This window comes from Vigna umbellata, chromosome 1 (assembly GCF_029865625.1).
Source record: "Vigna umbellata cultivar VRB3 chromosome 1, Vumbellata_1.0, whole genome shotgun sequence".
Lineage (NCBI taxonomy): Eukaryota > Viridiplantae > Streptophyta > Magnoliopsida > Fabales > Fabaceae > Vigna > Vigna umbellata.
The window spans coordinates 53698199-53752001 of NC_142165.1; the positions used below are offsets into that span (position 1 = coordinate 53698199).

Sequence of the window (53803 nt, forward strand, 5' to 3'; positions counted from 1 at the left end):
GAGTCTGCATAATCTGTAGAACGTAATTTTGCAGATTTATGCAACTCAAACACCAAATACCTATTCTAACTATTTTCCTCAACTTATAACACTCTTAGGTTGTATTATACACCTAATTAGACTTGTCTAAGTGATTCTAAACACGCCTACCATAAATCAAAAGAGATTATGAACCAATTCCCACTCTAAAACATTCTATTTCACAACTTAGAGAGCCAAAATCAATTCTACCACTTTGCATAGGTTTTTGACCATTTGAAAGACTCATACAAGTCACAAATGACCTACCCAAAATGCCTAAACAGACTAAATGAACTCCTAACCTCTAAGTCTCAAATTCACTACCTCATTTCCTCTAAAATTGACCTAAAACACTACAAATTCACTTAACATTCCATATAATAGCTAATATAACAGAATATCATCACCTAACATATCCAATTACACTTGCACCATCAAAATCAGCTCACAAACAACATTCCCCAGATTCAACATTTTTCATTCAAAGCATACATGATTTAAATTACACAAGTACTACATTTAAGCTCAAACAGCAACAACATGCAGAATTCAATACACACACCTATCAAACTACAAATTTAAATAGAAATCTAGCTTCCCTACCTCAGAGATTCACAGTCCAGTTCACTGGATCACCTCTACAGTACCTTGTACCGCAAGGAAACTCAACAAGACCCTACAAATCACCAACTGATGATCAAGAACAACTCTTAGAGCTAGAATTGGACAAAGAATGAACAAGAGAACACACAAAACACATGCAACCAGTAGAGATTGCATGGTCTAGGTTCAAGACAGCGGAGGAAAAGAGAAGAACAGCTTACCCACTGGAATCGAGAAATTGATCAGTCAGTTATGAAGCCCGCTACGCCGTGGATGTCTGGGCACCTCCTAATCGTCAATCCAACAACTCAGTGAAGAGAAAAGCTAGAGAGAAGGCAGAGAACGAGTAGAGAACGGAGGTTTTAGAGAGATGAAGTGATTTAGATAATGAACTGAGCTTTAGTAAGTTATATCTATATTATACAATTATTTTAAAATTAAGAAGCTCGTCTCATTATTTCAATCCACTTATCTATTCTATTACTCTATTTTCCAGGTTCTTACGAACACCACTAGTATATTTTTATAAATATATATATATATATATATATATATATATATATATATATAATAAATTTATTTTATAATCGATTAATATAAAATTTTGTTTGATAGTTGATGTTATTTTTAATACTCTACGTGATTTGTAGTCTATTAAAATTTTAAACCAATGGTTTTGAGTTAGTCTATACTAATTAACATGTAGACATTTTTTCTTTAAATTAAAAAAAAACATAAACAAAAAAGAACAGTAATATGCGACTTATATTTTAATTATTTGAATGGTGCTAAAATATGTTAAATTAAATAAAAATTAATGAAAATAAAAACTAAATTAAACAAAAGAATAATATTATTACTAAATTGAAAAAACAAAAATAAAGATTAAATTAAAATTTAAGTATAAAAAAAAGTGAATACACATGTGTTTTCACTAACTTTTTATCAGTGTTCACTTAATGAGAATAAAAGTAATTAAAAATATTCTATTAAAAATAAATTTTATGAATATTGTTATTTTTATTTAATAATAGTGATATATGTTTAACATGCAGTAAGTTATACCGGAGTATGATTCTCAGAAGTTTTACAAACTTTGTTTGAAAATGAACCGATCGAATCACACAAAAAGAGAATATGAAGTTTCAAATTAGTCCATATACATAAACATTGTTAAAAGTCAAGCTTCATTTGGTCTGCTAGGGCGCTCAACGATCTCATATTAGGTAGAATAAAGCAACCCATGGAATTAGCAATCAAGAAATTGCTTTCCACATGCATTTCGTACATTTTGGCTCACAAAATGCTAGCATAAATAATACATATGATACTAACATTGAGTCGAAAAATTATATTTCGATTTCATGTCACCTAAAGGGAAAGATAAAAACAATCAGAATTGTTTGAGCCTTTTCAGTTTGCCACTGGCTGCAGACACCTCCTTAACAAGGTCCATCTGACAGGAGACTTTCTCAGGTCCACTCAACCCGAAGCAGGAATCGTTGGCCCCTAAAGTAATCGCAAAATATAGATATATGATACAGAGAACAGTCAGTAGAGCAAGAGCAGATAAGAGGAACAGGTGCCTCTTCACCAATGCTGACCAACTACCCAGCTCATGCCTTGCAAACTGCCTCTTGAAAGATGGTGACCTCAGAACAGGAGTAGACAAAATGGAGTCAAGAACCATGGCTTCTACAATCACTTACACTGCCTGAATGTGTACAATATCTCACAATTAGCAGCACTCAGAGAAAATTCAATCCACAATATGAACAACAATCGTAGTCTTATCCCGTTAGATGCACTTAGTTTAGCTATATGGATTATACAACTTCATTGGATTCAATCAAAAACTGTACAATTTGGAATATTATTAGTCTTTCTTGACATACCTTTTCTCATGAAGTTTAATGGCACACGTGATTCCAATTGGATTATTTTCTTTTTTGTGGAGGATAGCATATACTTGCTAATCAATTTTAAATATATTTTTAGAATAGCTTGTTCACAAAAACATGGACTTTTGGTCCTCCCGAATGCATTAAAATAGGGCTAGTAGAGATGCAATGTAGAAGAGAACAGTATCAGGTTGCCCCCACATTAAACAATCCACAATAAATCCTACCATTATTTTCCTTTTATTTCATCAATTATTTTTAATCCAAGACCTAGTCTAACAGCCACAACTGCAATAACATGTGGGAAAAGAAAATCAACATTCAACAGATAAGAGTAGCACAACACAAGAAAAATAAAAACAACGCCTCAACACGTTTGCATTCCCCATCAATCGGCATAGCAGATTTAACACAAACCTCACCCACCGTCAGAACTAACCTGCTGGCAATTCCTAATTACCTTAACCCCATTGATTCAATCTTCTGCAACCCACATCCCAATCAAAACAAGACAATTACCAATCATGCAAAACGCACACAACTAGCTCAGAAAATGAAGAACGTACTGAAAATTAAACGGACCTTGTACGAAAGAGCACCTGAACCAAAACAGCTGGTTTGGGAAAATTAATTGCTCCAACAGCCGTAGGGGAAAAAAATCCCCCCTTTGTGAATGCCTACGTAACAAGATAGGAAGGTTTAAAAATAAGAGAAGGGATCGGAAAATCCGCGGAAAAAGGCTAAGAATGATGGATGATAAGGTTAGAGGAGTGAATAAGAGAATAAAAAAAGGCGTTACCCTTGATTTCGAAGGTCGGGAAAAAACGCTTCTTTCGTGAAGAGCTTTGAGGTTGTAATGTAACGAATATGTATGGAAAGCTCTTGGTGTTCAGTGTGATGCCATGTGAGAAGAACCATCTTCAACCAATAACATTAAACGGCATTTTACGCTAAGCAAAAATTAAGAGAATTCTAATTTTAAACCAATCCCTTAGCTACCAAAATTTTCTAACTATTTATATATATATATATATTTAAAATTAGTAGCTCTATACTTCCATTACTCATTGTATAGTTTAATTTAAATTGCCTATAAATGCCATTAAATAAATTACGTGGAAGAAATTTTTAGCATAAAGCAAAATTTTAATACAAAAGTTTTGAAAGAATTTTGAGGTCCCTTATCCAACCAAACTAGATCTAGAAAAAAAAGTATAAAAGTAGATAAAATTAATTAATACATGAATAAAAAAAGTAGAAATATTATTAAAAAAATTAATTAATAGATTAGTTTGTAAATAAACTTATTCTATTTTTTTCATTTATAAATAATTTTTTTTAAAGAGTTGTATAGAATAAATAGACGCAAGCTCCCATGTAAACTTGTACTTAATGCATTTGTCAGTCGAGACAATAAATTACAAAATGTTATCAATTAATCATATTTAATTACCGTTATTAATTTTTAACAAATAACATGGTATTTTGATTCTAATATTAATTTACTGAGTTAGTACACTTAGTTAAACGAAAATATCTTATAACTCACAAAATACAGAACGTCCATTTTACTGAAAACTAAAAGCTATCAGCATTACATTCTTCAACACATCTTTTTGCTTATTAATTTTATTACATAAATTACATAAATTTCATTTTATAAATCTACTAAATAAATGATATTGGTGTATATTTGCGTGTTCTGCAAAAAAAAATGGTTAAATATTTTTTAATATTCAAATTTTGACCTTAAAATTAAAATTAATTTATATTCAAATTTTTAATTAATTATATTAATTTTTTATGTGTCAAATATATTTTTTGGTTAACGAAAATATACTAAACAATGTAGGTAATATAAATACTAACTAAAAGACCTTTTAACATATAAAAAGATTAATATAATTAAATTAAGAGAACTATTTTTTTAATTTAAAAATTAAAATATAAAATTTTAGAGATTAAACCTTATTTAAAAAAATTAGAAATAATTTTTGAATTATTTTAAAATAACAAAAAATCAATGGACGAAATCAAAATTTACCCATTATATTTGAAATCTTATTAAATTATTTGTTTGACTTTTGCTCTGAAGTGTCCAACACAAACTAAACTCTTATGCTTAATGATGACATCAATAAATTTTAATAATTGTTTCATTGCCCAACACAAACTAAACTCTTGATTAAGGGTTGACAAAGAAACCTAATAATTGTATCAATCTAGTAGATATAGTAATCATGCTTAACTAATGTGGTTCAGCAAAAAAATCTAAAATCATCTTTGTCATTCTTAAAATTTATTATGCTGAAACACAAATAACACCAAAATCATTTATATGAAATAACACATTAAATTAATTCTCAAAAGCAAGCACAAGTTAACTTGATTTAAAATTTAATATTAAATACCACTTTGAAATGCAAAAGAAGAATAATAAAATAATTAACATTTATTAACTTCAATAATAAAGTAACATTTTTTTATAGTTTTAGGTTAATTTTTATAATTTAGAAACTATTAAACCAATTGGCGAGTGACAGATAAAAATTATCCCCCATGAGCAGAGGAAAAACACTCTGTATTGGCCCAAAAAATGCAGCTAAAGCCTTTAACCGTCCAGATTGACAAGAAATTGAAACTCAAGGTAAATTATTTTTATTAAACATGACATTAATACGGAATTATTTTTATTTGTTCTTTTGTATTCTATCTCCATTGACATTTATTATTTCTTAGGATTAGGTGTTTTTTCAATGAATAATAATCTAAGACAAAGTTAAGGGAAATAAATTTCATGGAAGACAATGTTACATTTACTTCATTCTCCATCATAACTTTCCCAATCTTTCACTCGTTAAAGGAAATATTAACACACCAACTCAAGACTTGTACTGTAATAGTAACACAAACAAATCAATCCCAGCGAATACTATTATGCTATACGAATTCCCCATTCACTTTAGAACAGAAAACGATGAAGGGCCAAAGACAAAAGCATGATTGCTACCCGAGTTGCGTCCTCTGATGCATTCCACGTCCAGCACATGCGAATGATCAATGCAGAGGTTCACCTGAACAAACCGGAAAAATAATGCCAAAATCTGTTAGATAGGTTTTTTATTCTTGTCTAGTAACTGTAACTAAATAAAATTATTTAGTTGAGCATTACCTTTGGACTATATTGTCTGATGAACCACTCAGAGATTCTCTGATTTGATGCTTCAAACATAGTCTTCTCAAGACCAAGGCGCCCTATGATCTTGGCAACAATATCTCCACGCATCTTATCAGCATGTTGGCTAACACCCAAAGCATCAATCATTATCATGTCCGCATCTTCTTTTAGACATCTCTCAGCCTTTCTGATTAAGAGGTCCACATCTTCTACAAATTCTGAGGAAAAAAAATTCAAGCAAGGTTTAACCAATACATTGCGCTGATTCTACATTTTTCATTGCTAATCAACCTTCGGTAGTGACTGAGAATTTCACAAAACACCATTCAAAACAAAAAATAGTAGCACTTAAAACTATTAATATGTCCAGCATCAACGTATTCAAATAAAGATATGCAATACGGTGCTGGACACCCACCTCCCCCTCCCCCCATTTGATGCTATATACATTGACAAAGTGAAGGAATCCGTAATAGGCATACGTTCATCCTTCTGATTAAGAAATTTATCCAAATTGGAACCAAAACCCCTTTCAACTTCTAAATTTAAATTTGATCTTCCGTGTGAACTTTCTTACGACAAAGTTCATAATATATTTGTTAATAAATTGATGGAATTTAGGAACAAATTCACAATATATTTGTATCATAATCTAGATTTTAGTTGACAATGCATGTCATTTGATTGGGAACCAAGCCTCAATTCATCATTCGACACTTGATGCAAGTTATATGCATTGTATTTCCCTTAAAAAAGGAACAGCCAGTCCATGTATGATACATTATTTAACAATAACATATCATATCATCCCTGTCAACATCGAATTAGTGAATCCCCTTGCGGCACTCACGAAAATTATATCAGCAAGCAGTATTACAAATAGGTTTTGCAATAATGATGTAAAACAGTTTAATAATCTCATCCAAGCACTAATCTTTATATGTAGACTTGTTAATTACGCATTAACTATCTTTAAAGTAATACCATTAAACTCCTAATATAATATCACGTCACTTGTTATGTATAGAATTTTAATCTCTTAGTATACCTTATTGGTACAATTCAGATTCCAGAATTCAGTATCCCTAAGAAGGCCTAAATATGTTTAATACCACCTTGAAAGAGAGAGAGACAGGCACGTACACAAAATGCAGAGTTAAATGTCCTTACCAGATGATCTAGGTTCTGGGGGAATATAAGCTCCATAGGCCCTATCACCACCTTTGGGAATATCAGACTCGTTAAACCTCACTTGAAAATGAGGTCTAGCTTTCAGACCAGCACTTTTGACCAAGCGAACAAATCTCAGAAAGGTTTCTTCAGGAATCCCGAGTGAACCAGCATTAAGCTCAATTGTGTCAAACCCCAACTGCTTGCATTCCTATAATAACATAAAAAATTCATGCAACCAAACCACTACTCCAGCAATCACGAAACAAAGCACATCACAAAAAAAACAAAAGCAATAACAAAATTTATTACTGAATAAGCCGGGCAGAGACCTCCACGTATTCTTTGAAATCTGATGGAGTTTTCGGAATCACGTGCTCGTCCCAAACACCAGTACTAACATAAACGCCGTGCTGATGGGCTAGGTCAATCACTTGCTTGATAGTAGCCTTTGGCATCAAGCTGTAAGAATCTCCGGATAACTTCAACCCATCAACATATTCCCCTCTAGATTCAAAAATATCCTGCAATAAACATTCCAAAATAGCACAACTAATTACAGCTAGGTCAATTAATAAAAGAAAATTGTAGCGACATAGGGAACATGGTAATGGATAGTAGTGATCAAAAGACAACCTTGTAAGCGGAATTGGAGAAAAAAGAGTGTGACGAAGTGAAAGGAAAATCGTGTTACCTGAAGAAGGTTGTGGGAGAAAGGACTGAAATTGGGGATTGGAATCTCGGTGACGCCGAAACGACGAGGCTTGTCGAGACGATCCTCGTTAAACGCGTACATCTTCTTCCATAGGGACTCAGCCATTGTTAGGTAGTTACGAGAGAGATTCCAGTTCCGTTGTTTCTTAGCTTTGGATTTTCCCTTCCTTTCTCCCAAACGCGATCTAACTTACCTGAGAAAGAAGATAGGAGTAGTTATCGAGAGAACAGGGGAGAATGATGTAGCTGGTTCTAGAAAACGCTTGAAATATAAAGACTGTAACAGGTATTGCTATTCGTCCAACACAAGAACGACGACGCTGCTACACGTGTTTATAATATAATAATTTAATTAGTTGAAAAAATAAAATTTAATATAATTTAACTTTTTTTAAGTTATGAAATGTTTTTCTTATTCAAATTAGTTTGCAATTCGCCCATATCGATGTATGTTGTTTTGTGTTTTTTTAAGTAATAAATGTATATCATATTATTATAAGAGATTTATAAATTGAGGAAATAGAAATGTTAGATAATGTAGAGAAAATATAAGGAGTAGATGATTAAAAATATAAAAATTAAAATTAGATAATAAAAGAATGTATAAAGTAAAAGTATTAAAAAAGGAAAACAGTATATTTTAGAAAATGAAAAGGTTAGACAATGCAGAACAATATAAGTGTAGGTTATGTAAAATTTCGGGTATGTATGTTATATAAATAAAGTGCATGTTAATGTATAATATGGATATTTTTATATTTCTTATAAGATACAATCTTTGATGATATAAGAATAATTTTAAAAGATTATAGTGCATGAGAATTATATTTAAGGTAATTTTCTTATTATATCTAAGGATATTACAGGATTATTTAAGTTTGAAATTTTAAAAGATTTTTACAAACATAATAAAAAAGTTAAAAAAATATATATTTGTATGTAGATCACCCGGTCAGCCAAAGGACCGGATGGCTGACCATCTCATGAGAAAATAACAGATTCGGTTTGAAAATTAGTTTGAACAATAATAATTATTAATAAGCAGTTAATGAAAATAATAGTCATTGATTGACCATTAATATGAATAATGTCATTTATTAGTGATTATAAATATATGTCTGACAAAAAAGATAGATAATTAACTTTAATTATTAATCTTTATTACAAGATTATTAAGCAAAGTCGCGTGAGAATGTCTTATGCAACATCCTTCTTACGGCTAGGACAAGAAAAAGAGAGAGAATGATGCAACATGGATGATGGAGGAGACAACTTTGAATACTTAAGTTAGAGATCTCAACCATACCAAAACAATATATAATATTTTTAATGAATGATGCTTAGACTAAACTATGCGGAAAAATAGTTGAATAATTGAGTGAGAGATGATAGAAATTTTTTTCTTAAGAATGATTCACAAAAATTTTGTTTAGAAATAAAAATATTATTTCAATGTGAATTGTAAATGCATAAAAAATACTTGAATCATTTTAATTAAGAAGTGCTTCAAACGTCTTTAGTGAAAATAACTTCCGAGGATTGTTTATAAATAAAATTTTATTTATAAATAAAAGTATTATTTTAACGAGTCCTATAAATGACTTGTTTAATTTGAAGAAAATGTGTATAAATTGATGAAAGTTGTTCATTATAAATAACTCTGTGTCAATAAAACTTGTATTAAATTGATATTTTTATATTTAAACAACTTTTGTTGGAAAAATTGTTTCGATTTACTTGAAACAACTTCGAACTGGTCAAAGGTGACAATCCAAATTTAATTAAAAAAAATAGTTGAAACAATTTACAACAATTAAGTTTAAATTAAAAATATAAATTTCTTAATAGTTTGAATTTCTTTAAATTTTTATAATAATACAAATTTGACTATAAATAAGTTAAAATATATTGTTTTCCAAGGAGTGTGGTTGAATGTTTCTTTCCATATCACTCAACATATTAATTCTAGTGGCCTATCAAATTTATATGTTTTTCAATCCGTTTTAAATGTTTGACTATTTATATATTAATTCAATGTTAATAAATTTGATGAACAATTTACTTATATTATGAATCAAAGTTACAAAATTTTTTAAATTATTGATCTCAATCAAGAGTTTCTACATGTCTTTTTGGTGATGATGGATGAATCAAAAAGATAAAAGAATGATAGATGTGTGTGAGGTTCCCTTGGTGACTCTGCTTTCCGTGTCCCTCATGGAAGGAATATTGGAGAAAGGAAAAGAGAAACGAAGAATAAAGTAAACTTGAAGAGGAAAGCAACTTTCACCCATAGATCACAGCTAATTTCATGCATATATCATAATATGCACCAAACCTTTATTCCTATTCCTCTATTAAATATGACACTGCTCCACTATTAAAGTAAGGAGTTATGAACAAGTTATCTGCCTTGCCTTGAATTTTGTGAAAATGGCCCAAAACTATGGCTTCCTTGTCTGCATTCTTGTCTTGGTGTTGGATGTTGCAGCTGGCATACTTGGAATTCAAGCAGAAATAGCCGAAAACAAGGTATATATATCCGAATTTTGAATGTTGGTGACAGAAGAGAAGTCTTAGTTATCATGTTTTGCGATGGAAACAGGTTAAGGAGTTGAAGATGTGGGCACTGGAGTGTAGAGACCCCAGCTTCGGAGCCTTCAAGCTAGGAGTTGCTGCTTCCGTTCTCTTGGCCTTTGCTCATGCATTTGCTCACTTGCTTGGTGGGTGCATTTGCATGCGCTCAAAAGAAGAATGCGAAAGAGCCACAGCCAATAGACAATTAGCAGTGTCTTTTTTCTTGTTATCATGGTATATATGTCTTTTACAACACGACATATCATATGTTACCATGTTGATACTGAAGTGGTGTTGATTGATTGCAGGATGGTTTTGGCAATTGGTTTCTCCTTGCTGATATTAGGGACCTTAGCCAACTCAAGATCAAGAGAATCGTGTGGAATGTCAAATCGTCGTTTTCTATCGATTGGAGGGATTTTGTGCTTCGTACATGGGTTGTTCACCGTTGTCTATTATGTCTCTGTAACTGCCACAAGGAGGGAAGAAAAGAGACAAGGAAACCCCATTGTTAGCCACCCTTAAACACCATTCTCTTTCTTATACCATCACACCATCATTAGATAAGAAATGTACCATTTAACTTCTCATTTTCATTACACTGTTACATGAATGAGTAATCTCACTTTATTGTTTAGTAGACTTCCATATTTTTAGGACTCAATGCTTCATGACTGTGTTATACTTTTCTTAAATTAGTAACTCAAATCTTTAGTTGTAATGTAGTTTTAAAATGACAAAAGAAAATCTAAAACGCACATACGTATAATTATTCTAGATTTTGATATATATTTATTGAGCAATTTGAGCTTTGACATATATTTTTTTTATAATATATTGACACAATAGATATGCTATTTTTTTATTAGATTTAGAATACATCAACAAATAACAAATCAATAATGAATGAATAAAAAAATAATATATATATTATATCAAAATTTTGAAAAAGAATTTGAATCACAATATTTTATTTCGTAATTTGCACCTTAAAAGTGCTCCAAAGTCACCAATGAACAATAATGGTTTGGAATACAAATGAATTTACTCACATCGATAATATCCGTAACTTTACATTTGCCTTTTGATTGAGTCTGGAAAGTGAATATATAACGGTCGCTATAATTCACTGCAAGGTATTTTGACAATGATTTGTTTGCGGAAAGATGAAAACCTTTTTTTTTCTTATAATGCTAAATTTTAAACACCTGATGCACGTTGAAGGGAGATTGTTTGACAATTCTATATTTGAAAAGAAAATATTAATTTGGCCAATAAATATACATTTTTATTTACTTATTTTTTGAATTATGAGATAATTATCTTTCATAAATTACTATCCACACATATTCTTAAAAAAGTAAAACGAAAATTGATGTACTCAATGCATAAAACAAATGGACAATTTATCCATTTTAATGTAACGAAAATGGATTTGAAATATACAAGATACACAAGAAACGAAAGGAAATTTTTGAAAATTATAAATTTAATAAATTGAAAACTTACATTTACGTTAACTTTATTATCAACCAAAAGCCATTGTGGTCCAATTTTTTTATTAAAAAGAAATGGCTAAACGACTATCCACATACCCAGAAGTCTCAAAATTAGTTTTGAAAAAATTAATATAACAACAAATACTATTAACAAAGAACAACATAGTTAAATGGTGACAAAGAATTTTGCATAACTGATTACTAAAGTGAAAATCAAAAGATGTTAACAAAGAATTCTGGAAGAAATTTCCGAAAATATCATTCGCCTTATATCAAGAAATTCAAACTATTTTTTTACATAAGTGTTATTCAAGTGGACAAGATGTTAAAAAAATTGGGAAAACATTTGCAGAAATACAATTAGTTAAATATATTTAACAAATTACACATGCAACAATACATCTTTAAAAGACCCAGCTTATTACAAATATTATATGAGTAGAGTAGTAAAATAAAAATATTAATATTATGCTTATAATTAGAATTTGAACCCAAGACCATTTAAAATGTATAAACATGACTACTAATACAAACTACCTATTATTAGAATATAGGGACAGTAATTTTGTTCTATTTAGTTACCAATGAGATAAGTTAATAGGTATTTATAATCTTTTGGAGTCGATGATGAAGATCAGGATTTTTTTCACCAAAGTTATTTCTTTTAATAGGTATTTATAACCTTTTGGAATTCATAACGAAGATCGGGATTTTTCACTAAAATAACAGGTTATTTATGTTAAGATTTTTTACTACATCTTAGTGATGTTATTCAGAATTTTCCAATTCTTATGGCCATCATCTTTAGACTTATCAAATATTGGTTTATGATGTTTTTCTTTATCTAAGTTTTTCTTATTCACTAGGCAACAAAGTGCAATCTAACGCGTCACTTTGGTTACGCAAAACCCGAAGCATAAAAAGCTATATACTTCGGTTACACCTTGACCCGAGGCAGAATGGTGATATTGTCTCGGTTAGAAGAAGACCCGAGACTTATACCTCTGTCCTATTCAAATATTTTGTCTAACAACTTTATGAAAAGGCCCTATTGCCTCGGGTTGCCAGACAACAGCTGCCTATACACATGTGCAAGTCAGGCTTCGCTTCATTTCTCTGATCTTTTTCATCTACACAGCCTAACAACTTCTTCTTTCTCGTGCTCTCCCTTCTTCCCCTCTGTGCTCTCCCATTCTTCCCCTCTCTCGCTGTTGTAGCCTCCGCCGTTGCTGCCTCCACCACTGTTGCCTCCGCCGCTCTACCTCCACCATTCTTCGCCACTGTATCTTCATCTTCATCCACCGCTCCAGATCGCCATCGCCAAATCGCCAAGCCTCTCCAGATCCGCTCCAGATCGCCAAGCCCAAATCACCAAGCCGCTCCAGATCGGCGAGCCCTCCGTCGTCGCCACAGCGGCGCTTGTTGTCAAACTCCTCACCGCGAGTCGCCGCTACCCTCTCACCCCTTAATGGAATGTCGCCGCCGCCCTAGACCGGCAATCTTCCTCCAGCCATCGAAGCCCTCTGTGATTGGAAACCCTAAGGGAGCTTCCTGGTTCGTTGTAGAAGGTGTTCATCTACTCTTGTTCTTCTGCTTCTTCTTCATATCTTAATCCAATAAAGATGAAGTTTAACAGTGTTAGATCTGTGAAATTTTGCAAATTTTGGCATTGTTCTTTAGGCCAGTGAAGACTCACAATCACAAGTACAGGTGATTGCCATTCAAAAATTGTAACCTTTGGGTTCTATCAAATTGGGTTTGTGAAATTGGGAAATCTTAGGTCTGTTTCGATCTCGGGTTGGGATTTTCTGGTACGTACTGAGAAACAATTTGACTTGCACCACTCTGTTTTAGGTTCCTCTGCCGTCCACTCCTTGGGTTGAAGGTTTACACATGGCTTCCACTACACCACATGACCAACCGCAATGGGAATTCTCCTGTGATATGGAAATGGATTTTGGATCTGAAGAACACGCTTCCATTGTGTACGTTGCCTTAGCAGTTGATAAAGAGTTGCAACCTGATAAAGTAAAACGAGGCATAGTATCAACCGAGTCCTAAAATCTGAAAAAAAAAACACACTACCGCCTCGATTATCTAAGAACCGAGACATAATCCCATCTCGTTTTATCTCGGTTCGTGACTGAGGCATAAAGTCTACCCTTTTTACCTCGCCCACATATGCCTCGGTTGCAGAACCGATGCCTATAAGCAAAAATAACCGGTGTCTTTTCTTCTTATTATACTAGTGATTGTTTTTAATTCTTGATTTTACATTTTCAATTGAGTCTAATTCCTAAATCTTTGCATCAACTTGATATAAGGGATAAGTAAAATCTAATCATAGAATGTCAAAATACAAAAAATTTAACAAAATCCACTTCTCTATAAAAGGATTTCAAAAATAGATAGGCCATAAAGTAAAATATAATATTGAAAGAATAACATTAGAAATATATTGGCATACCTTCTCATTTAGGTGGATGTTGCTTATTTTGGGAGTTCCAAACTTGTGATTGTCACATACTAGACATACCAGATATATTACTGTTAGTGGATCTTCTAAAGAAATATGATCGTTTAAAGAAACGAGACCGTCTAACATTTCCTATTTTGAAGTTTAACAAACAATGTTAAACAAAATAAGTGTCTATCAATATAAATCGTCTATTAAATAATGTTTTACAAAAACAACGTTTTCTAGCATATATCATCTAACAGACAATGTTTAACAAACAACGTCTAACAAACAACGTCTAACAAAAAGAAACATCTAAGAAACATTGAAGCTTAAAGTTTTGTATCTAAACAGTGTTGAACATATAAGCATTTAAACAAAAGAATCATTTAAAAAAAGTTTCTTAAATGATGTAATAAAACTTACAAATAATTTAATTTTAACATCCCAATTTTGAATGTCACGATCATGAGTAAAAATTTAAAATTTTTAAAACATAATATTATCGTGGAAATTCAATTTCAATAAGTCTTTGTAATTAGCCAAAAAAAAAAATCATAGTTCCAATTGATTACAAAATAAAACTCCCAATAAAATATTTTATTCCAAACAAAAGCCCATGTTCCCTAACTCTTGCAATCAACTCACCGCTTTAAGCATCCACTAGGTTATCTACAGTATCATCTGCTTCCATATAAAAACGATCGTCATAGGTGGAAACTACAACCACAACATGCAAGGGTGAGTTAACAAAATAAAAATCAAATCACCGATATAACATTTATATCATAATCGTTAAGTTCTTATTACAGTTCCATCACATGAAACAACATCAGTGCATAATAAGACTTTAACAACTAATACAATAACCATACATACATTCCCTTAAATAGAATCATGATTAACTCATTAGTTTTACACCACTTATCAATTAAAGGCAACTCGTGCCTATGTCAACTTCCATACTTCACTGCATCATTCTAGTCTACCAAACCAAGACGATTCGAGTGGTCCTTCACCGCAGTTTCGGACCTCTCTCCCCTGTTCCAAGTTGTTCACCTCAACACTAAACTCTACATGAGCTGGAACCCTACGGACGATACATTCATCCCTTTCTACTTCCTTGCAAGAGGAAAATGCAACACTCAAATCCCAATCTCTCCTACCGCCCCTGATGGACGAAGAGACCCATTTTTTCCACTGCCTCTGAATGACGAAAAGATTCACATTTATAATCGATTATTCAAGTCCGTTACAGGGTTTTTCAAAAAGTGATAATCGATTATCCTGAGGAACAATCGATTATTCCAGTGACTTGGGCAATTCTCATCATAATCGATTATTTGAAGTAATAATCAATTATTCCAAAGCGAAATGATTTTTCAAGAAAGCTCATGATAATCGATTATTCCATTCACATAATCGATTATACGCGTAACTATCTTAAATATATGAGATTTCTAAGTTTTACATGTTTAAAATCTTTCCTAATACATTTGCAAACTATAAAAGTGCTTTTAAAACAATTATAACTTGATTCTTCGAGTTTATTTCTTGCAGCATCATCAAAATCATTTATCTTCAAAGTATCAATGCTCCTCATTGGTAACATCTTCGTGGTATTAGTGGTTTAAGGCTTTGTTTTGGAGGTGATAAGCCTACTTTGGTGGGTTACTCAAATTCAGATATGACTGGATACATTGATTCTATAAAGTCTATTTCAGGCTATTTGATTCAGTTTGTAGGGGGAACCTTGGCTTGGCAATCAAAGTTGCAAAAGTGTGTAGCGTTGTCTACTACTGAGGCAGAATTCATTGCACTAACTGAAGCATGTAAGGAGTTGTTATGGGTGAAGAAATTCTTGCAGGAGCTTGGTTTTGTGCAAGGGAAATACTTGTTGTATTGTAACAGTCAAAGTGTTATTCATCTTGGTAAGAATCCCACTTTTCATTTTAAATCCAAACATATTGATGTGAGGTATCATTGGATACATGATGTTTTGGATGCTAAGCTGTTGGAATTAGCTAAAGTTCATACAGATGATAATGGTGTTGATATGACGAACAAGGCATTGCCAAGAGGAAAGTTTGAAGTTTGTTGTGAGATCGCCGGTTTCGCGGATATCTCTACATAGTCGTGAGAGGGAGATTTGTTGGGTTATTGTGCTCCCTTCTTATGTGGAGAATAGACCCAAATATTGTGGACCTTTATGTCTCACTAGGTTAAATAGAGATGGGTCAGATTAGTAGGGCACATTAGAGTCATTTGAAGAGAAGCAAAAGCCAAGTGAGAGAAAAAGAAAGAGAGAAAGCTATTCCCGCATAACCCTAAATCGACATTAGTGTTTTCGACGTTGTAAGGTCGTTCACCGTTGGATCGGGCTAATTTTTGGGTAGTGGGTTCTATCCATATGGTTCTTCATTCTAACCGTTCGGATCGTCAATCTGAGGTGTAACTTGAGAGAAATCGATCCTGCACTAGCAACCCTGTTTTGGAGAATTTTCATCTTCTTTGTTCTATTTGTAAGCATTTGTGCTTAGTTAAATCTGCTTATTGAAAATATCATTTGGTATTATTATTGGAGACTCTTTTGTACCCTATTATTGATCATAGTGAATTTTTTCTTTGGTCTGGACAACTCGTGGTTTTTACCCTTGCATTGAGGGGTTTTCCATGTTAAAAATTGTTGGTGTCTCTTTGTGCTTTGGATTCTATTTTTTGTTCTATTTGTTTGGTACTCCTCGCATATTCTCGCAAGAAGGGGGATTGAATTTTCGCTGCATTATTACTCTTTTCTAAGTTGTTATATTTTTTACCTTTCCCCCATCAATATGGAGTGGCTTACAAAGAGGTATTTGCTCCCCGTGGCCAAACTTAACACAATTCACTTAATACTTGTTGTAGCAGTACAATATAGTTGAAATGTGTTTCAGCTATATGTTGAAAAGTGCATTTTTTCATGGTGTACTTAAGGAAGAGATTTATGTGCAATAACCAAATGGATTTGTGAAAATAGGTGAAGAATAGAAAGTGTACAAATTAAAAAGGCACTTTATGGCCTTAAACAAGCATCGAGAGTTTGGTACAACAAGATAAAGGCTTATTTTGTTCAATATGAATTTGATAGATGTCTTTGAGATACACTGCTTACAAAATCAAAGGAGAGGTAAAATTTTAATTGTAAGTATTTATGTGAATGACCTGATATATACTGGAAATGATAAGGGTATGTGTAATGAGTTTAAAAGTTCCATGATAACAAAATTTGATATGTCAAATTTTGGAAAAATAAGGTACTTTCTTAAAGTCATACATAGTTCAAGTGGAATTTTTATATATAAGAAGAAATATGCTCAAGAAGTGTTGTCACGGTTTGGCATGGAAAATTGTAGCATAGTTAAGAATCTAATTGTTCTAAGCACAAGATTTCAAAACATGATGCACAAACCAAGGTTGATTCAACTTTGTTCAAACTAGTAGTTGATAGTCTTATGTATTTAATTGCAAAAATCGACCATATTTAATGTATGAAGCAATCTTGATCAATAGATTTATGTCCAGTCTCATTAGTGTTCAACCAAAATAATATTAAGGTATTTGAAGGGAACAACTGAACTAGACATCCACTACAAAAAGGAGGAAAACACAAAGATTGTAGCATATTCTGATAGTGGTTTTGTCAGGGATATAAATGATCGAAGGAGTACTTCTAAATCTGTGTTTTTATTTGGCTCTATAACAGTCTCATGGTCCCCAAAGAAATAATCAGTAATCACATTATTCATCACAAAAGCTAAGTATATAACTACTGCATCTCGTTCTTGCCAATATATTTGGATTCAAAAGGTGTTGGAGAAGCTGGTTTTTAAAAATCAGAAGAACACATTGATTCTATGTGACAACAATTCAATGATACAATTATCAACGAATCTAGTATTTCATAGGAGAAACAAACATATAAACATTAAATTTATTTTCTTAAGAAACTTAGTGAAAGAAAGAACTATCAAGGTAAGTACTACAACTCTTGGTTCAAGTTGCCGATATAATGATCAAATCACTCAAGTTAGAGCAATTCTCAAAGTTGCAAAGGATGTTAAAGATGTTGGAAGTTTTCAGAGATAAACTAAATGTTAGTAATTAAATGTTAATTCTGTCTTTTAAGTTTTTGTTTAAATAATATGATGAATTATTGACCTATTATTCAGATATGATGTCATGTGTTTAGGAAACTACGCATAACTTTAGATATACACTTAGTGGATGCAAAATCTGTTTTTCGTTTCTCTGTAAGACTATAAAGTCTAAAGTGTTTTATTTGAATCGAACAAATGAACTTTTCACAAAATAGAGAATATTTTATCCTCATACGGACAAAAACTTCTTTAAGAGAAATGAGATTATTTGATAATTCTATTTTAAAAAAATTAAAATGTTAAGAAAATATTAATTCTAAATATACTCATGTTTTATTCATTTATTTACTCAATTCTGAGCTAATCATACTTTGTAGATAATAATACACATATGTTATTAAAAAAATAAACTAAAATTGATATACTCATCGCATAAAAAAATGACAATTTATCTATTTTAACATAATAAAAATGAATTTAAAATAAACAGGTACACAAGTAAAGAAAGGAAAATTTTTAAAATAATAAATTTAATAAATTGACAACTTTACTATTTTAGCACTTTTAAAATAATAAGAACTAACTATTGAAAGAAAAATTTATTTATTTTCTTTTTTTAACTTTTATAGTTGTAAAGAAAGAATGTGACCGTTGGTTTCAAAATTTATATTAAAATTTGAAAACAAGAGAAAAGAAGATCGAACGTACTTGGCCGCGAGATCAAATTCAAAATTCACGCTCCACGCACTTGTCTCCCTCTCTCTCTGAACCCTAAACTACCACTTCACTTCAATTTCTCTCTTCGAATCCTCCATTTCCCAAGCCTCACATGGCTTCTCGCAATCCCAGCAATGTAAGTAAAGCCTTTTGTTCTTCTCACTCCAATCTTTATTTCGTTTTCTGTCAATCCATACCTTGCTGCTTTTCCCTCTAGACCACTTTGTTTTCCCTTTCAGAAAAGGGTGGGCCCCGAAGAAGCTTCTCTGGACAAGCGTCGCAGGGGCACCGGAGCTGAGAAAATGGAGCGACAGGGCGGTCCGACTGCTGCTGGGAGGCCTAGAACGCCGTTTTCCGTTGTCACAAATCGCTCAGACCTTAACACAACGAGTGATGTTACCGATGCGGTTGATTTCACGAAGGAGGATGTGGAGGCTTTGCTGAATGAAAAGAAGAAGGGAAATACCTATGATAGTAAGGTTTGTTTTTGTGATGTTCTTGATTTAATCAATTAGTCAATATTTTTCTTCTTCCTTTTTGTTTTTTATTGCTTTTGTTGTTTGTTTGGCAGAAAAAGATGGAGCAGATGACGGATCTCATTAAGCGCCTTAAGGCCTGCGTTCGCTGGTATAAAAGGATAGAAGAAGGGTATGTTCAAGAAAAGGAAAAGCTTCAGTCTGAGCTAGAGGCTTCTGAGAAGAAGTGCAGTGATACTGGTATGTTTTATCTCTACGGAATTTTTTTAGAATAAGTTGAGTGGATATGCTGATATACTATTGAAAATATCTTAAAACTCTGTTTAGAAGCATGATAGCTACTATTTGTGTTTGGCGGGAGAAGGAATTTGTATATTTTTGTATTGTTTGCTGTGTGGCTAGAAGTAGATAGCGATTTAGGTGAAATAGTTTACACATAAGTGACATTCGTTCTTCAATATACAGTGAATAGTTATCGAGTTATTGTAATTATTTGGTAATGTATTTAAGGGTTTATATATTTTGTTTTAATTTGTTCTATTTGAAAGACCTGGTGACTTTTATTTTAAATTTTCGTTGATTGACTCTATTGTCCCCCTTGATGTCCAGATAGAATTCATTATCTTTGGTTATCAGATCAGAAAATTCACATGGAAAGGAAAATTATTTTATGACCATACATTTCTGTTTTCTCAGAGACTGAGATGAAGATTAAGATTGATGAGTTGGAGGAGACTCTATCTGATTCGAGGAGGAAAATTTCTTGTCTAGAAGAGAGAATTGTGAAGGAAGAATCAGATAAATTGGTATGCTATCTTTGCAGTGGAATATCTCAAGAGAATTTACTTTATTTCCCAATGACCTCTTTTTTTGTGGCTTCAAATCCAGGAAGCGATTAATTCTTATGGTAAAGAAAAGGAAGTCAGAACTAAAGCTGAGAAAGTACGGGATGAGAAGTCAGCTGAGCTTGAGAAAGTTCGGGATGAGAAATCAGTTGCTGAGAAGAAGGTGATTTAATGCTATATTCTGTATAATAATGTTATTTGTAAAATATTGAACTACTGAACTTTACCCCCGAGTTATTCAAAATTATTGCCCTCTTGGGTAAATTCTGCACTAAAAAGATGTTCATGTTTTCTGCTGTTTGAATCCTACATACTCCCTCCCTCATTAACTGTTCCTTTTGAAACTATTGAGTTTTGCAGGCCATTTCAAATGAAGATTTGTACAAGCGATCACAGGAGTATAATATGAGTTTGCAGCAGTACAATAGTCGTCTTCAGTTTGATCTTGAAACAGTTAATGAGGCCCTTAAACGGCTTGAAACTGAGAAAGCAGCCATTGTTGAGAGCCTTAGCAATTTAAGAGGCCACAATAAGGCATTGCAGGATCAGTTGGTATCTCTTAAAGTAAGTTATATCTGTATTTTTTTTCTCTAGTTCTACGTGTTGTATGATTTTTTGCCACTAATTTTAATAAATATTTAAAATCGTGAATTATTATGTGAACATTGTGATAATTAATTTGCTAAATTGGTTGCGAAATGGAAGTGATTAACTCATAAGGAAACTTGTTGTGAAGAACCTATTGCATTTTACTGGTACTGTTAGCCGCTCTTCCTTTAATGATTTTAATCTATTTTTCAGGTTTCACAGGACGAGGCTATAAAGCAGAAAGAAATTTTATCAAATGAGCTCAAATGTGTTCGTGAGGAGTTAAAGCAACTTAGAGATGACCGTGACCGTCAGTTGGAGCAAGTACATGCCCTATCCGGAGAAATAGCGAGGCACAAAGAATATACTGGGAAAACATGTACACAATTGGATACGTTGATGATTAAAACAAATGCTCTTGAGGTTTGTTGTTTTCTCTTTTGTTCACTTTTATATATTTTGTTCTTTTATTTCATTAATAGTGCTCTTCTGTGTATAATTGATTTATGTTATGGTGGGATGTCTTCATAGGAAACTTGTTCATCTCAAAAGGATCAAATACACATACTGCAGCAGCAGTTGTTTGCGGAAAGAGAGAAGTTAAAGGTAATGTAGTGGTTTTTATTCTTGGCATGGAAAAGGTTCTTATCGTATAATTTTCGTGCAGTGTGCTTTAATGTTTCTGACAACTAGACCTGAAACAACTTTATTTTCTTTCTGTTAGACTGCTGATCTATCAGCTTCTGAAACAAGAACAATGTTTGAAGAGCAGAAGAGGATTATACAGGGGCTACAGGAGCGTTTGGCAGATAAAGAATTTCAAGTAGTAGAAGGAGAGAAGTTAAGAAAAAAACTGCATAACACTATTTTGGTAGGTGTTGTTTGCTTTTCGTATATATATATTTTATTTTATTTTTATAATGTAAATCTCCACTTATTGGTCAATGATATTCAATTACTTTCTATTTCAGGAACTAAAAGGAAATATTCGTGTTTTCTGCCGTGTACGGCCGCTCCTACCGGATGACAGTGCGGACACGGTTGTTTCATTCCCTACTTCAACAGAAGCGCTTGGTCGGGGCATTGAATTGGTGCAAAGCGGTATATATACAAACATTTTTGTGACTCTGCAGCTTTTGTACTTTATGACTTACGTGTTTAGTGTAGTAGACATGCTTTGACGAGAATCAAAATTCCACTCATTAATGTTGAGCAGGGCAGAAGTACAATTTCACATTTGACAAGGTGTTCAATCACGAGGCTTCTCAGCAGGACGTTTTTGTAGAGATATCACAGCTGGTACAAAGTGCACTTGATGGCTACAAGGTAATTTCTACTTCAGTATTTGTCTGGCAGATCACAGTTGGCCGGAAATAATTATCAAAACGGTTAGCAAGAAAAAGGAAATAGCAATTGGTGTTTGGGACAAGAAAAAAAAAACTAACGTACCCCAGTTCCTATGTTTGGGATAATGATTTTCAATTTTTAAATTACCAGGAATGATTTCTTGCATTTGCACAATCATACGAAATTTCTTGGGTACAGTGGTGGTAAAACCAAAAAAAATTAAATGATTATATTAATTTTGGGATACTGTTTTTATTTGTTTAAATAAAACACTGCGTGTGGGATAAGATTAATATTGTTATTATTATTGTTTGTAGTATATTGTCTGTTTTTTGCCCTTCGTAGGAAATAATCACTAATTAGTACTGAGGTTGTTATGTTACCACTGTCCTCTTTATCTCTGTATCTTCCTTGAGTATGCTATCAACACTTGAAGTACACATTCTTTAAAGTTGTTATTTATTATGAACTCTAGCCTAGTATTTTATTCAAATATACTAAGGTGGCTGAAGACAATTCAGTTGTGTTTATTTCTTGAAAAGTTGTCTCAGCCTTGAGATGCAGAATAGAGGTGGAATGGATTATATACCATTTTAAATATGCTTTTAAATAGAGGCTTATCTTTTTCGTCCATATTTTTTCTTTCTTTTATTTGTGCGTTTGGGTCTAAGCCGTGCTTGACACAGAAGGGGCATGGTTTGCTATGACAGGTGTGCATCTTTGCATATGGACAGACGGGCTCAGGTAAAACCTATACTATGATGGGTAGGCCTGATGAGCCAGATCTGAAAGGGTTGATACCCCGTTCTTTAGAACAGATATTTCAGACTAGCCAGTCTCTAAAAGACCAAGGGTGGAGGTACACAATGCAGGTTAGTATACTGCATCCTGATTTTCGAATTTCATGTGGCCACATCTACTTATGAAAACTGAAAATTTTAATTGATAATTCCAGGCATCAATACTGGAAATATATAATGAGACCATCAGGGATTTGTTATTAACAAATCGGTCAAGTGATCATGCACGAACGGAAAATAGTGCCTCCAGCAAGCAGTACACTATCAAACATGATGCAAATGGAAACACACATGTTTCGGACCTCACAATAAAGGATGTTTGTAGCGCAGATGAGATTTCCTCCCTCCTAAGACAGGCAGCACAAAGCAGGTATACGGTCTTTAATATTTTGATCATGAAAATGATGTTTGAAAGGTTCTTTGAATAAACTTTCTCGATAAATGTGTGCAAAGTTTAAATGTTTTCTTCCCTATGAATTTTAGTTGACTTGTTATTCCTTTTCAACTAATCAGTTGAAGCTGCTAAGTGTCTGTTTATGGTTTATTAGTGTATTCGATTCAAAATCCATGTATAATTGGATCATATTCATAAACAAAGAAAATTAGAAATTGTGGCACTCATGTTTTTTTCAGGTCAGTGGGAAGAACACAAATGAATGAACAGTCATCCAGAAGCCATTTTGTCTTTACACTGCGTATAAGTGGGAAAAATGAGGTATATGCTTTCTTAATACATATTTTGTTTTTGTTCTTTTGTCCTGCTGACATTGATGCATTTTCTCTATTTTATAGAACACTGAACAACAAGTCCAAGGTGTCTTAAACCTTATCGATCTTGCTGGAAGTGAAAGACTCTCAAGGAGTGGGGCAACTGGAGACCGGTTGAAGGAAACTCAGGTATCCATTGATTTGCATTGCTATTAACTTGGGTAGCATGTCAACAATTCTACTTTGTCATAACAGCGTTTTATTAACTGTCACGTTCAGGCTATCAACAAAAGTCTATCGAGTTTGAGCGATGTCATATTTGCCTTGGGAGGAAAGAAAGAAGATCATGTTCCTTTTAGGAATTCAAAGCTGACGTATCTTCTCCAGGTTTGTTAATTCATGTTAAAAATGTTCATTATTGATGAATTTGATGTGGTTGTTATTATATTCAAATTAAAGAGTGAAAAATTAAGTATGATCAACTTTACATGTTGATAAAAGAAGATCTTAGTTTAAAATTGCTTTGTTCTTCTAATGCTCCTTAACCGGTATTGCATTCATGGCAGCCATGTCTCGGTGGCGACTCCAAAACGTTGATGTTTGTCAACATCTCACCTGATCAATCTTCCACTGGCGAGTCACTTTGTTCCCTCCGCTTTGCAGCCAGAGTCAATGCCTGCGAAATTGGGATTCCAAGGCGTCAGACTCATACATCATCATCGTCATCACGCTCCTCAGAATCCCGTTTGAGCTATGGTTAACAAAAGGTTTCATCGGTTTCACCCATGACTAAATTTAATTGTTTATTTGCCCTGCTTTTTAGCGGCTGAATGAAGAAAATATATATATTCTTTTTTGCTGCTATGATAATTGTACGAGTGTAAAATTTAGAGAATCTAACTTTTGTGTAAATTGGTTGTAGAGGCTTGGCTTTAGCCTCCAATAATTTGTGTACCATTCAGATGTGACATGAGATAGTTCTAAATTTGGCTTTCATTTGTTTATTCCAATGATTCATGTGCAAAGCGTTCTTTGTCCTCAAAAGCTCTTCCCAGAACGTTAACAAATTCTTGGTCCTTTTCTTCCCTCACTATTTTAGGATGTTAAACTTCGTTTTGGATAATTTTAGAAGACAGCTATAAGATGAGAACACAACTGGGGATTTGGGCGATGGAACTCAAATCCACTTGAGCAATTTTGTTGGTTGTGTATCATTTATGTGCAGGGTTTATACAAATCCTTCACCTATTCTAATCTAATATAAAAGAATCTTGGGCGGGTTGAATATTTCAATATTTAAATTTCTTCCTTTTTATTAAATTCAATAATTAAAATTTCAATATTTCCTTTCTTTGAATTTACATTTTGAACCATTATTTTTTAGACTTTTAAACAAGACTATTATTATTTAATGTTTAAAAAATTAAAAATTTTATATTTTAAAAATATACTTTTGCCAAATAAAATAAGATAAGTTGAATAATAGTTATATTATTGTTATTTTATTAATATCACATAATTTTAGTCAAATTAAATCTTGGGTTGGACATTTTTATTGAGATTGAATCAGTTCATTGCCGATAAATCATGAACTTAATTTATTTGGGTTGAATTATTTCAAATTAAGTAATTGGAATATATGATACACAATTAACACCTTTAAAGTGAATAGAAATTGATTTGTTAATGAGTAATAATGAAATTTGATACGGAGGAACGATTATTTCATATAAACTTATCGTTGTAAATTTTACAGATAAATAACAGTTTAATATATTTATATTTAAAAATACTTTTTAGCTTCTATGGATGATATTTTTAATATTTTTTAATTCATAAGTGTATAGATACTGTAAATTAGAGATTAAAAAAACTGTATACACTAGAAGATTTTTTTTTAATCATATGAATGTTTGTATAAACACACGGTAACTAAAATGATAATTCATACTGTCGACAAATTGTTTAACTTAAAGTAAGGAAATGTGTGTAAATAAAGTCTAAATTTTTTAGTAAGTAGTAATTTTAACATTGAGGACCGTAAAAATTAAATTACTACAAAACCCATATAACTTTGTGCCTCTCTTACTTAGCTTTATAATATGGTCCTCAGTTATATTATATACACAAATGCGAGTAAAAATTTAGAGTTAATTCTTTAGATAATACATCTTTCACTTTTTGATAATTCCAGTAAAAGAGAACATTGAAAATTGAAAGCTAGATCTTCAATTTCATCAATTTTCTTACGTTTTGGTGTTCTAACTCTTTAAAGGAACTGTTAGGCACGAAAGTGAGACTCTTTTGAACTGTATTTTGTCCTTGTAACATAAAAACCTCGTCATGGAACTAAGACCACAGGTGAAGGGTCTTCAATCCTTTCTTCAACCAACACTTGTTAGGTTCTTATTTGTGACAAAATATGTAAAGAGAATTTCTTTCAACAATGATGACAACTTTTATTTATGTTTTTCTGGGAAGTTGTCGCATGTTCTTCATCCGAAAATATCATATCATCAAAAAATGCTAGTCTTCCTTAGTAAAGTGTCTTGCTGCATTAATACAAAAGGTCAAAAAATTGTAGCTGATTCAGTGACAGAGTGAGATACTAATAGATCAAAATTGGGTTTTTCAACATGGTAGTTTGAATCCCATGTATCTCCCTGATACATAGTCTTTCCAAGTTCGAATCATCCCAAAGCTAGTCATTAGAACAACACTTAAAGTCATCACTATGCTAACCGAAAATACTATTATGGATGGTCTTCCATAGCTTTGAATTGCTCTCTGCACCACCAACAATCCAATAAGTGATGCAACAAAGCATACTATGGCCAACATTAGGGCAGTCTCTATGTGATCCATGCCCAACAATAGGTACTGCAATGCTGACATGGTAGATGAAAAGAAAACCATGAAAGAACATGTTGCTGCTGTCACCTATACAACGAAATAATTTGAATGCTGAGTCAATGCCAGTTTATTAGCCAAGCCACTGTAATCATCAGTGAGTTGATGGATTGGACTAGCCACTAATGCCTAATGTTAATCATCATGATATGTTCCTTCTGGTATGAAATATAAGAAAAAAATGATTAATGTTTGTTCAAATATCAACTAATCTTCTGGTTCTTGGGATATCAACCACAAGACAAAACCTTTAAATGCAACAAGTTTTCATAAATTTGAACTTTTCCAAAGAAGGGTAGTTTAGAAATGATAAGATTGAGGAAATTAAAAAAAGTATGACATTTTTAATCAATATGTATTGTTTTTAATATGTTGAAGATAGAAGGAAATACATCTTATGTTCATATGTTCATGGAACTAACCTCAGGAGCTATTCCAACATGCAGAAGAAGTGGACTTATCAGCATTCCACCACCAATTCCAAAGACACCACCCAATATCCCTGCTAACAATGCCATTATTGGAAATATAAGCTTGTTTGAGGGTCCTCTTGAGGATAGGCATGGGTCCTGCATCCGATTTGACTGAATGAGGTTGTAACTTTAAGCAACATTCAAGAATTAATTTTCAGTGTTTATGATGTTTTAAAAACCTCGGTCATGAGATTTTCATCTTGATGGCTATCTTTTCTGTACACAATCCACGCAGTGAAAAACAAGGCAAGAGGGAGTTGAGCTGATGAAAGAATCCAGTATCCCACACCACATGGCTCCATTGGAATGATACTCTATTGTTTCAACAATTGCATCACAAGTTCAGTCATCAAATGCATATATAGTGACATCTCCAAACTAAAGGAATTAATATCACTATCAGAAACCTTACAAAAAGTACATCTAACAGCTATAATAGAATGAAAAGACTTAAAATCACAACAAAAGATAGAAAAATAGACAACATAACTATGAGGATTTTGTTTTTCTCTCACCTTTTGCTTTTAAAAACTATTTAATTATGTTACTTAGCATCAATTTCTCATCTAAAGTTTACTAAATTTTGAAGACGGTTTCCAAAAATATTTTAAAATGAAAAACATAAACTAGATAAGATGTTTTCATCATTTTTAACTTCTTCCTCAATTCTACACTATATAGTAGTATACGTACTTCATGGTGAAATGTTATTAGAATGGTTAGATACTGAGAATGAAAACTTAAAACTATTAGAATGATGCAATGGAATGTGCGTGGCTATTTAAAATGAAGAAAAACAATGCATGAGTGATTAATCTGTTCGATGAAAGTCCTCGAAGAATTCCAGATGGGAATATGTGAAACATGTCCACTATATCCTAATAATGCAAAATATGCAGTTGGGTGACAAAGAAGGATGCAAAGAATGAAAATCATTTATGGAAACCAAGTCTTGCAGCTTTGACAGCTTATGAACACAGGTTCAAAGCCAATTCTGCCTTCCTTGGGTGCTAATGCAGAATATGCACATGCAATGGGTATAACAAGTTTAAAATGATACGAATGAATGAAAGATGCCATCTGAACACGTATATTATGTGCAGAACTAAAAATCACAGATGGAAACCACGTTTTACAGTTTAACAACACTGGTACACATCAGGATTTTTTAATGCTGATACGGTATGCTATACTTGTTGATAGATGCAAACTAATATGAATGGAGATGAAGTACATATGCAATGGTTCAAACAAGTCTACAATATTATGATAACACTAGAAATGCAATGCAAAATTTAAAACTATGTTGAAATCTCAAAATCACAAGTTATAACCCAGGCTGGTAGCAACTAGCGTGACAACCTAGCTAGAGTGTAAACTGTGACTTCAGATTATATGCGCTAAGATAATCTAACTAATATGCTACTGATGCAAACACAACCAATGCAATGTAAATTGATCCTAAACATAACTAATTGAACTAAAAGACTAGCAGAACCAAAAATCCCCTATTGGGTAAAATGCTAAAACAGAATCAATCTGAACTTGCAAAAACTAGAATCTGATAGGATTTTAAAGGTGTATGTTAGAAGGAAGAATTCAAATAAGAAGTTACATGACAGTAAAAAGGGTTGGACGGTTTAGGGGAGTGGTTAGTAAGGTAGTTATTATGTAATAAGGTAGTATGTAATATGGGTTTCTTTTAAGGAGGAAACGGTTCCTCCTGGGAGAGTGTGTAAGTTTGTTGTTTTGGACAGGGTGTTTCCTGTAAGAAGGGATTTACTTCCCTTGGATGCTGTTGAATGCTTTCTCAGTTTCGTATTTCCTTAATTCAAGTGTTAATTTACGTTACATTATAAGGTTTGAGTGTTTAATTCTTATATTAGATCAGAAAACTGGTTTCGTGCTTCCCAGAAACCTAACAGAATCACAATAATGCACAAATGCCAAATCCAGATTCAGAATTAAACTCAGTAACCAAAGATGTAATTACCTAAACTACACTAACACATATATGTCAATGATATAATAACTGAAAATCAATTTTGTAAAGTTTACAAGTTCAACTCATGCAATCAGATTCAAGAAAATCAAATCAGAAATAACAATCCAAGATTGAAGAGATTAGCACAATCAGCTGTAAGAAAACTGGATCGTAAATAAAAAACAATTGGATGTAGTAAAGTGCAGTGCAAGAATTAAAAGGACAATAGCAGAAATGAATTGTAAATGGGTAGAAACATTAGAATCAACAAAGAATAGAAAAAGGGTGCAGACGGTAAAACTCATTGGAAAACTTGCAGAATTAAATTGGAATTGAGAAAAAGGAAAAACAAGTTGTATTGAATTCAAGTATTAAGAGAAAGAAAGTTACACTATAGCTTCTTGATGTCTCTTATACCTTTACCTCAACCCAGCCCTACCCACAGCGGTTACTTTGCACTCAGAAGATGAGACTCACCCTGCACTACCAGTTGAACTTTCTACAAACTCACGCACACACTCTACACAGATTCAAACAACTTGCACACACAGTTCTCACACATCATTCTGACCAACTTTGCTTGAGTACTTACTCAAATAATCTTTTGGAAATAGAAATTAAAGACACCCTCAATCTCGAATTGAGTCAACCTGGGACATTGTTCTTATGCTTTTTTTTTTATAGACAAATGTTAGCTATTAGTATTTTGTTAACCGGGAGTTAAACCCGAAACCTGAAATTTGTTAGTTCTTCTTATGCTTATTTATAACTTGACATTTATGAATTCAATTGTAATATCAGTGTCACAAATCATAGTATCTCAAGTAAATTAACCAGGTTTAATGAATATATAACATCACTACACAGCAAAAAGTAAGGAAGAGCAAAATCTAACCTGTCCATATTTATTGCCACGAAGAAGATAAAGAGAAAAGAAAGTGAACCAGACCAAGAGTAAGACCACCAATTTCAGCCAAGGGATTCTCACCCTGATATTTTCTTCAGGAACCAGAACCTGTTCTTCAACACTTTTCATCTCTTCTTTTTCTTTGTTCACCTGCACTCCCCCTTCCCTTACTTCATTCCCATTTTCTAATAGTCTGTTTTCAAGCCCCTCAAATCCATACTCTTTCCTCCTTTCTTCTGATTCAATCTTCCAAAACACAACTCCACTGTTGCAGGTCTTTGAGGTAGACCAAGTGAGAAAGACAGCAAACAACATAGTAATCAACCATTCTGGGAATACAAGGTTGCATATGACTCCAACACTCACTCCTAGCAGCATACATGGTTCTGACAAAAGTGCTATGTCATAGTCAATCAATGAATTGCCACCAAATTTAGGGCTTGTGGCACAAAGATTGCACAAGACATTTGCAACCGACCCTCCTGTGACCATGAAAGCTGACAAACTTGAAGCTATTTTGAGGTCCAGGCCAGCCACAATAGTCAATATGGGAATGAAAAGGCCACCACCACCAATGCCACCAGCACTGGATATAGAAGAAGCAATGAAGCACAACACTCCTGCCAGCACTATAGGACCTGAAAATTCAATCTGAGCTTCTCGGAATCCTTGTGCACCATTTCCCCATTCATATATTTTCTCTAAGAAATGGTTACTGCCAAGGGCGTCTAGAATAGTCTGTGCTTGTTCTGCATTACAAGGATTGAAGGAGATGAAGATAAGAACAAAAAACGTGAGGCTGTGAAAAATCTTCATTCGTTTGAGAACTTGAAGAAAACTGCAAGGTGTTTGATTGAATAACTGAATGTGTAATGCCTTTATATAAGGATACAGAGAGAACGATAACAAAACCTTTTGAAAATAAGCAAAAGCAAATAGGATCATACAACACAATGAGATGAAAATGTCTCACATAACAAAATTGAGATTCTTTAAGGATTACGGTGACATGTTGAGGCCAATCTTAACAGGGCTGTTGGCTTCTTTACTGTTGTAACATAATTTCGTTAAGATGTGTTTTTATTATGTACAATAATTCGTTACACATTTTATATTTTTATTTTATTTTTAATTATATTTCAAAATTAAAGAAAATATAAAAAAATTATTTAAGCACTAAAAGTAAATACACACTTAAACATTACAATCCATTACATATTACTCACATAATATATTTTCTATGGTAATATATTATAAATCAACTATTTTGAAATAATGATTAAGTTAATCTTTATAATAATCATTATGAAAATAGGAATGGATAAATTTTTTGAAATTGTCTTAATTTCTTTTGAAGATTTGGTAAAAAAAATTATTAAAATTTTTAGATTTTCTGATAATTAGATATTTTTTTATGGTTCAAGTATATCCATTTAGTATATGCCTTCCAGAATGTTTGATGGTAACAAAACATAACTTCTTCTTGGACTTGTATCATTTAAAGAGTCACTTACATGACATTTCAGATTCAAAAATACAAATATTGTTTATATATATTTTTCGGTAGTTTAAGTTTGATTTACTAAATTTAATTATGACAATTATGTTTTATAAATATACTTTGCATTACCAGTTTTATTTAACTTAAAGTTGAAAGTTTAACTAATAACAAAAGACTATTAGTTTAGTGATAATTCACTGAAAAAAGAAATTCTGTATTGTATTTGTTTTTATAATCAATATTTGTTTTAGATGTAGATTAAAATTTTGTCAAACATTTGAATTGAACAATACTTATTTCTCGTGCAGTTCTTTATTAACCTTTGAGTTGTTTCCTTTTATGGATTACTCTATTATTATTTCTTCCTTTATGAGGTAATCGGTTTATAGTAAATTTATTTGAAGTATTCCTTAATATTAAATATTAAGTGAGTTACCACTTATAAGGTAAAAAATAAACTTATAACAAAAAGATTCTAATTAAGGGATAATTAACTGAAATAGAAAACTTATATTGTAATATTTGTTTGTATGATGAATATTTATTTTAGACGTAGAATTTGTCAAACACTTGAATTGAAAAATAATTATTTATTGTCTATTTCTCTGTTAAACTTTGAGTTGTTTCCTTTTATTGATTACTCTATTATCGGTTCTTCTTTTATGAGGTAATCGGTTCATAGGGAATCTAAGAGTGACAGTACAAGACAAAGAAAGTGACAACTGAGAGACAAATAATTAGATAAAGATGATTAATAAAACAAAGCAAATGATAAGAGAGAAGAAAATTCAAAGTATACTGCTATTTTTTTTTTATAATTTAATGTATATTGACTTATATTAGACTTTATTTTCTTTATCATCTTCCATCATGACTATATATACAATTTTTTATTTTCAATTTGCGATAACATTCTAAGAAACATGCATAGGATGATTTTATCTTAATAAAAAAAGTTTAATTTACCGTCAGAATAAAACTTTCTTTTTTTGACATTATGATAAGTTCATCGGTACTAAAATAACTTTTAACCCATTTTATCAAAATAAATTAATTGAAAATCTCATATCAAATTAAAAATACAAGATAAATTTATTTACAAACTGTAGAGTTGTGTAAAGTTTAAAGTTTATTTATCAAGAATTATTGTTATATACTGAATAAGATGTGATGATAAAAATGTGTTTAAAAGAGGAGAATTATATATGAATTAAAATTTTATAAAATTAATAATAAATAATAGTTATAGAAGTTTAAAATGCATTGAGTAGGGATTTTTCATTTTGGACTTATAATATATAGGTGTATATAAAAGTAACATTAAAGATATTTTTGTAATTTTACTTATTAAGTACACAATAATTTTTATGTTTTCTATACAAAATATTCATTCTTATTTTTTTAATTTACTCTATTAAGTCTTGAGGGGAGTTGTTTATACAGATCCATTGAAGTTAAATAATGTTATAAAAAATAGTTATTAGAAGAGAATAACTAATTAAATGATTTTATGTTGCGAAGGGGAAATTGTGTGAAAGAACACGAGAAAAAAAAAAGAAAAGAAATACATAGTAGTTATAGAAAGCACTTTGGTAGAAGAGAACTTAAAGAACTATTGAAAAAAAAAACGGAAATAAAACACTTAGGTGAATACTTTAGAATCTTATGGCATTAGGGATTTGGAAATTAAAAGATATATTAATATGTTTAATTTATTCATTATTAAAGGAATGAGATATTAACATAAGAATATCATATTTATGCAAGAATATTAAAGCTTTATGTGAGAATATCAAACTTAAGAATTGAGGGAATTAATAGATAGAATGATAAATTCAAATTTCAATTCAGATAGACTTTATTATCGTAATGAAATAGTAGAAATAAACATAATTTAATCACATTAAATCGATTCAATAAAAATATATTTGTCTCTACTTATATGTTTTAAATTAAATTTTATATTTATTTGATAAAAAATAGTTAAAATATTGAGCATAACATGCATCCAACCACCCTATTTATTTTAAAAAGCTATAACTTTAAGGTAACTACCCTATTAATTTAGAAACACTTTATGGTAATTAGGATAATGCTCAATCATGCCTACCACTAGTGACGGACCGTAGAAGACTTATAGAAAAACCTATGGCCATCAATATTTATTTTATATGTAAAGTTTTATATAAATATTTTTTTTTAATTTTATATATTTGGTCCTTCTAAAATTTTTTATATATCTATTTTGACATTTAAAAATATTTTTGGAAAATCTACCACTACCTATCATAATCTTCTTTCTTTTCTTCTTTATTGATTTCTTCTTTAAATGAATTTATCCTTTTTTTTCAAACTATAAATAAATCACACTTAATAAATTTTTGTAAGATTTTAATATATTACACGTCCTCCTCATTTTTTTATTTTATTTTACTTTTGTTTTCAATTATACCTTTTTTATTTGTTTTTATTGTTAATGGTAACTTTATATCCATTTATAAAATTTACCTTTATTTAAAGTCTTCTTTGTGTTGATAAATTCAACCCATATCATATTGAAAAGAAATAATGAAATAATGTGATAAAAGTAATTGAAATGCAAGATCTAGAATGCATAAAAAAATATACAAATGATCTTAATCAAAATTTTATTAAATTTATTTATAAATTTATAATAAATTATGAAAAATATTTTTTTATAATTTATAATTTAATATAACCGATTAAAAATGTAATCACTTATATCAAATCTCGAACAATGTTTAACTAACATTTCATATTACAAATATTTTAAAAATTTGATAAAAAAATAAAATGCCTAAAACACACTAAAAAATTGTCTAACATAAAAATAATAATAATAAAAACAAAATATAACCAATGTCACATACATAAAACAAAAGATACAAATTTCAATGAAAACTAAAATAATTTAACTATATGCAAACCGTAATATATAAATAAAGTGCCATAGACATTCAAAACCAAAAATTAAACTTAACGGTATATATTTAAGGGTGGTGTCAATGTCGGAGTAGAGGATTTGTGGCTTGTGTGGGAAAAAAGTGAAGTCATCACTGCTTAAAATAATGTTCATGCACGAAAACAACCGATCAAAATGAAAGAAAAATATTCCCAAAACATCTAATGAACATGCATTTCTATTAAATGAAGTAAAAGTTACCTTTCATGGTTACCTAAATTGTTGTCGAAATGTGTTCGAAAGCCTGAAAAGAGTGAGTGCACAGAAACATTGAGTGAAATACACTCTCTCGTAATGTTTGTGTAAGTGATAAAATAGCATATGACATTAAACACCCTAAATGGTTGACATCATACACCATTAGATGTCGGATGCCTTAATTGGCCAACATCCAATGGGCACTTAATTCTTTATTGATTTGAAGATATTTAGACGTCAGTCTTGTGACCGCTCTTATGTCTAAAGTAGTGTATGATAATTGCGAAACATCTTTTTTGGTTCAAGTTTTTAATGATTTCAACATAGGTCGATGATGGTTCCTTAACTCAACCGACGTCTAAACTGCTATAAACATAGTTTTTGAGGACTTTCGGTATTATATAGTTGAATTTTGCAATGCTTGAGACTTCGAGATCGACAACTCGTTTGTCCGACTTAGGTAGGTACACAGCTCGAGCTAGATAGCTATACAGTCCAAATTCAACAAGAGTTCAACATCCTATTAGACATCAATAACGACCGAAACCTATTTTGACCTAGATCAGTCTGGGACCAAAACTGATTTTGATCTAGATCAGTCTGACAAGGTGACTGACACCTAATTCATCATTTTATTTACAATAATATCACATATTTTTAATGTTAATTATTTTCTACTTTGACGTTGAATACTAAATGTGTTAAAAGTTCAATTTGTAGTAGTGTATAAACAAAATGCACCACAACCATCCAATGTAAATATACTTGAGTAATAAACTCCAAAGCTATTCATTAGCTTAGAATCTCACCTAAACTGAAGTTTCCTCCATCTTCTACATCGAGCTTGTTCAAGTATTACATGGAACTGGACAATGCAAGAAGCCTTTAAAACTGAAAAAATGCTTCACATTACTGGTCATTAAATTCCTGACAGGGCATTTCATCCATTTATTGTATGGTTTAATGTTTTGGTAGGTCCTCTTTTTTAAATTTGGCCAGAATCTCAAATAGGTCTCATACTTATTCGTGTTCTTAATTCGGTCCTTATTTAAAAAAAATTTGAACAAACAGAGGTCTGCCGTTAAATTTGACAAATTTCGTTTAAGAGGCCATTACATGGCATGCTGACAGTAGTATTTTAAATGACGTGGCATGGTATGTATGGTAATTAGATTATTGTGATGTGTAATTTCTAATTTTTGAATTAAAGAATTGGGGGAATTGCCTAATCAACTTCGTCTTCCACCTCCAAAACCCTAATTCATTTTCCCTTCCTTGTGTTGCCACCGTAACCATAGTCGTCGCCACTGCCTCACCAACCATCCACGTTGCAACCATCAACCTCTCTCAGGCCACCATGCCGCCATTAGCCACCACCTGCAACCACAACACAAAGACACAACTCGCGTAAAAATCGCCATCCCGAAACCAAATCACCAACATCATCTTCGCCCAACCTTCATCGCGGCACACCTGCATGATTCTCACCATCACCAGATCTGCAAACCCAAAGCTAGAAAACACACAAAACCAAATCACTTCAACGCGCCACCACCAAACCCTCAGGCCGCCGCCGTCATTAACCCTAATTCGCGCCTTCTTAAGGTTTAGATCCAGCAACCTATAGCAAAATCGAAAACCCTCATCAGGTCGCCGCCGTAATTAACCCTAAACTACAGAACAATATCTGAAGTTCAACTTTCAATTCAGTTCGTGAGGACAGATATTGATCAGGACAAAGGAAATATGACTCTTTAAAATCAACGGGGAACAAGACCAAGATATCTCTTTACTTCAAAATCAATCATAAAGACACAAAAATAGAGATCACAAAAATTAAGTAGAACCCATGATTGAAAAACAATCCCCTGAAAAAGAAAAGGATAAAAATTCCAAGCGGATTAAAATTTATAAAAACACATGAATCTAGGGTTTCATGGCAAAAATATTTGAGGCTAACGGAACCAAAGGAATATTCTCCAATTTAACTACCATCCCCACATACTCTTTTGGCATGGAACATAGAAAAAGCGAAAAAAGAATAAATTTCAACCAAATCATACATGATTTGAGGCAAAAAGAAAACAAATGAATGTACGGAAGACAAAGTTGATTAAGCAATTCTCTCAATTTTTTAATTCAAAAATTAGGATTACACGGTCACAATAATCTAATTACCATATATATCATGTTATGTCACTTAAAATACTACTGTCAACATGTAATGATCTCTTAAACGACATTTATCTAATTTAATGATAAACCTCTGCTTGTTTTAACTTTTAAAAAATAAAGACGCAGTTAAAAAAAAGTACACACCTGGACATTAAACCTATCTTAGAAGCGCACAACAATTAAGTCAATTCATAAAAAATCCTATTCATGCATTTCTTTACCAACCATGAAGAGTTTAAAAACAACATAGTGCAACAGTATAACTATGCCGCAGTACACATTTTTCGATTTGTAAATAGTACACAGAAAGGAGTGAATAATTTTAAATAGCTGTATTTTGATTATAATAATTTGTACTTTTTATTCTATTTTTCATTCGTACGCTCATGCTGAAGTAATATGATGTACATTTGTTTCGTCAATTCACTAGATAAACTTACCATATTTAATAGTTTTTCATAACTTCTAACACAATTTAAATATCTTTTTCGTTTTTTATTTTCTGAAAAAAAATTAATAATAAAATTATAATATAAAATACTTCAAAAAAATATATAATAATTAACTTTAACAATTTACTCGACATATTTAAGACGAGAACAATTCTAAACTAAACTTTGCACTCTACATGTAAGATTTTATGATTGAACAAACAATCCTTGAAAAAAAAGTAACATTTTAATTACGGTGAGTTTGAGAGATAAAACCTGTGCAATAAAATCAAGAATATACTTGAACATGAGAATTAACTATACATATGCTTAAAAGAAGAAGGAATAGAAAACTATTACAACTAGTTAATGTGGTGAAATCCTTTGATCTTGCTTAAGAGACTGAAATATTTATACATGTCCGAAAATTGACAACAATATATTTTAGTGTTTATTCAATTAATTATAGTCGATTCTCCACTTAAATTATTAAAGGTGTTTTTACTGTTTAGTTTACTTTAATACTTTAGTTCCACACATTACTATATGATTGTGTTAACTAAATATGAATGGTACGAAAACATGTGTCAAAATATTATTGACTAAATATTAACTTTAAAATATAAATAGATTCTTCGTTCTAAATCAATTGAGTACGGTTGTGATCGAAATAGTGTTCATATACAGAAATGTGAGCATTTCACTTTCAGTGAAATTTTAGGTTGGAATTTACTAAAGGGAAATATTCACTTTGGTTGATTTTATAAATTAGTAGAAGAAGAAAAAAACCATTACTGCAATTTATCAAATTAAATTTATATATTTATGATGAATTTTAATAATTTATAAAGATGTTTTAAAGTGTAGATAACATTTTTATCTGAATATAAATAATTGGTATAGAGAATAGCCTTTTTCTTTACATCTATTCATTTAGCACATTATTATACATAAAAAAGTTGTTATTTTTAAGTGATTGTTATGCAAGTAGAAACTGGCATCAGTTTTGACAATCATAAAAGTATACATTTTTAATTATGAGAAGAGGAAAAGCGTACCTCAAACATGAATAAACTATTCTTATTTAAGATTTCTATAAGAACATTTTTACCCGACAACATATTAAACAATTGTTTTTTTTTTTGTTTTTCAACTTTCATCTCTCTTTTACTGCAATTTCTTTTCTTCTTTTTTAAATTAAGTTGAAAACTGTTAACAAATAATTATTTTACTAAAGAAATATTCTTTTTTTACATCAAAAGCCTTGAAGTGGATGTAACTTCCAAGACATTATTCATAATCAACTTTTCTATCTCATTATCCCACAGGATCATCAAATTAAATCATCAAGTGATGTAAAGATGAGAGAATAAGGAGATGATTAGAGCCAAAGTAACATTATTCAGTTTTGTTCATGACGTGTACTAATACTCAGTAATATCAGAAAAAAGGGAGAAAAAATAAAATATAAATAAACCAAACCTACTTATTTTCATATTGACCAGGCGAATTCATCTACAGAGAAGGCAACTTCCCAGAGATTTCTGGCATCTCGCGGTGGGTGAATGGCTCTTCTGATGCATGCATGATAAAGACAAATCACATCTACGTCTTGAAAGTGCTCATTTTTTTTTCAATTATTCAAAAGCCAAACTCGTAGTGGAGCTAAAAGCAGGAAAAAACACTCCATTATGCTTGTGGATTATTTTAAGCACTTCCAGAAAGCGATTTTAATTTCTGATACCCTCCTTTTCGTTCGTTCTCAGCGTGCATGTCTTTCCAATAATGAGCCGAAAGTAGGAATAAGTCCATGTAGTAACCAACATTCTTGTTTTTCTACTATGTCTCATATATTAGTTTTTAAGAGTTGAAAAAAATCATCAAACAGTTTCAACTATTTAACTTTACATCGGTCATTTGGTTTTTAATCCGAAATTCGAGTCCATTAATTCACGTGGATTTTAACACGTACTCATTGTTTTATTAAATATTCATCAATAGGTGAAAAGCTACAACTATAAAGATATAATTCTATTTTATTTTATTTTATTTTCTAAATAAATATGATGATTAGGGTTGTGTTCTGTCACGGACATCTTTCCCATCGACATCTCATGAATTCATTATAAATATCCACTAGTCCAAAATACTTTAATATATGAACTATCAAACTTGGACAAGCTTTTGTGATTCTGCAGCCATGTGATCAACTTGTCACAGCAAATTGTCTCTTAGCACATATCAAGTGACAAGTAAACACACAAAGAGTTAGAAGGTGATGGGTAGTCAATTTTAGGGATCTAGACAAGATTTGTGACATTAGAATTAAATCTAAGTTGCACATTATGATATGTAATGGAAAATTTTCTAGTCGTTTATTCTAAGTTTCAACAATTGGGTGCCACCAACCAGCACTTAGAAGTTGGAACAAAGTGTACCAGCACCAAGAATCGACATACAAACGACAGAATTATTATCGGTGCATCAAGAAGATAAGCATTTGCAAAAATTTAGTGTACAGCACCAAAATTTTTTCGACACTAACTACGTAAATTATATTTACTATTTAATGTTGAAGTGTAAATCAAAACAGAAAAACAGATTATTCTCATGTATATAAATACTGTAAATCATTTCTGTAATGGTTAATAATAAAAATTTTGAGAGTTATTCAGTTACCTGTGAGCCTTTGAACTCTGTTGATCAGTCTGAACTGTGTGTGGTGGTGCTCTGCCGTGTGTGGTGGTGGTGATCGTGGAAGAGGGTTGAAACCCTAGCAGAGAGTTGCGTGACTCTTTCTCTCTCTGATTCTCGCCTCTCATTTCTTTCTCTTACTAAACACGTGTGCACATTACATTTAAGTGAAAGTAATATCTGGGGTTGGGCTTTTACTTTTTTGCCCTTATTCTAATATGGTATCAAGAGCATAGGTTTGTGTTATTGCTTTCCTGGTGAGTGATCTGGAATTATGTGTATCCAGAGGAGAAGAAAGAAGGTTTCTTTGTGTGGTTAAAGATCAAAGAAATTTCAAGAACTCACCAAGAAAGGATGGCAGGATTTGGAGGAATACAGGGGCCACTACCAGTGTTTGATGGGAAGCAGTTTGAAGACTGGCGCATTAAAATGCAAGCCATTTTTGGCTTCTAGGATGTTTCAGAGGTGATAGAAGATGGGTTGCCTGAGTTGAGTGACAGGGCTACTGAAGAAGAGAAAAAGAGTTATAAGTGGCAAGTAAAACTGGATAGCAAGGCAAGATTTCTGCTGTACCAGTGTGTCAGCCCAAAGATCTTCAACAAGATCTCTAATTCTGCTACTACTAAGGAGGTATGGGACATCTTAGTGAAGACTTATGGTGATGGAGACAGAAACACAAAGGTTAAACTACAGGCACTGAGAAGACAATTTGAAATTCTAGTCATGGAGGAGAGTGAAACCGTGGCTGAGTACTTTGATAAGGTACAAGAATTAGTGAATAAGATGAGGGCGTGTAAAGATGGAATATCTGATGAGTATATTCTTGACAAGATCCTGAGAACATTATCATCCAGATTTGATAATGTTGTGGTTGCTATAGAGGAAACCCGAAGGAAGGAAACCATGGAGATAGAGGAATTGTTGAACTCATTGAAGGCTCATGAATTTCGTATTAATGAGCGTAGGAAATGCCAGGAGCAGGCCTTGCAAGCCAGATCTCAGTGGAAAGGCAAGAAGTTGTTCAAGAAAGGAGGAAAAGGTAGCAAGAAGGGCAAAGACTCACTGGACCAGCAAGGAGAAGAGTCCAGTGAATTAGGCAAGGTGAAAAATCAGAAGAATGGTGAATGGAAATTCGATAAAAAGAAGGTCAAGTGCTATAACTGTCAGAAACTTGGTCATTATGCCAAGGATTGCTGGAGTGGTGAAGGTGCTAAGAACAAACCAAAGAAGAGAGCTAATTTGGCCCAAGAAGAGGAATCTGATTCAGAACCAGTGATGTTAATGGCTAAAACTGAGGAAAATTCATCAGAAAAGGATGTGTGGTACCTAGATTCTGGGTGTTCTACCCACATGATAGGGAGAAAATACTGGTTTGTGCGAATTCAAGATGCTGCACAAGGAAAAATTCGATTTGTTGATGACAGGAGTTTGATGGCAGAGGGTACAGGCAGGGTTGTTCTAAGGGATGCAAAAGGAAAAGAAGTCACAATTGAAGAGGTACTGTATGTACCAGGTTTGAAATCAAATCTGCTGAGCCTGGGACAGCTACTGCAGAAAGGCTATGTGATGAAAATGGAGGATAACAGCCTCAGTGTTTTCAACCAACAGAGGAAAATGACTGTACAAGCTCAGCTGTCACACAATCGGACATTCAGAGTTGTGATGAGTGCAGTAAAACACCAGTGCTTCACTACCTCAGAGAGCAAGGAGGAATGGTTGTGGCATTTGCGGTTTGGGCATTTAAATTTCAAAGATCTGTCTCTGTTAGGATAGAAGAGAATGGTGAATGGATTGCCTAATGTTGAGATTCCAGACACAGTTTGCAGGGAGTGTGTGCAGTGTAAGCAAACAAGGGGCAGTTTTCATAAGAATCTACCCCAGAGATCTGCAGGAAGACTAGGAGTTGTCTATTCTGATGTTTGTGGGCCTATACAGGTTGAAACACCAGGAGGTAGCAAATACTTTCTGCTGTTCATTGATGACTACACCAGAAAATGTTGGGTGTACTTAATCAAGAGGAAAGGAGAAGTATTACAGGTGTTTCAGAAATTCAAAAGAATGGTTGAGAAGTAGTGTGAGCAGAAGATTAAGATCTTGAGGACAGATGGAGGTGGAGAATATATCTCCACTGAATTCAAGACCTTTTGCGAAAATGAAGGGATTGTGCATGAGGTTACTCCTCCATATACACCACAACATAATGGTGTAGCGGAAAGGAAGAATAGAACTCTACTGAACATGGTGAGATGTATGTTAAAAAGCAAAGGATTGTCTAATTTTCTATGGGGAGAGGTTGTGGTGACAGCCACTTATATTCTGAATTTGTCTCCAACAAATAGACTAGTGGGCCTGACACCTGAAGAGGCATGGACAGGGGTGAAGCCAGATGTCAAACATCTGAGAATTTTTGGATCTATATGCTATAAGCATATACCAGATCAACTAAGGAGAAAGCTGGATGACAAGGGTGTGCCACTGATTCCTGTAGGCTATAATCCTACTGGAGGTTACAAGTTGTATGACCCTGTATTAGGGACAACATGTATCAGCAGGGATGTAGTTGTTGATGAGAGTGAGGCTTGGCAGTGGAAAGCAACTGAGCAGGAATCACCAACCATTCTCTGGAGGATACCACTGCTGCAGTTGAAACAGGAGAGAACAGTGTGAATAACAGACATAGAAGATCATCCAGAACTCCACAGCTGCTAGTACACTTGAGAGACTATGAGTTGTCCTATGAAGCTACTCTAACATCAGATGGACAGTGTGTTCATTATGCCTTAAGGGTAGAGGCTGAACCAGTAGAGTTTGAAGAAGCTGTTAAAGATGAGAAATGGCTTAAAGCCATGAAGGAGGAGATTGACTCCATAGAAAGGAACCAGACCTGGGAGCTGGTGGAATTACCCTCTGGAAAGAAACCCATAGCATTAAAATGGGTTTACAAATCAAAGATAAATCCACAAGGCATTGTTGTGAGGTATAAGGCATGACTGGTTGCTAAGGGATTCTTACAGAAGGCTGGAGTTGATTATGGTGAAGTATTTGCTCCTGTGGCAAGGTTGAAACTATCAAGTTAGTGGTATCTCTGGCCACTAAATTTTGCTGGTCTTTACACCAGCTTGATGTGAAGTTAGCCTTCCTAAATGGAAGACTGGAGGAGGAGGTATATGTTGTGCAACCACAGGGTTTTGAAGTCAAAGGGCAGCTGGACAAGGTGTATAGGCTGAGGAAGGCTCTATATGGGCTTAAGCAAGCTCCAAGGGCTTGGAACCAGCGGATTGATGGGTTCATAGGTAGTATTGGGTTTGAAAAGTGTGTTTCAGAACACGGTGTATATGTGCAATGCTGTCAGCACAAAGGCAGAACAGAGAAGTTGATTGTGTGTCTCTATGTGGATGACTTGTTAGTCACTGGAAGTTGTGAAGAATTAATTTCATCTTTCAAAACTGAAATGCAAAGTGAGTTTGAAATGAGTGATCTTGGAAGACTCAGCTATTTTCTTGGCATTGAGTTTACCAAGATTGAGAGTGGAATAGTGATGCACCAATCAAGGTATGTTTTAGAACTGCTGAAAAAGTATGAGATGGGTGACTGTAATGCTGCTAATACTCCTGCAGAAGTGGGATTGAGGCTAGAGAAAGAGCCAGAAGAGGAAGCTGTTGATCCAACAGCTTACAGGAGAATGGTTGAAAGTCTTAGGTATCTTTGTAACACCAGACCTTATTTGAGCTATAGTGTTGGAGTGATAAGCAGATACATGGAGTGTCCTAGAGTATCACATTTGAATGCTGTCAAACGGATACTGAGATACTTGAAGGGTACACACTCGTATGAAATTCTACTTAGAAAAGGAGAGACTGGAGAAGAAGTACAAATTACTTCTTACTCAGATGCAGATTGGTGTGGAGACAAGACTGACAGAAGGAGCACTGCAGGGTACATTTTCTTCATGGAAGGATTTCCTATTTCCTGGAGTTCTAGAAAGGAACCAGTAGTTGCCTTATCATCATGTGAGGCAGAATACATAGCTGCCTGTGAAGCTACATGTCAAGTAACCTGGCTGAGATCCTTGGTAGAAGGACTGAAGATTGAGCTATCTGAGAAGAGGGTAAGACTACTGATTGACAACAAATCAGCCATAAATCTTGCTAAACATCCTACATCTCACGGTAGGAGTAAGCACATTGAGACCAGATTCCACTATATCAGGGAACAGGTCAGCAGTGGGAAACTAGAGATTGTACACTGCAGATCCGAAGATCAACTTGCAGATATACTGACTAAAGCTCTTAAAGGCGAACGTTTTCTGAAACTCAGAAAGCAAATCGGGATGGTGCAAGCTGAGATTTTGAAAACTTAGGGTTTTCATCATGGAGAAGAAGATCGGTCTAGGAGGAGTTTTTCCCCGGTTTTAATCGGTGAAAAACGTGTGTGTGCTTGAAAAAAGGTGTTTTTACCGATTTTAATCGGTGGAAGTTGCTAAAAATCAAGGAGGTGAAGCTTTTCACTAATTCAATCGGTGAAAAAGAGGGGTTTCGTAGTTTAATCGTTGTTTTTCAAAGTTTTGTTTAGGAGGAGTGTTGAAGTGTAAATCAAAACAGAAAAACAGATTATTCTCATGTATATAAATACTGTAAATCATTTCTGTAATGGTTAATAATAAAAATTTTGAGAGTTATTCAGTTACCTGTGAGCCTTTGCACTTTGTTGATCAGTCTGAACTGTGTGTGTGGTGGTGGTGATCGTGGAAGAGGGTTGAAACCCTAGCAGAGAATTGCGTGACTCTTTCTCTCTCTGATTCTCGCCTCTCATTTCTTTCTCTTACTAAACACGTGTGCACATTACATTTAAGTGAAAGTAATATCTGGGGTTAGACTTTTACTTTTCTGTCCTTATTCTAATATTTAGTGTAAGATTTATCGAACCAACATTATAATGAGTTGATTAAGTTAAGAGAAAAGCTAGGTTTTACCTTAGTTTATGATTTCCACTACTAGATTATTCTCTAGCTCGATTAATTTCAAACTGATCCCAGATAACAGATTTGAATCCCATAAGGGGTTGTTGCTTATTGAAAACATAAGAAGTTGGGAACGTTACGGATCAAAAAATGTTTCAGGTGGAACATGATTCAATTTTATATTATTAATGTATTACTTGGCTTAAATCCTAACTTCTGAAGTTATTGTCGAATTTAGGTTCTTGTCTCCCAACATTCACCAAAACGTAGATTATTTGTCGTATCTGGTAAATAACGAAATCAATCGCAGAGTACAACAGGTGTCAGGATAGCAAAGATTAACTTTTGCTAACTTTGTCTGGTAGCCCATTTCTTTGATTTTGTACGACTATTTGTGAATTTCTATTCAAATGTCTCAATGATGTATACGTGGAAATGATACATACAATTCAATTTTGTTTCTTCTTTAATCAGATTTTCCTTTTAAAAAAAAAGTATTATTCTTTTAGCTGTCTCTTCCAATTTCTTTCTATTGTTTCTTTTTATGTTTCTTTTTCTTTTATTTCTTGAGAAGTTATATTGAGATTTTAATGATAATTAGGTATGTCATCAGCAGCACAAGTGTGTCCATTTTCAAGTGTGTATATATATATATATATATATATATATATATATATATATATATATATATATATATATATATATATATATATATATATATATATTATTAAAAAGTTATGAAATTAAATTGTGAAGTAAATGAATTTTGAACTCTTTCATCTTTTGTCGTATTATTTTTGATCATTTTGTTTCTCTTTTATATAGAAAGGTAGATATAGATAAAATGAAATTTAAAATTTGTGGGGAACATGCCTTTTCCCTCCAGCTCCAGCTCCCTTTGGTTTCTTTCTCAATACCTCCCTTTATGGGGAACATGCCTATTCATTCTATTTTCTCCCTCACACTCACACGTGTAATGCTCTATAACCTCATAATTAAAACAAAACAAAAAATTCTTGATTATTGATTAAACATTTGAATTTATTTAGGTTGAGAACGTGCTTAGGCGTATAACTGCATTGTAAGATCGAACGATCTAACTAATAGGTAGAGACTGAACAACTTAAAGGTGTAAGATATTAGAAATAAAACAAAATCCTACCGATTCGAACAATCCACCTATTATCCAAAGGGACCGGACGACTTATCTTGGTAATCAATTTCTCTTAGAAACGAAGTTAAAGGTAAGTACTGAATAAGTGTAATGATATTAGGCTGTAATTAAGGTTTTACTCATCTCAAACCCATATAGAAAACTAGAAATAAAGGTAAAAGGTGTAAGAGGTAAGTGATTGCATTTACTATACATTTAAAATTATTGCTCTGACTCCCGTAGGGATTACTTGCTGACTTAAACATCAGAGTGTCTTTGACAGGTATCCCAGTCGGTTGAAGTGAAGACGAAGACGAAACGAAAATATAACTATTCGAACGACTTTGAAAAGAAAATTGTGAATGTGTTCAAAGTTACTTGACCTTACACCCGAAATAATAACTAATAATAAATTTAAAGTAGACAATATGTTTATTATAATAGTTTTAAGGTTTAATGTCTCGGTAGGTCCCTATTTTCGGCGTGAATTTCAAATAGGTCCCTTTTCTTTTCGGCGTCTCAATTGGGTTCTTTTTTGTGTAAAATTGGAGCAATTAGGGGTCTGCCGTCAAATTACACAAACGGCCGTTTAAGTTTGCCTACGTGTTATTAAAAATGATTTTGAATTAATTTTTGTATTAAAAAATGGATTTGTTCTTCAAGGGCAAAAGAGGCAAACTGGGGAAAACCCTTTTCTTCTTCGATTGGAAGCGCGGTTCTTCTTTTCTTCGAATCCAGCCACCACGCCATCTCTTGACTCCTCTCCCAGCCCATAACTCCGATGAAGGGGCGTCTTCCCTGCGTGCCGCGAAACCGGCCACCGCGCCACCACCTTCCCTATCTCCCGTCTCCCTTTGAAATCGGCAACCCCAGGGAGGGGTTCGTCCCGTCCGCCGGCTCACGCACACAGGCCGCCGCGTCCTGGAGGCCATCACCACTGCTTCCAGCCACCACTGCGCGCACACTGCCGCTTCTGCCAGACCGACCACCGCTTGTGCCGCCGGAGCCCTCGTCAGCCCGAGCACAGTCCGCCAGCGCTTTCTCCGATCCCTCTCTGTGTCACGCCGATGCCGCCCTCGATGAGGCCATCCACCGCGAGCCGTGAGCCAAGGTCGTGCCAGTGATGCAATTCCCAGCCACCGTCGCCGACGGTGCACTCCTCTCTCTCCGACGTTCTCTTCTTTGCTGGCAAGGAGGAACTCCCTTTCCCCTTCATTTTTCACACGACACTGCCATTAATCTAGCTCCGACAATTGCCCTCCTTCGCTAGAATTTGCTGTCGACAATTGTTCCCATATCTATTTTCTGTTTTGGGTGTTGGGGGTGTTGGGATGAATGTATGTGATGGGAAACATGGTTGAGGTTAGGAACCGAGTGAGTTCCTCTCTGTTTTTCAGGTGTTGAACATGATGGAGGAGAGAATGAAAGATGAATTGATACTGAGGGAGGTGTTTTTCTGTGCGGGTGAGAAATGGCTGTTGTGAGAATAGAGAGGAAACAGTGTGAAAGATGATTATCCAATATTTTTCTGTCTCTGTGTGGAAAAAAACGAAGATGGCTTTGGGGTTTTTGATAGTTGGAAGATGAAGTTGAAGTTGGGTGGGAGAATGAGGTTCTGTGATGCGCGTGCTGGAGGAATAACCGAATTGATAATTTGATTATCTGAATATGAAAGACAGATTCTTTCTTCTTGTTTTTAAGATATCATGGAATCAATCCTGAACAGCTGAAACCAACAAAAAAAATCGTCCACCTCTTTTTTCTTTTCCCGCTTGCTCTTCACCTCGTGAAAAGGATCTACACAATTAACAAACCTAAGATTAGAAAAATCGCACCCATATCTGATAGCATCTCTAACACGTGGGTTAATTCGTTCTGTTGTTTCTCATTTTCCAGCCATGCGCGAGCGAGCAAAGCAATAATCTCGAAACCTTGAACGAAGGTGTTCGCACGTTTCGCTCCAAGTGAAAGAAATATCAAGAACCTCGAAACGAAAAACACAGAGAGATAGAAAGAGAGAGAAAGGAACTTGTGAAAGGACTGTTGCCTTTTTTGCCCTTGAAGAACAAATCCATTTTTTAATACAAAAATTAATTCAAAATCATTTTTAATAACACGTAGGCAAACTTAAACGGCCGTTTGTGTAATTTGACGGCAGACCCCTAATTGCTCCAATTTTACACAAAAAAGAACCCAATTGAGACGCCGAAAAGAAAAGGGACCTATTTGAAATTCACGCCGAAAATAGGGACCTACCGAGACATTAAACCTAGTTTTAATGATGAAGCGAAGTTGGGTTAGAAAATCCATATTATAAATAAATAGTAGAAGATGAATGCAATAATTTGTGGAAAAAACTTTGATAAACACGTGTACATAAGGCTCTTAAATTATAGAATTTATGTAAATTTGTGAAAATATTACAAACTCAGGATTATAGACTTGAATCTAAACTCTTTATACTTTATATAAAAAATATTAAAATATTTATAAATAATATAATATTTTATTGTTATATAATTTTATAAATAAATTTTAAATTTCTTTTAATGAAATATTATTTTTTACTATTAGATTATTATATTATATTATTAAGTATTTCTTATATTTTTCTAATATGATTATTATTTTATAATAAAATATAATTAGTTACACCATTTTATATAAAATATACTAAAAACAACAAAATGGTCGTAGACTAAAGCCCAAAAGTCTATAACAGAATAAAGGAAACCTAAAGCTTTATTAAACTTTACTCGAACTCATGTGAATTGCATGAGTATGACAAAGATGCATCACCAACACAATCACAAGAACATTGCGACAGCAGACTATAACAAGATAACAGAGAACAATTAGAACTGAATTACACTGCATCAACGATTGCGCGACGAGTCTCAAGTGACAACATAAAGAGGTTGGAACTCTTATCACGAGCACAAGGGAGGAGAAGAACGTCGAGCTAATTTCGTATAAGAAACTATAATCTTTATTGTCTTTTCGGATTTGAAGAAAAGTTACATGGATTCGTCAACTCGTTTGTTGGATGACGAGTTTACTCAAATTTACGACGAGTTTACTCCAAAAACAAGTTTACTATTAAGTTAACTTTGATAAATGAGTGTGAGAACATAAACTCGAATGATTTTCTAAGTTGAATTGCTAGTTTGATAACTATATGTATACAAAAAAGAAGGGTATTATCGACGGGTATAATTCTTCGGTAACAACCAGAAACCGTCGGTATTGACCATTTACCGAAGGCTTAGCGACGACCGTGATATCATCGATAAATCTCTTGTCGCTAACATTTACCGAGGGCTTTTGGCTTTCGGTAATTACCGACGGAGGTCGTGGGTAATTACCGAAGGACATAAGCCTTCGGTAATTATCAAAGGCCAAAGGCCCTCGGATATTTCCGAAGGGCTGAAGCCTTCAGTAAAGCCTTCAGTAAGTTCCAGGAAAATCTCAAGCACAATTGTATTTCTTATCCAACCAAGCAAACCTGCATAAATTGTTCATAGCACAAATAGACTTGCATAACATTTTCCAACCACATACAGAACTGCATAATGTGAATCTCAATCATCCAATCATTGATAAAAAAACAATATAACATCTGAATCATCCAATCACCAATAGAACATGTATTTATAAATGAAACATAAAACAATCTAACATAATGTTCTAACATCCAATCATCCAATTGTTCTAACATCCAAATGATCTAACATCCAAATGTTCTAATATCCAAATGTTTCTATAACAACTATGTTCAATAAAAAAATAAAACTAATAATCTACATAGTTATCATCAGAATTCATCATCCTGCTCCTCTATAGATGGTTGGACTGGTATGGGTTGGACTGATGTCGGCTGGACTGATGAGAGCTGGACTGATGTGGGCTGTTGAGGGACAGTGGGTGACCGGGAGGGTCGTGGCTGGGTCAGAGGGATAATGAATTGATCCTGTGAAGTTTCAGGCAACACTCTCATCACTAGGGCCTTAAAGTTTCTAAACTCTGCTCTCAAACCAGTGATTTCCTGGTCACGTTGCTCCAGTGCATGCGTGAGGCGGACAACGGCCTCGCCAGCAATAGTGGTGGAAGAAGAAGGCCGGTGCTTCAGAGTACCTCTTCTCGATGTTTATAGTTTGTAGTAAGTTGTCCTGCACCGTACATTCGTCCCTTTTTCTTCCCACCAACGATGTCGACCCAGCATTGTGTCCTACAGATGTCGTCTTCTGCATTACTCGCATCATCCGGTGTGGGAGCTGACCCATGTTCAGATCTAACCTATGAAAGTCACGTAGAAAATTCTTCTTGTTCAAACATTAAAAGCAATGTTAGGGAATGATAGAATAACATAAATGAAAATTTACTAATAGTAACAGTGTTATTTGCTTACATGAGTCTTTCGAGATCTTTCATCAACGAATTCATTAGTGCCCTCCCTGATGTGATCATAGAGAGGGAAAGTGATAAAGAGAATAAAAGGATGACAAGAAGCATGGCTAAAGGAAATCATTTTACTTCTTGTGTTTTTTACTCATTTGTAAGAAAAAGTAGAATAGGTTTCAAAGGCTTGTATTTGCCTCTTTGATTTCTTTTCATTAGTTCTAGTAGAATAAACGCTTATAAACCCTTCTTTTCCTTTAAGCACAAGCAATGTGGGACTCTCATGGCTTGGTCTTAAAAGCAAAGAAGAGGAAGAAAGGCGTCTTAGATGGAAGTGCAAGGTTGCATAGCTTTTCTTCTTGTTTTGAACTTTAGGAGAACTAGTTGGCTTATAAACCCTTTAGGATGAAGGGAATTAAGCAATATGGGACTCAAAGCACCTTAGGAGCTGTCGGCCGGCCTTGAGACTAGAAGTCCCACATCTTTTAATTCCACTCTCCAAACTCACTCCAAGGGCTATATAAGAAGGCTTAGGGTCTCCTTTTGGATTAACTTCGAAATTGAATGAATTCTTTGAGTTGAATTGCAAATTTGCATTCCTCTTGAGATAATTTTCTGTCTCTAGTCCATTTTGGGCAGACCTTATCTTGCGCAAAGCGAGTGACGGTCCTTCTTCAACATTTATCTTGGAGTCCTCTCTCAAGTGGCGTGTCTACGAGTCATAAGTTTTCTCTTCCTTTCTCTTTTTCGCTTTTATTTTCCATTCATTATTTTAAATGTCATTAGTATACTTCTCTCTAGGCATGCACTTCCATATCATGTGGTATCTAGAGCCATGAGCTTGATCCTTATTAGGAATTGCATGTTAGAGTAAAGTAGGCAAGCATTTTTATATTCTCGCGCGCTGGTGCACGTTGCATGCTTATCCAACTTGTTTGCTTTCGTTTGAGTTCATTTCTTATCTGTTTTGTGTGAATTTTTTTTAAAAGTTTCGTTTGCATGTCTACTTTAATGTCTAGTTTTTACTTTGTTTCAATTCACTCTGTACTATTCGCAATAAAAAAAATTTTCTCCACTATGTTCATCCAGTATTCTGTTGTTGATAGATTTCTAAAAATGTTTGCATTGTTGCTTAGCTAGTTTTTACTGTCGCTTTGTGCCTAATTTCTCTTCTCTCGCCGCTCCTTTAAGTGACATAGTAAAGAAGGATGTAGGTTTTAAGTGGGGGGATGAGCAACAAAAGAGTTTTCAAGTCCTTAAAGACAAGTTAACTCATGCTCCCATCTTAGCCTTACCTGACTTTTCTAAGTCATTTGAAGTTGAGTGTGATGCTTCTAATGTAGGCATTGAGGCTGTACTTCTTCAAGAAGGACATCCTATTGCTTATTTTAGTGAGAAGCTTAAAGGGAGTCACATAAATTATTCCACTTATGATAAGGAATTATATGCTCTTATTCAAGCTTTGTAAACTTGGCAACATTACTTACTTTCAAAAGAGTTTGTGATCCATAGTGATCATGAGACTTTAAAACATTTGAAAAGCCAAGGCAAACTCAATAAGAAACATGCTAAGTGGGTGGAATTCTTAGAACAATTTCCTTATGTCATCAAACACAAGAAGGGTTCTTCTAATATAGTAGCTGATGCACTATCAAGAAGACATACTCTTTTGACTACTCTTGAAACCAAGTTTCTTGGGTTTGATCACATAAAGGAATTGTATCAAGATGATAGTGATTTCTCTTCTTTATTTGAACAATGTACTCATGGACCACACAAGGATTTTTTCCTTTCAAATGGCTTTCTTTTCAAGAATAAATGCCTTTGTGTGCCCAAGAGTTCATTGTGTCTTCTCTTAATTAAAGAAGCACATGAGGGAGGATTGATGGGGCACTTTGGGATTGCAAAAACTTTAGCCATTCTTCATGAGAATTTCTATTGGCCTCATATGCATAAACATGTAGTAAAGTTTTGTAGCCAATGCATTCCATGTAAGCATGCTAAGTCCACCACCCACCCTCATGGCTTATACACTCCTTTGTCTGTGCCTAGTAGTCCTTGGGTTGACATTTCTATGGATTCTGTTTTGGGTTTACCTAGGACACAGCGAGGGATGAATTCTATCTTTGTGGTAATGGATCATTTTTCAAAGATGGTGCACTTTATTCCCTGCCACAAAGTAGATGATGTTGTCCATATTGTTAATTTATTCTTTAGAGAGGTAGTGTGTTTGCATGGTTTGCCTAAGACAATAGTCTCTGATAGAGATTCCAAGTTCCTTAGTCATTTATGGCGATCTTTGTGGAACAAGTTGCGTACTAAACTTCTTTTCTCTACCACTTGTCATCCACAAACTGATGGTCAAACTAGGGTGACTAATAGAACTTTGGGTCAATTGTTGAGATGTTGTCTTGAGGGCAATCCACGCCAGTGGGAAGAGTTGCTACCCCATATTGAGTTCGCTTATAATAGGGTTGTCAACTCTACTTCCACGCATTCTCCTTTTCACATTGTTTATGGTTTCAACCCCCTCACTCCATTGGATCTTCTTCCCCTTCCTGATTTTGAGTCCATGTGTTTAGATGGTGTGTCCAAAGCGCAGTTCATTAAGGATTTGCATCATAGAGTCAAGACGCGCATTGAACACACCACTCAAAAGCATGCATCTAATGTCAATCAGCGTAGGAAAAAGGTCACTTTCTCTCCTGGTGACTGGGTATGGATTCATTTGCGCAAGGAAAGATTTCCTTCACAAAGGAAATCCAAACTCAATCCTAGAGGCGATGGTCCTTTTCAAGTCCTACACAAAATAAATGATAATGCATATGAGATTGATTTGCCTAGAACTTATAATGTACATCCTACTTTTAATGTGGCTGATCCTTTTGCAGATTTGCCAGATTCGTGGTCGAATCCTCTCTAACCTAGGGGGATGATGTGATCATAGAGAGGGCAAGTGATGAAGGGAATAAAAGGATGACAAGAAGCATGGCTAAAGGAAATCATTTTACTTCTTGTCTTCTTGACTCATTTGTAAAAAAAAGTAAAATAGATTTCAAAGGCTTGTATTTGCCTCTTTGATTTCTTTTCATTAGTTCTAGTAGAATAAATGCTTATAAACCCTTCTTTTCCTTTAAGCACAAGCAATGTGGGACTCTCATGGCTTGGTCTTAAAAAGCAAAGAAGAGGAAGAAAGGCGTCTTAGATGGAAGTGCAAGGTAGCGTAGCTTTTCTTCTTGTTTTGAACTTTAGGAGAACTAGTTGGCTTATAAACCCTTTAGGATGAAGGGAATTAAGC

General features: G+C 33.5%; 5 protein-coding genes across 7 annotated transcripts; 2 read left to right on the forward strand and 3 right to left on the reverse strand.

The window, feature by feature from the left end:
* Positions 1-1744: 1744 nt before the first annotated feature.
* On the reverse strand, positions 1745-3482 carry LOC124837591 (uncharacterized). Of its 3 annotated transcripts, none has more exons than XM_088111966.1 (3): positions 3325-3482; positions 3125-3202; positions 1745-2338 (listed from the first exon to the last, which is right to left on the reverse strand). In XM_088111966.1, the coding sequence occupies exon 3, from the start codon at positions 2312-2314 to the stop codon at positions 2018-2020; it is 297 nt and encodes a 98-aa protein (XP_087968092.1). In that variant the 5' UTR covers positions 2315-2338; positions 3125-3202; positions 3325-3482; the 3' UTR covers positions 1745-2017. The 3 variants fall into 3 exon arrangements, with proteins under 3 accessions (XP_087968092.1, XP_087968087.1, XP_087968083.1); XM_088111961.1 differs by having other exon boundaries at positions 3092-3202; XM_088111957.1 differs by having other exon boundaries at positions 3108-3202; positions 3325-3481.
* Positions 3483-5294: 1812 nt separating this feature from the next.
* LOC124837656 (protein HEAT-STRESS-ASSOCIATED 32-like) lies at positions 5295-7857 on the reverse strand. Its single transcript, XM_088103760.1, has 5 exons — positions 7568-7857; positions 7206-7397; positions 6874-7084; positions 5698-5921; positions 5295-5599 (listed from the first exon to the last, which is right to left on the reverse strand). Exons 1-5 carry the CDS (start codon positions 7691-7693, stop codon positions 5483-5485), a joined length of 870 nt encoding a protein of 289 aa, XP_087959886.1. The 5' UTR covers positions 7694-7857; the 3' UTR covers positions 5295-5482.
* A 2100-nt stretch (positions 7858-9957) lies between these two features.
* LOC124837596 (protein DESIGUAL 2-like) lies at positions 9958-10801 on the forward strand. Its single transcript, XM_047313014.2, has 3 exons — positions 9958-10119; positions 10193-10398; positions 10473-10801. Exons 1-3 carry the CDS (start codon positions 10021-10023, stop codon positions 10687-10689), a joined length of 522 nt encoding a protein of 173 aa, XP_047168970.1. The 5' UTR covers positions 9958-10020; the 3' UTR covers positions 10690-10801.
* Positions 10802-18973: 8172 nt separating this feature from the next.
* Positions 18974-24748, forward strand: LOC124837666 (kinesin-like protein KIN-14C). Its single transcript, XM_047313095.2, has 17 exons — positions 18974-19110; positions 19214-19453; positions 19546-19690; positions 20147-20256; positions 20339-20458; positions 20656-20859; positions 21097-21306; positions 21415-21489; positions 21608-21754; positions 21855-21984; positions 22100-22209; positions 22941-23102; positions 23186-23400; positions 23664-23745; positions 23823-23927; positions 24018-24125; positions 24305-24748. Exons 1-17 carry the CDS (start codon positions 19087-19089, stop codon positions 24497-24499), a joined length of 2382 nt encoding a protein of 793 aa, XP_047169051.2. The 5' UTR covers positions 18974-19086; the 3' UTR covers positions 24500-24748.
* Positions 24749-26249: 1501 nt separating this feature from the next.
* On the reverse strand, positions 26250-30957 carry LOC148205748 (sulfite exporter TauE/SafE family protein 2-like). The gene is made up of 4 exons (XM_088103761.1): positions 30001-30957; positions 27301-27435; positions 27071-27217; positions 26250-26678 (listed from the first exon to the last, which is right to left on the reverse strand). Exons 1-4 carry the CDS (start codon positions 30955-30957, stop codon positions 26370-26372), a joined length of 1548 nt encoding a protein of 515 aa, XP_087959887.1. The 3' UTR covers positions 26250-26369.
* Positions 30958-53803: the final 22846 nt, after the last annotated feature.

What these genes read in the sequence shown, in the direction of transcription:
- LOC124837666 (XM_047313095.2), top strand. Translation starts at nt 19,087, where the DNA reads ATGGCTTCTCGCAATCCCAGCAAT. An exon ending in GAAATACCTATGATAGTAAG is followed by an intron (nt 19,454 to 19,545) that starts GTTTGTTTTTGT and finishes TTTGTTTGGCAG; the next exon opens with AAAAAGATGGAGCAGATGAC. An exon ending in AATCAGTTGCTGAGAAGAAG is followed by an intron (nt 20,459 to 20,655) that starts GTGATTTAATGC and finishes TGAGTTTTGCAG; the next exon opens with GCCATTTCAAATGAAGATTT.
- LOC124837596 (XM_047313014.2), top strand. Translation starts at nt 10,021, where the DNA reads ATGGCCCAAAACTATGGCTTCCTTGTCTGCATTCTTGTCTTGGTGTTG. An exon ending in CAGAAATAGCCGAAAACAAG is followed by an intron (nt 10,120 to 10,192) that starts GTATATATATCC and finishes CGATGGAAACAG; the next exon opens with GTTAAGGAGTTGAAGATGTG. An exon ending in TCTTTTTTCTTGTTATCATG is followed by an intron (nt 10,399 to 10,472) that starts GTATATATGTCT and finishes GATTGATTGCAG; the next exon opens with GATGGTTTTGGCAATTGGTT.
- LOC148205748 (XM_088103761.1), bottom strand. Translation starts at nt 30,957, where the DNA reads ATGATCCTATTTGCTTTTGCTTATTTTCAAAAGGTTTTGTTATCGTTC. An exon ending in ATGAAAATCTCATGACCGAG is followed by an intron (nt 27,218 to 27,300) that starts GTTTTTAAAACA and finishes AATCGGATGCAG; the next exon opens with GACCCATGCCTATCCTCAAG. An exon ending in ATGTTGGAATAGCTCCTGAG is followed by an intron (nt 26,679 to 27,070) that starts GTTAGTTCCATG and finishes TTCGTTGTATAG; the next exon opens with GTGACAGCAGCAACATGTTC.
- LOC124837591 (XM_088111966.1), bottom strand. Translation starts at nt 2,314, where the DNA reads ATGGTTCTTGACTCCATTTTGTCTACTCCTGTTCTGAGGTCACCATCT.
- LOC124837656 (XM_088103760.1), bottom strand. Translation starts at nt 7,693, where the DNA reads ATGGCTGAGTCCCTATGGAAGAAGATGTACGCGTTTAACGAGGATCGT. An exon ending in ATTTCAAAGAATACGTGGAG is followed by an intron (nt 7,085 to 7,205) that starts GTCTCTGCCCGG and finishes ATGTTATTATAG; the next exon opens with GAATGCAAGCAGTTGGGGTT. An exon ending in TCAGACAATATAGTCCAAAG is followed by an intron (nt 5,600 to 5,697) that starts GTAATGCTCAAC and finishes CGGTTTGTTCAG; the next exon opens with GTGAACCTCTGCATTGATCA.